The 72,089-nt window shown below is 40.4% G+C and overlaps 1 protein-coding gene across 1 annotated transcript; it reads right to left on the bottom strand.

Annotated features, from left to right (window-relative positions):
* Positions 1 to 55,941: 55,941 nt before the first annotated feature.
* LOC129516171 (L-lactate dehydrogenase B chain-like) lies at positions 55,942 to 57,371 on the bottom strand. The gene has a single exon (XM_055335503.1). It carries the CDS (start codon positions 57,354 to 57,356, stop codon positions 56,142 to 56,144), a length of 1,215 nt encoding a protein of 404 aa, XP_055191478.1. The 5' UTR covers positions 57,357 to 57,371; the 3' UTR covers positions 55,942 to 56,141.
* Positions 57,372 to 72,089: the final 14,718 nt, after the last annotated feature.

Here is a 72,089-nt window from a genome sequence, read left to right as displayed (position 1 = left end):
GACCAGGACCTGGAGTCCGTTTACAATATCTGAAAACTTCAATGTAAGTTCTAATTAAGTTTGCTTCTCTAAAGATCAAGTTTAGTAAAAGCAGTCTGGAAGTCAGCAAGACCCAACATGTGCTTGGGAATCTTCTTTTTAAGTCTTGCTCTTAAGGAAATCTGTAACTATTTGTAGTTGTTTATGTCCTTATATGGAAAAAGAATGTATTTTGCTGGAGAAAAACAAAAATAATGAACTGGATTTATGGCTAATTTCTCTCAATTATCTTCTTCCACAAGACCTTAATCCAAGGATATTCAGTGAAATAATACTCCAGCCCTAGAGACAGTTACCAGAAGTGCAAGCACTACATAGGAAACAGATACATCATTTTTAGATTGCATATTGTAATGTCCTAAATCACCTTCTTGTCACTAAGAATGAGGCACTAAATTTCTTTCTGAGTGAGGAGGCCACCAAAGCAGTTAGGGATGATGGTAATATTGTATCATGCTGGTTTCCAGATTTGGTAGCTGTCCTGTAGCTCTCTAGGAGAGTGCCTTGTTTTTGGTTAATGCACACTGAAGTGTTTATAGTTAATGGGCATCATGGCTACAATTTACTCAAATGGCTCAGGGAGGAAAAACAGCAAAGAGAGAATAAGAAATCAAATGTAAAATGTTCATGACTAAGTGATAAGATGAGAAAGCTTTTTGAATTATTCTTGCAACTTCTCTGTAAGTTTGAAATTATTTTTTAAAAATTAAGGCAAATACAAAAAGACATAGTTTGAAGAGTGTCTAATTGGCCAAATTTTAGATTATTTGAAGTTCAAAAAAATTGTGACCATGATTGTAACTCAACAAATAAACAAGAATCCATGGAGTCCACAATGAGAGAGAGAGAGAGAGAGAGAGAGAGAGAGAAAGGGAAGGAAGGAAGGAAGAGAGAAAGATAAAAGAAAGGAAAAAGGAAGGGAGGGAGAGAGGGAAGGAGGAAGGAAGAAAAAGCAAGTACTTAGGACCACCAGAGCCTACTATTACGCCAATGTCTTACTCTGGTCTTAACTCTGACTTTTTTGGTAAAAAACAACAACAACAAAAAACAAACAAAAAAAACCTTTACCATGTCTTTTTGAGAGGAATTAAAATTATCATCAGTTGCTTAGTGATAGAAAGTTTTTTTTCAGAAGAATGTCAGCTCCCCTATATTGAAGAAAGGATAGGCTAATAATCAACATTTAACAATTGTTCCCGGGTCACTTGGTTTTTGTCCCCAGTGCACCAAAGAATTGGCGAGCTGAAACCAGAATGAGGAGATAGAGTTTAATGAGTAGATAAGTATAGCAACTTGCAAAAGAGAAAGTGGGCCAATGCCGGAGCCAGGGTGGCAAAGGCCCCAAGAAGCACCAGCTGCATTCATTTAAGCCAGCTTTTTGCATATGTAAATTTGGCTTTGATTGACATTTTTGATTGACAGCTGGTGGGTATATACACTTTGGCTTCTGAGCATGCACCTACCCAGGATACATTCTTTTGTGATTGTAATTATTTATATATTGCATATTTAGGAGTTTCTAATGGGCTTTGTTGTGACTTAGGGTTACCTAAGGGCAAGTTGCACCTTTTATGCGCATGTTCAGCTATTTGGAAGTCCCCTTGAGGTTTTTGTGTGGCTCTGTGGTTAGGCCTTTCCTGTTCTGTTAACTCTCAGGGTGGCTCTGAGACTGTGGCTGGCATCTGCTGCATTCCTCCCTGCTCATGCCTGACTTGCCTGACATTCTCCTCTCAAGTGATTGGACCCCAAATCATTGGGAATTGAGGCAATGACCACTTGGCTTCTTCGAGCTGTTAAAGATTTGAGGAGTCTATCACTTGTTGGGTGTCAAGGACAGAAGGTAGTGGTGGTTGGTGGTGTCCATCCAAGGGACTTCCAAAAGGGAAAGAGGCACAGGCGTCTAAAGGTAGATATCCTTGATTGAGGACCAGTTGGAGATTGGTAGCCTGTAATCTGGAGGAGACAAAGGGCACTGATATATATTGATTAGTGGGGGAGGGGGGTCCAAAGAGTAATGTCAAGAAAACCCCTAGATGAGGGGAATAAAGGGTATAACCCATTGCTAATATGGAGGACAAGGGATTCCACCAAGGGGTTTGGGTGTATTTGTTTTCAAGGTTGGTGGCATGAGTTAAAAGTTCCCATATATCTTGTTGGATTTCTAGGGATTTATTGACACAAAAGCATCATTCCTCTTGCAAGAATAGATAAGTTCCTCCTTGTACCACTATAGCAGATCCAGGGCATGTCTATTTTGGAGAACAACTGTGGCAAGAGAGCATCTTTCCCAACCTTGATTAGAACTTGGTCACCAGGTTCATATAGAAGATGCACCTATTATTTGTTGGTGGGACTGTTAGGTATTCTTTTAAAGCCTACTGGAATTTAGATAGATGAGCTTGTATGTCAGTAGTCTCTGGATCCATGAAGAAGTCTGTAGTTAGGAAAGGTCACCATAGAGGGCCTCAAATGGACTTAAATCCAGGGCCTTCTTGGGAGCTATGAGGAGAAGGGTAATTGGCAAGGCTTCTTTCCAATCTAGAGATGTCTCTTGTGTGAGTTTTTTTAATAAAACCTTTTAGATGTTGGTTGGCCCTTTCCACTTGCCTGGAGGACTGTGGCCTCCCAAGTACAATGGAAGTGGTATTTGATATCCTGTGCTTTGGGACAGATTGAACTACGGTATCTGCAAAGGAGGGCCCATTGTTACTCTGAAGTGACTCTGAGAGACCAAATTGAGGGATGATTTCATGTAGAAGTTTGGTTACTTCAATTGCCCTTTGAGTTTGTGTGGGGAAGGCCTCCATCCACCCTATGAAAGTGTCAACAAGCATGAGGAGGTATTTGTATCCTCTGCAGGGTGGCATCTGAGTAAAATCCATCTGTCAGTCTTCTCCAGGGTAGGATCATTGCCTCTTTATTGGTTGGATTAGTTGTGGGTGATGAGCACCCCCGGGGGTTGTTACATATGTGCAAGTGGGAAAAGAGGTTATTTGTTGAACCATCTGGGAGAGTCCTTTACCTTGGAATGTTCTGGAAATGAGAGTTTATAAAGCATCTCTCCCTAAATGAGTGGATTCATGAAGGGCTTTAACTAGTTTCCATTGAACACTTTGAGGAATGGCCAAGATTCCACCTAATGAATACCATCTGCTGTCATCTAGGGAAATTTCTTTTTGTTTACCCGGGCTTTGTCCTTTTCTGTATATTTGGGTTGTGGCAGTGATAAAGGGCCAAGTATGAGGGGCCCTGTAGGAGAGGCTGCCTGATTGGCAGTCTGATCTGCATCCTTGTTGCCCTGTGTTATTTCTGAGTTCCCTTTTTGGTGACCCTTGCAATGGACCACTGCCACTTCCTTGGGTTGGTGTGTAACCTCAAGCATGTGGGCTATGTGAGTTGCATATTTGATGGGTATATTTTTGGAGGTGAGGTATCCTCTTTCTGTCCAAATGGTTGTGTGGGCAGGTAGGACTAAGAAGGCATATTTGGAATTGGTGTAGATGGTAACCCTCTGATTCCTAGCCAGCTCTAGCACCCTAGTAAGAGCAATGAGTTAAGCTAGTTGAGCTGATGAGTTGCTTAGGTGGGCTTGTGCCTCCACAGTAGAAGGGACACTATGGTATAATCAGCTTTTCTCTTGCCTTCTTCCATGAAGCTAATACTATCAGTGAACCATATTTCATTTTATATTTTGTAAAGGTTGGTCGGCAACATCAGGCCTAGGCTTTGTGGGTATGGAAAGGATCTCTGTGCATGAATGGAAGGGTTTTGTGTCATGCTCTGAGACTGGTAGTTGGGTAGTGGAGTTGAGAGCACTGCAAGTGAGGGTTTTCTAGTAGTAGAATTTGGTTTGTGGAATTCTGCTGTCAGAGAGCCCGTTTGATGCCTGATTAGTCATGAGGTCTGGATTTTGATGAGTGCTGAGGATTTGTATGGGTGCTCCCAATATTAGTTTTAGAGATTCTTCTGTTAATAAGGCCAGGGCTCCATGGGCTCAGAGGCAGGGTGGACCTCCTCTGGCTGTGGGGTCAATCCATCTAGAAAGATAAGCCATGGGCTGGGGAGTGGTCCCAAGTTTTTGTATTAAAACTCCCAGAGTGATGCCTTCTTTTTCATGAGCATAAAGTTAGAAAGTCTTGCTGGGTTGGGCAGACCTATTGCAGGTCCCTGTTTAAGAAGCTCTTTAAATTGCCCATAGCTAACTGTTGTGAAGGTCCCCAGTTCACAGGAGTAGAGTCTAATTTGCCATTTAGGGCATCATAGAAAGTCTGGACAATAAGTCCATAGCTGGGAATCCAGATTCTACAGTATCCCATAAGGCCCAAGAAGGCCTCAGTTGCTTATAGCTCTGGTAGTACCCATTATGAGTTAATTATAGCTTGGATTCGTTTTGGGGAAAGACTGTATCTTTAAGGGGGTTATGATAACTCCCAGATAAGACACCTGCTGCACCAATTGAGCTTTGGACTTGGATATTTTATAACCCTTTTCTGTCCAAAAGTTTAGGGTTTAGGCTATGTTGGATGGCCAACTCTTGAGTGGGAGAGCAAATTATCCACATATTGGAGGATTGCTCCCCCCGAAAGTTGTCAGTCTTGTAAATCCGTAGAGAGGGCTTGGCCAAACTGATGAGGGCTACCCCTAAATCCCTGCAGAAGTGTTGTCCATGTAAGTTGCTAGATGGGTGCACAAGGGCATTCCCATGGAATGCAAATAGAAATTGCAATAGGATGCAAACAAAAGCATCTTTAAGGTCCAAGACCATAAACCAGAGGCCATTTGGGGGATGGTGCCCAGTATAACATATAGAGTTCACACAGTTGGGTATGGGGGTATAATAGCCTCATTAAGGGCTCACAAATCCTGGACTAGGCAATAGCTGTTGTCCTTTTCCTTAACTGCTAGGATGGGAATGTTGCAGGATAAAGTTGTGGGGCCAAGAAGCCCATGTCTGAGAGGGTTTTTTGTTTTTGTTTTTTTTTTTTGAGGGTAGTAATGGGGGCCCCTAAATTCAATTATGATGGGTATGGTTGATTTTGTTCTTCCAGGGATTCTCTGATCCCAGATGTCAGGGTTGACTAGGGAATCTCAGTCTTTTAGCATTTGTGTTGGAATTGGTGAGGGTCATTTTAAGAGAGCCCCTAACATGTTCCATAGATAGTTTTTAGTATAAGGCTAAAAGATGACAGACCTCTATTTTTTTAAGAGGTCCTTGCCCAATAACGGACTGGAACATTCAGGAATAATTTTTAAAACTATGGATAAATGCTTGTCCCTCACAAAAGCAGAACAGGGGGTCAGTGAAATGTCTGATGGCCAGTTGGCTAGACACTCCCATGATGGTGCAGGAGTTAGAGGAGGGAGGTCCAGAGAAGGAAGTCAAGACACAATAGGTGGCCATATTATCAGGTAGGAAAACAGTTGGCCTACCTGTCACATCCATTTGCACCCTTGGGTCCAGTTGGGTGATGTGGATGCTCAAAGGTGGGGCCAACTGGAGGGGGCCTTCTCATTCTTGGGCAGTCATCTGGGAGGCTGCTGGTAACCCTGGTCCCCTTTGGGTCAAGGGACAGAGAGAAGCCCAGTGCCCCGTTGCCCAAATTTGTAAGAGGAGGATTGTTTTTGTTGGGGTAGCCCTGTGCCCAATGCCTTTGTTGTTAATAAACATGGCATTTATTTTTGCTTTTTTATTTGCTTGGGGGGCCTTTGGAGGCAGCCTGGTCTTATAAGTCAGCTAGCATTTGGGCATGCTTGACATCTTTTCTTTTTTCCTGCTCTGGAGTTCTAACCTCTGTTTCCGTATCATGGTTATAAAGGGTCATGATCACCATTTCATTTAGGTCAGCCTTAGGTTCCTGAACCAGTTTCTTGTAAATGCCCTCACAGGAGTCTAAGTTGAGATCGGTTTATGTTGTGAAGGCCTCTTTTAGCCTATTTATAAAGGTGTTTGGGTTTCCTTCTGGGCTCTGACTGATGGCTATTACTTTGGAAAAGTTAATGACTTTATGGCAGGCATCCCTTAATACAAATATTGAAGGGATTTCTTTCCCACTGTTGGGGGCTTCATTGCTATAGTCCCATCCAGGGTCCACAGGTGGGACCATGGTCTCTCCAATAGGATACTTAGGATTAGAGAAGTACAGACCATCTGCATACTTTCTTGCCTCCTTTTTCTCCCTTTCTAACTTGGTGTCAAAAAGCACTTCTCCCAGGATAACTATAATCTCTTTCCAAGTCATTTCATATATGATGGTGATACGTTGAAAGCCCTTGATATATCTATCATGGTTATCCGAGGAGTTCCCTGGTTTACCTTTGTTTTAGTTCCACTAGTGAGAAAGACTTATGCATGGATTGAGTCCCAAACTCACCACCTGCTGCCTCCACTAGGGGTTAGTTTCTTTATGGTGGGGGTAAGGGAGGTCTCCAGTGTGGCAGGTTTGAGGTGGGGGTGCCTCTGCAGGAGCTGAAGGAGACATAGGAGGTGGGCAATGTTATCCTAGGTGGGCAACGTTGTCCTAACCAGAGGGTGGTGAGAGTAGTAACCTTACAGTTCTCCAATAGGTCCTTACTTTCCCTGAGGAGAAAGAACACCTGAACATAGGGGATTTCTGCTCATTTGTCTAGTCTTGTAGTATAGGTCTAACTGAAGACCATTATTGGAATTTAGTGTTCCATTAAGGGGTCATGCCCCCCCCCCAGGGAGATTGTATAGTGGTCATGCCATGTTGCAATAGAACACTAATTTCCTTTTCCAAAGAGTTGTGGGGTCAAGCCAGTTCTTTAAGATATAGCTCAGAAGAATTCCCTTGGGATGGACTATTCAATTCCCATCTAGAAAACAGCATGGAATTGGAGAGCCCTGTATTCCAGTGTCATAATTCATGATCCAGCTTGTGGTCTGACACCAAAAAGGTAGTTGTGGAAGACGTATCCTACTTGTACCCAACCAAAGGACCCACATAGAAGCTGGTGGCCATTCAGCATATGTAGGAATCCCTTTTTAGTGGAAATCTGGGGGAAAAATGTACTGAGATGGATCAGTGAGGTTGATGATTCAGCTAATGGGTGACCAGAAGGAGAGTAGAGTTCTGGGAGCAAGGGATCTTCTCAACCAGGGGAGAGTGGTAAGGATAGATAGAGAATTAATAAATGGCCTGCCTGTAGGCCAAGAAAATTAAGAAACGAGATCCCCTTACCCAGTGATCCAGGTCATGTCACCACAACTACCAATGAAATAATCAGTTATGTAAGAGTCATTAATACATACTGGGGAAAAAAAATGTGTGTGTGTGTGTGTGTGTGTGTGTGTGTGTGTGTATAAATACATAGAAAGATAATGTGTAAAATATCAATGATACTGATATTAAATCTATGACATGGGTACAAAGATATTTTATTATTCCTTCAACTTCTTTGTATGCTTGAAAACATGCAAACATACAAAAGCTTCTCCGATACCAGTGCCACTTGATATTTGACTAGAGTTCTAGAAACTCAGTCCTAGAGGAGGTAATCCAACCCATCAAGTTGTTAAAAGACACATTTATTGCCTTGCTCACCTTCTCAACCACAAAATATACATAAGGGAGAGGATTTTCTAATGGCTGCTGAATTTAACTAAAGAGTAATTCCTGGGGCTCCTGGCTGGCTCAGTCAGTGGAGCATGTGAATCTTGGTCTTGCAGTTTTGAGTTCGAGACCCATGTTGGGTATAGAGATCATTTAAAAATAAAATCTTAGAAAAAAGAGTAATTCTTAAGAGCTACAAGATGACTTGCCTTGCAGGTAGGCAAAAGAGTTCAGAAAATAAGGAAAAGTAGCATGGAGGCTCTGCTCTCAAGTTTCCTATGTAATGGGTACTAGTTGGCCCAAAGTAGAGGACTGGGCTGACTGATACTCTGAAACTATCAATAAAACATCCCTCTACCTTTACAACTTAAGGTCTTAGAGTTGCCATTATTCACATATTAAGGGATTATCAAATTCCTCCTTATTCTCAATTTTTATTAATACACACCTGTCTTGAGAAAAGTCTATGGAAATAGTTAACATTAGACTGTCCTGTATTCACAGATCGTCACTCTGGCCTCCTCAGCTATGAACTAGCTCTACTGTGGCATGAATCATAGAGAACGCTCATTGATTCTCATAGAATGTTAGTGCTGTCCCCAAGTCAACAAGTCCTCTGTGAGCTCATCTTCAGAAAGAATGTCCACTACTGCTAAAGCCATACAATAAAAAGCTCTAACAGAAAATAGGATTATTTTTGCACAAACAAGATGAAGTGATTTTTAATGTTTGTATTATTTTTTAAAAGATTTTGAGAGAAAGGGAGTGAGAGAGAGAGAGAGAGAGAGAGCACAGCTGGGAGAGAGGCAGAGGGAGAAAGAGAAGCAGACTCCTGGCTCAGCAGGGAGCCTGATACAGGGCTCGAGCAGGACCCTGAGATCATGACCTGAGCCGAAGGAGGACGCTTACCCAACTGAGTCACCCAAGGCGCCTCTAATGTTGCTATTCTTATTACAAAATCTATTTAAAATTACCTTACTCATATCTAAGTATCTTAATCATACCACATCTAAACATGACACGAGATGACTGATCTTTGTGTCCAGAAACAGATCTGACCTACAACTGCACTGCTTTTGTGGCCACGCATCCCACTGCTCCCGGGGGACTAGAGGTCCACTTCAGTGATAGTATTTATAAAGCAAACTGAGACGTATTGCTATTATATGTTAGAATTGGTCCATCCATCACGGGCGTGCCACAGACTCTCAGAAGGAACAGCCAGCTCTGCAATCTTGTGTAGACAGACTATCAAACCACGAAGGAGGAGAATAATAGCTGAGGCGCATGAAATTGTAACTTCCAGGGAGAATTTGTTGGGGAGGAAGAATAAACAATTCTGTGAAAAACTTTCAAGGGCCAGTGCTCTATACACATCAATCCTTAAAATAATCGGTTTGGAGGAGCTCTAGTTTTAACATTCTGTAACTCTTTAATTATGCCTTAGGGAGTGGTGGTGTCCAGAGTGGGGGTGCATGAGAAGATTCACTGTAGAACTTCTATTTCTGTTTGTTTTTCATCTAAAAAAAAAGATGGGAAGTAAGTTCTATTAGTATTTAATATACAGATTCACACCGGTGAACAGTGTGTCCGTCCAGTACAAGTCAACTGTTCACCACAGCCTACTGTACACCAAGCAGAGCCCAAGGGAAGAGTGGGGGTTCCACCACACTCAAGCTGACATGGGCCTCCTTCAGCTTTCCATCTACTTGGATATAATGGTGTTTGGCTTGACCCAGTTGAGTTGGGTCGTGCATTCGCCATTGATGTGTTTGGGCATTTTGAAAGAGGGTTAATATTAAAACAAATGCAAAACTACTTCATATGCCCAGACTGTACCCAGCAGCAGATCCTTGATTAGGTGTCACTTTCAAGCCATTCATATCTAAGGAAACTGAAGCTGGTAGAACTAGTTCTCAGTGGGGCTGAGAAACATTACTTTCACTAACCTGCAAGCAGAGCTATCGTCATTTTGGTTATGATGGTTTTGACTTGTACATGGTTCACTACCTTTGTGCAAGTTTCTATACTGGAGGTGCGCAGTCATGATACAAATTGTAAGGACCAAGAGGACCAAGTGAGAGGCAGTTCCACCAAAGCAGCTGACTCATGAAATGATGGGAGTCTTGAAACCATGGTTCTCACTGAAAGGGGTTTCAGGGAGGTCAAGGCCTTAGGAACAGCATGAAGCTGGGCCACCTGCCTCAGTAACTCTCAATCCCATTCCTGGGGTGCTGAGTATCTTTTTGTTTTTGATTTTGGGAAGACACTGAAATCAGTGGAGTTTACCTAAAACCTCCCTCTCACCTAGAAATACTGGGGGAAAGGCATATTTTTCATTCCAACTATAGGTTCTCAAAAGTTGGCATACTCAAAGAAAGAATGTAATGATAAAACAGCTATAAATTACCTGATCTTTGCTCTATGTGGGGCACTGTGGTTAGTTTACAAGCATTATCTATTTCTCATTGTACAAGGTTTCTAAAGAAGTCTTACGACACTGACCACACCTCATTTTAAAACGACCATGACTTAATGTCTTAATACTCATAAACCCAATGCATGTGGAAACTTTCTTTTCCATGATAATCGCTACTATCAAGCATGAGTTTCCTCCATGCAGATATTTTAGGCTTGTTTTAATTATTCTACCTTTTAACAGATCACCAGATCTGCTTTCAATTCCTTCCACCTCAAGCTTTTCAAAATACAGTGTATGAAAGTTCCACTCCCCAGCATCACCATCCCTCCGTTGAAGCTCAGCCTAGGGACGGTGTGAGGCCTGTAGTAATTTTCAGTGTCTGAGCCTGCTGGGGTGGCAGAAATACAGCTCAAAACAAGGGGCAAAGGCCACCCAAGGCTACTAGAGATTCAGGGATGTATATTAATGACCTCATTGGCAAATTTCTCAACTGGAAAAAGGAGAAGTAAGTTCAGGAGAATTTAATATGGGTGCTATGGTTTGCTAAGTGCTAATGTATTTGTTACCTCACAACACTCACAGGCTCTAGAGTCTCGTAACCTCAGTTCAAATCCCATCAACCCAATTTACAAGCTGGGTGATTGGGGCCTGTTGCCTTATCAACAAGGAAGGACAGTAATGATCCTACAATGAGGATTAGATGACTTGTTTTTTTCTAGATACTGTCAGTTACATAGTAAACTGTCTAGGAAAAACTCTGGTGTTTATCCCATACCATGGCACTTTATACCTCTGTACTCTGGTCATCAAATGTGGAAAAGGGGTTTCCTACATTGAGCAATTCTTGCACACCAGCTGGGTGTCCTACAATTCAGTTTTGACACTGCCTCCCTGGAATTGGAGTCAGATCCCACAGGTTAAGGACTGAGCCCTGCAAGACTGTCCTCCCTTTCCGTCCACCTCAGTGTCAGATAACCAATGTCAAGTCCCAGTTCTCACCTGTGCCCATGACTCCCTTCTGGGGTTTGATTAAGTTCTCAGAGTGGCTCCCAGAACTCAGAAAAACAGTTTGCTTTCTAGATTACTCATTTATTATAAAAAGACATAACTCAGGAACAGCTGGATAGAAGAGACACATAGGACAAGGTATGTGGGAAGGGGCTGAAGCTTCCATGAACTCTCTGGGTGAGTCACCCTCCCACCCTACCGTGAGTTGGCCTCCACGTGTTGGCCAACCTGGGAGCTGTCCAAACCCTGCTCTCTTGGGTTTTTTTTTTTTTTAAATTAGTTTTGGTTTCTTTTCTTTTTTATTTTTTTTAATTTATTTATTTATGATAGTCACAGAGAGAGAGAGAGAGAGAGAGAGAGAGAGAGGCAGAGACACAGGCAGAGGGAGAAGCAGGCTCCATGCACTGGGAGCCCGATATGGGATTCGATCCCGGGTCTCCAGGATCGCGCCCTGAGCCAAAGGCAGGCGCCAAACCGCTGCACCACCCAGGGATCCCTCTCTTGGGTTGTTATAGAGGCTTCATGGTGTAGGATGTTTGGTGAAATCTTTGGCCATCAGTGATCAGTTTAGACTCCAGTCCCTCTGTCCTCCCTGAACAGCATTATTAGGGATTTTCCAAAAGTCACCTCATTCACATAAACTCAGTTGGGTTGAAAGGGGGTTGTTATGAATAACAAAAGACACCTTTACCACTCTTTTCACTTAGGAAATTTCCAGGGCTTGGGGAAATCTGCACCAGGGACTGGGATGGAAGACCAAACAGATATTTCTTATTATAAATCACATTATCACATAAGCACTCAATATACGTTGGTTATTTTAATCTAAATCCTCACAGCAACACTGATAGGTAGACACTGTTCTCATTTTACAATTGAGGAAATAAGCTTAGAAACTACCTAAGCAATTTCCTCAGGTCATATAGCAAGTAAAGGATGATGCTTGTATTTGTACCGAAGCTCTAACATTCAACTTCTTTTCTCTACATCACACAGCTCCATGAGAAAATATATATATATATATATATATACATGATAATGAGAACCAAGCACAACCTTATATAGAGAGAAGGCTGTGAGAGTCATGTCCGACCTTCATTTTTTTTTTTATCAAAATATCTGGAAATTGGATTTGTTCTAAATCTTTTTCAGAATTATTATGACGATAATTGTGAGTTCTAAATTTTGAGGAGCTGTTTTATGAGATGTGGGAAAATAGTTATTTCTTCAGTGATAAGTAATAGCTATGTGTGGAATGTGGCCTGGAGTTTCAAGTTTAATTGTAAAACTGCTATTCTTGTTATTGCTCACATATGAACCAATTTAAATTCTGCCCAATTTCTAAATTACTTATTGCCCGAACCATAGCTTTGATTTTTTGGCTTACTTCTACATATGCTTCTGTGATATGTATGCTTTCTAGCTTCTAGAAAAAGCTAGAAAAAGACTAGAACAACTAAGCTTTTCTTTTTTCAAGAATTAGAGATGCTGGGATCCCTGGGTGGCGCAGTGGTTTAGCGCCTGCCTTTGGCCCAGGGCGCGATCCTGAAGACCCAGGATTGAATCCCACGTCGGGCTCCCGGTGCATGGAGCCTGCTTCTCCCTCTGCCTGTGTCTCTGCCTCTCTCTCTCTCTGTGACTATCATAAATAAATAAAAATTAAAAAAAAAAAGAATTAGAGATGCTTTATTTCTAGAGACAAGAAGCCATTGAAATTGAGAGAGCTTAGCAAGCAACAACAATGTAGCACACTTTTCTTTTTCCCCAAGCTGTCGATAACTGGAATAGTTCAGGCACCACATCTAATCTCTTACATAAGTCTTATGCAAGAGATGTGAGCCAGTTCTTTCCTGAAACAGTGCCAGAGCTAATTCAGATATTGAAGGGCTTTTGCTTCCTAATATTCCTGGTAAGCATGGCATACACTTACTTTACTTAGTTCACTTGGGTTATTTTTAGATGACTTGGATAAACATACACACACACACACACATTTATAAACAACCTTGCCAACACAGTGAAAGCTCATATTGTGTCTGTTCAAGTATGCTTAGCTTGGGCAGGGATGGGGAAAGCAAGAGAACGGTTTGGGATGATTAGCACTCTTTCCTTCATCTTTCGTAGAAACATATATAATAACGGAAGACATTTTTAAAACAAGCTATCATTGTTTGGCAGGCCTTCTGTGGGACAGAACTCCAGCACAGGAGGCTAGCAGCCCTGTCACACTGGCTCAGGAATTTGATTTTTCTTATTCTAAGAGTGAAGAGGCAGAAAAGCAGGAGGAAAGCAGGCGGTTAAAAGTCCGTGACAGTACTCAAGAACAAAGTGGATAGATTAGGTCTCAGAGATCCTGTTTGACCCCAGGCAAAGAGTAACAAAGAGGGAATCCAAAGAGAAAAACAAAAGATACAATTCAAGGAAACTTCTTCTTTTTTCTTTTTCAAGGAAACCTCTAATCTCTTTACTGAGAGCTCAGACTTCTGGGATAGCCCTCTCAGTCTTGGTCTTACTAGTTGACCCCACTAATGCAGACTGTAAGTCCTCTTTCAGCTTCCCAGATGAAGGGAGGTAGTAGTTGCTTTCTGTAGCCATTTCTCTTAGAATATTAATGAACCCTGCATTGCCTCAGGGCAGCTCTTGTTCTTGTCACAGGGAATATAGCATTGAACAAACTCCTCTTGGTTCCTGCCCTCATGGGATTGACTTGAAAGATATGGTCCAGGGCAATGGTTCTCAACCCTGGCTACACTTAGAATCAACCAGAAGCTTCTATAACATATCATTCCCGGGTCCCCCTCTCTGGGAGGATAATTATTTACTTGGCTTGAAGTGGAGTCAGGGTGGAGCCGAGGTTGAGAACCACTGGTCTGTTGGGGATAGTGCTGTGTGCAGGCTGCTGCGCCACACAGGCTGTTATGCCATCATGTTCTTCAGCTTTTCATTTAAATTGTTTTCCCAAAATGTGGGTTCGTATCTCTAATGACACGTGAGGAGCGTTTATGTTCAGAAATGAGTGTTTCTTATCCAAATAGTTATGTATTTTTATGTGTACTTAAATTTTCAGTATATGTGCTGCCGAAGCAAGGACTTTAAGTGTACTTAAAAAATATATAACTGGCATGCCAAACTTGTGAACTCACAGATATTTTTGCTCTGAATGAGAGTTTCCTTTAAAATAAATGAATTAAAACTAAACGTTGAGCCAGCTTAAATAAAATATTAACTAACGACGAGGATATTGCAGACATCGTGAAGTTGGTATGATAATGACCCCAAATTAGAAACACGAATTTAAACAGTATGAGAAAAATCAATGTGCAGGTCAAAACATGTCACGGATTGTTTAAATTATTCTTGGTGGTGACTCCCATGCATATATCATCTTCAGGGTTAGAAAGAAGTAAAGCTAACTTTGTTCAATTTCCTAAATGACTGCTTGATTAATGGCCACTTCACTGGATGGCCCATTGCTAAAAGCCAAGTCACTGAACGATCATCTAACCAACTGACCGAATGGACACAGAGACAAATACCTTACACTAGGTATTTTGATGATTTTGCCCTGGGAAGCAGGAGCAAATGTACCAGAAAGATCTGGTCTAGGGACTAAGTCCTCAAAAATAGAGAGTAGATTGCACTAAAGTCAAGCTTCCATCACACATTCGAGAAGTATCCTCATACCCAAAATTTGAAACACAGTTGAGATTCACATTCAACTGAGCTGGGCCTAGAAATTTATAGTGAGATGATTCAAGTGATGCTGAGGAGAAGGTACACTTGAAAAATAAAAAAAAACATCAGTAATGTGACAGTTGATGGAAGTGAATTGGTTTTCACTGAATGGGTTTTAGTGAGTTAGCTGCTTGACAAACTAGCTTCCACAAAACAGATTTGCTTTAGAGTAATAGTTACTTTCCTTAAGGCAAACTGGAGTACATTTTTCCATAAGTCTTTCTACCTTCTCTATAAAGGCCACTTTCAGGCAACCAACTTGAACAATGAAAGCCTGAGTAAGGTAGGAGGGCTACAGTGACCCCCTAAACTTCCCCTGCTGATTATAAACAGGCCCATTGGGTGACCCACCTCAAGATATCCATAAGCCCTAGCTGAGCACCTGGACACAGTTACCAAAAAAGGAGAATTCCATTTGTTCCCTCCCATACCTCCTCACCTGCCCCCTTAACTACAGCCCCCAACAACTGCTTCCGGTGGATGGTGTCTCCCTTGCTGTCTTGCCTGCTGTTCCTTTGGGGTGTATCCAATAAATTTCTATCTGCTTTGTTCTGCCACAGGTGAATTATTTTTTTTAAAGATTAAAATTTATTCATGAGAGACACAGAGAGAGTGAGCAGAGAGAGAAGCAGGCTCCCTATAGGGAGCCTGATGTGGGACTTGAACCTAGGACCCTGGGATCACGACCTGAGCCAAAGGCAGATGCTCAACAACTGAGCCACCCAGGTGCCCCATGCCACAGGTGAATTCTTTCACTGCCATCTCCATCAGCCTTTACCAGATCGGGCCACCCCACATTTGGTGGCCCCCCATCTGATCAGGAGACCCCACATTCTCTAGACTGCTAACTTCTGGAAGTGCTATTCCCTGTAACACTTGACTCATGTTAGCTGGCTGAACAGAAACAAGACCTAAGATATGTTTGGGTGGAGTACCCTTTCCCTCACATTGCAACTTAGGGCACACAGTCTCAAATTCAAGCATCAACTGAGTCCACCCAATCCAAATATTTATGAATAGGAGTGCTGAATACGAGATGCATCCATCTATCTATTGAATAGAAGATGAATTTTAATGAGAATTTTTAAAACCCGAATGATTAATTGAAGAAGACTAATTTCAACCCTTCATCATGAACTATACACATTTAATTAAAAAGTTTAATAATTTTTTAAAAGGGGGGGGAGAGAGAGAGAATATCTGAGATTCTTAAGTAGGCTCCATGCCCAGCACAGAGCCTGATGCCAGGCTCGATCCCACAACCATGAGATCATGACCTGAGCTGAGTTCAAGAGTCAGATGCTTAACTGACTGAGCCACCCGGGCTGCCCTACAATAAGAATTTTAATGCTGATTTATATTTTTTCTTCCCAGCAAGTGTTGACTTGTTGACTTACTTCCTCGATATGGTTAGTAGAATTGTTTCTGTTCTACTCTGGGTAGAATTCTCATCTATGAATTCTCATTTCATAAATATCTCTCATATTAAGCCTCCCGGGTCTACTGAAGTTTACATATATATATATATATATACATATATGTGTGTATCTTTTAAAATTTTTTTACATATATATGTATCTTTTATATATCTTTTGTCTGATTCTAGTCCTAGGATGTTTTGTACTGAGGTTGTCACTCTCGTGTATTAAAGGCAGAAAACAGTCCCTTGTAGTATAAATGTTCAAAGTGCTGGATTTAGATGCAGTCTTCACCAGCTATATTTAAAGGGGTTGCTTTCCTCCAAGGAGCCCTGCTAAGTGCTGGCCACATAATGGGGATGTCTCCCCTCTTTATTATTGACCTTGCACTCTTCCTTCTGACTCAAACTTCTGTGTTCTGCCTTAGGATGGCAACAGAAACATTTAAAACTTGGCAACTTCAAGCAGAAAGAGTAATTTTCTGATCTGATCTGAGCAGATATAACCCTTCTGCTGTTCTAACATTTTCAGGCAAACACCATTAAGTGGTCTCTCTGGCAGCAGAAACTCAAGGCTTTACTGCTTAACCATTTCATACTCATACAGGCTTCATTAGGGTGATGTGACACAGAGTAAGTGTGGAATAAAAAAAAAAAATCTGACTTTTCAGACAATGTACTATTTGATTATAACTGCCATATTTTTCCCTCAAAATTTGATCCCTCTAGAAGATATTTAATCTTTTAATCTAGCCAATTAGTGCAGCCAGAAGAGAATCAGCTGGACATAAAGGAACTAGGTGGCTACCCAAATACGGTGGTTTTTTAAGAGTGTAGGGTACAACCCCGTTCCAAATTTTCCTTCTGAAGTTTTATAAAGAGAGGCATTTCAATCATTACTTTTCATTTGAAAACTAAAATATTCCCATAAATGATTATATATTATGCTCCCAAAAGTTAAAATCTGAACTAGGTTTAGGGAACAGATACCTTGAGACCAAAGTCTTCTGGTAGATGGCATAAGAAAGGAAGAATGCATCTTGGGACTTTGTGCTATGGGATAAGGGACTAGGGACTGAGAAGCCAATTGATGTGGTGGGAAAAGGAAACCAGAAACAGGAACTATCTAGCTTCCAGCACTGTGAAGCTGTCTAATCCTAGACAGTTGCTCTTTGACAGAAGCAACAGTCTACAGATAATCTCTAGGTCTAGACTAGCACTGACAATAGACCTTTTGAAAATAATGGAAATATTTTCCATCTGCTCTATCCAATATGGTAGCCACTGGCCACATGTGGCTACTGAGCATTTAAGCTGTGGCTAGTGCAACCAAGGAACTGAATTTTTTATTTAAAATTTTAAATATAAATAACCACATGGGGCCAGTGGCTACCATATTAGCTAGCACTAGTCTACCCTGTTCCCTTTGAGAGTTCTACCTATGTATTAACAAGATAAAACAAAATTCAAATCTTTTAGTTCCCTCCTTCTTCATTTCTTTTATTGAAATAATATTTCCAAGTGAGATATACCAAATTAGTTTAACTATTTCAACTTCTATATTATTAGGTATCTACTAACTACTGAGTACATTTATTATTATTTTAACAACAAATCTGGGGATCCCTGGGTGGCACAGCGGTTTAGCGCCTGCCTTTGGCCGAGGGCGCGATCCTAGAGACCCAGGATCGAATCCCACGTCGGGCTCCTGGTGCATGGAGCCTGCTTCTCCCTCTGCCTCTCTCTCTCTCTGTGTGTGTGTGACTATCATAAATAAATAAAAATTTAAAAAAAAACAACAAATCTGCAATATAAATATTAATGTTTTTAACAGATAAAGAAACAGGTTCAGAGAGGTCATGAAGATAGTAAAGAACAGCATTGGCATTATACCTAGATTGGTCTTTCAAATCTATATTCTTTCCCCTATATCACGCTAAAGGCACAAAACATATAAAACTATATTAAAACTGTGTCTAGTTCTGCTTTTCTAGGTCAAACCATGCCTTTATTGCATTTTATTAGCATGAATAAATTACATTTTCTTTTGCTCCATCATTTTTGTACCTCTTTCTATTCGGAACAAAAGGAGTAACTGATGCCTACAGCAGAAGTGGTTTTCTTAGGAAACAGATATGGAGTCACGAAACTCATGAAAAACTTCATAACGAAAAGAGCCAGAAATTCCTCTTAGCACTTTGGGATATGGTTTCTTCAAGCTCATTAGGTAGAACTGCTTTGTTGCTTGAGGTAACTGTTCATACCTGAATACTGAGATGGATTCACCCTAGCACGACTCAGTTCAGATCCCTACGTTCTTATGATAGGCATTAGCAAATTAAGGAATCAGAATTCTACATACAGCTCGGTTGTAAGCTAATGATTTATTAGTTCAGGGAACGTCTCTTGTTTTAGCATCAGTGTCATTATGCAAAAATACTATTTGAAAATGGAAGACTTCTGAAAATCAAAAGTAAAAGTATTCAAATAAATTCATCACAAGCGATGTTAATTTTAAGGAAGGCAGAAAATCATCATATAATTGACAACACGGTTGTAAAGAGAATCCCCATTAATGAATTTTTGACCATTCTTTTCAGTTGTTGGATTAGGCTTCTCAAATCAGAGTTTAGGTGGCAGTAAAATGAGCCAAAGTTGAAAAAGAAAAAAACCTAAGTATCCAATTAGAGCCAGGGTATCTAGAGAAAGCCAGGTTTTTGAACAAGCGAACCAGGCCAAGGGTCAGCTATTTTGGGAACACATAGTACCCAGAAATGTGAGCTTAAAAAGAATTCTAAAAATCAAGAGTTCGTTCTCAGGAGAAAACTAGGCAATATACAAAGTAAAAGCCCCTGGTAACTAGCAAGCTAAGAGTCAGATTCATAAAAAGCCCAAGTGGGTGGGCAGTTGGCGTTAACAGCTTAAGGGTTCTGTAAGTAAGGAGGAAATGAGGTGAACATCAGAAGATCCAGCCACTAGGGAGACCACAGCACAAGACAAGAAACAGTCTCTCAGAGGACCGCATATGCTAAGGTCTGAAGGTGTCCACCACCAAATTCTTAAGTTAAAATCTTAATTTCCCAGGGTGTTGGTATTAGTGGGAGGGTGGGGGACTTTGGGAGGTGCTTAGGTCATGAGGGTGGAGCCTCATGAATGGGATTAGAGATATCCCAGGGCTCCTTCACTGCTCTGCCATGTGAAGACCATGGGGAGAAGGCGCTGGCTGCAAAGCAGGAAGAGGCCTCTTTCCAGAATACCACCATGCTGGCACCTTGATCTCAGACTTGAGCTTCCAGAATGTGCGAAGTAAAGCCCCAGAGTTTATAAGCCCCAGAGTCTGTGGTATTTTGTTATAGCAGCTCCAACAGATGAAGGCAGTATAGAAACCTAGCCACTGAAGAACTAGTGTTAATTAATTTTTTTAAGATTATTTATTTATGAGAGACACAGAGTGAGAGGCAGGGACATAGGCAGAGGGAGAAGCGGACTCCCTGCGGGGGAGCCTGATGTGGGACTCGGTCCCAGGACCCCAGGATCACTATATGAGCACAAGGCAGGCACTCAACTGCTGAGCTAACCAGGCATCTGGAAGAACTAGTGTTTAAAAAAGGAAACCAATGCTAAGTCCTGGATATACAGTTGAAGAAGCTAAATCCAAGACTGACTCATTGCTGATCAAGGGAGCTGTTCCTTAGAATCAGGGACAGTGAGGTCTCGGCTGGTGTGGGTGACTAACTGGGCCAAGAGAAGCCTCAGTACAGTCTTTAAAGACTGTGAGACAACTTGATGTGTAATCTTATTGAGAAGGCACAATGGCCCTAGGAATCAACACTAGTGTACCATTTCTTGTGGCTGGCTGCAAAAAAGGTGGGGGTGCCAGGGCCTTTACTTGCCCATGAATAGACACGGAGGGGAGCAGTGTAGCATGGCAGGTAGCAAGAAGGACAACCACCTAATCTCTCTATCTTCCATCCCTCTACCTAACGGCATAATCGGCATGAGCCAGAGATTTTCACCTTGGTCAGTGTAGGACACTCTTTGAAATGCAAGTATTTTCTGATGGCAAGGGCAGATGATCTTCTTTTCATTTTTGTACCCTTTTTCTTCCCTGTGAGAACCAAATGCTACAGTGTTTTAGGTATTCTCAAACCATATCCAGAAAACCAGAGTGTGTTCCGGCTGTATTTGCGCCAGGGATGGGGAGAACTGGGAATGCGAAAGCTGTACTCCTACAGTACATGATGAAATGTCACTGATGATCTCTGCCAATGAAGGCATGCCTTGGAAAACCCATGTGACTCAGTGGCCTTCCACTGGCGTCCATTCAGTCCCCTTCAGTATGTATTTATTTGTTTCTCCACTCCCATGTGTAAAAGTCATTCGAGCACACTCAGGGTTTAGCTTCTTTTCTTGGCTTCTGAGAGGAGAGAAGGATGGGGATGGGATGGTTGGGTGAAGTATATCTCTCGGGGCCCACTATCAAGAGGGCAGCAGTGACACCTGCTTTTGTGTCGCACTCCCTCCTCAATTTCCCACTAGCTTGCATACGTGTGATTGTCCCTGATACCTCTCATATCTCTTAGGACTTAGTTTCTTTTTGAAACCATTCATTGGGTTAGAGTCACGGATCCCTGGAGCTACTTTGCAAGCATCCGATCAATCTCATAATTATCTTAAGAGAAGCATTAAAACAAGCAAAACATATTAAGGATACGCCTGTAGAAGTTTATAGATATTTTCTGTAATGAAGAATGAGGTTGATATTCTGTGTTGTAGCATAATAGGCCCAGGAGGATGTGAAGATGATATTGAATAGTGAGAAACAATATTGCAAAGACTTTTCCAGAGTCCTGCTGTTTTAAGGATTATGTTTTAACACAAAGATAGATCTAACAATTGGAATAGTGTCTTCTGAGATCTAATTTCAAAAGTGTTAGATCCTGGAAATATCTTATTTGTTCCTTTGTGATTATTTTGAACATCTATTTTCTGTGATCTGTGATGAGGTTTTGAAGGAGCAGGCACTTGACTGGATCATGGGCAGGGGGAGTGACCTGTCTTTGCTTAGATAAGCATTTGTTGGGTAGCACCTCTGCATGATTTTTTAAAGTTATCAGAGGTGAGAAGGGTAACAAAAGCTTTCAGAATCAAGAAAAATGAGAAAAGAAGCTCATTTTTATAAATGGTATTGTCTTATATAACCCCCTGGAAGACACCCAGTTCTCACTCCTAAGAGCTCTTATGAGTCAATTTGTCATTTGATATTTTGTAGAGTTTGCAGTAAATTGGAAGAAGTGAATGCTCCTACTAAACTTCAGTGATAAGCTAAATCCACTCAATTTTGTACTTGAATTCCTTGAGGGAAGCTCTTTTGTCTCTTTCCTCTCCTTGCCCAACCTATTCCCAAGATCTAGAAGAGTTTCTTATACATACTAAGCCCCCAGTAAGTGTTTATAGAATCAAATTGAATTTTGGAGAACTTTCCTTCTTTTGGATATGGAACTGAAAAAAAAAAAACCCCATAAAGCCAGAAAGTTGTGCCAGTCTCACCCCAGGCATCAACCCTCAAGCATATGCCTTTCCTGAGGCTGAAAATGAGGCTCTTCCCCTCCTCTTCTCCAGCCTCCTCCTCTTTTCTCCCCTCTACCTCCTGCTCCTTCACTCTCTCCCCTTCTATAGAGACTCTAACCCAGGAATCTATACACACAAAGAACAAAACTCACAGGAAAACAAGATGCCAATTCATTAATAGCTGGGCAGGGACTCAGTAATCCCAATGCAAGGCGGATTTGTAGAATAAGGTTTAAGCAAGGAAATCTAAGGAAAGCTTCTCCTTGTTTCCCTGTCGCTAAGCCCAAGATTATCAGGGAATCCACTTAGCTTCCAAAACACATCTGGGAAAATATGAAGAGGTCTTCCTGCAAGCCAGTAGAGCTCATCACGGACCTCAGCTGGAAGCACAGAGCCCACCGTTGGAGATAGGAATCAGCAGCAGAGCAGCTCAGGTGGGTTTGTCCTTTACCATGAAGGCATTCTGACCTCAGGTAGAAAGCGGCCCAGTGAGAGTCTCATGTGCTCCCCAAACAGGAAACCACTGGCGCTGGTGGTTTGGACAGAAGCTGGTGGAGGAGTGGGGTGGGCAGTAGATGGAAGTGTCTACTTCCCTTGCGGACAGAGGTAGGAAGTAGCAAGAGGGGAACGAAGGTTCCCAGACAGGGAAGCACAGACAGAATCAGAAAGGGAATTGAGGAGTCTCTTCAATCCCCCATTCTCCAGAGGAAACCAGGCCATAAAGCTGGGATTTTGCTCTGGGCCCAATTCAATGCATGAATTGTCACCACTGGACTCTGCTTGATGCCTACACTGCACCAGCCTCTTCGTTTTACCCTCTGCTACTGGCCAAGCTGCCACCAAATTAGACTTCTCTTAAGTTCCTCGAGCAGCCTCTATGCTCTTCTGTCTCCACATCTTTGCTCACTTCCTTCCCTCCTACCACTCATTCTGTCATAACCTTCTGGATCCTTCGGGACTCAGCTTGGATGGCACTTCTCTATGACCATCTGTAATTGTCTCAACCAGAAAAAGTCAAGTCCTCATGGCTGTGTCCAAAGCGTGTCTTATAGTGCAAAGAGCAATGATCTAGCAGTCTGAGTCTAAAAACCTGGCTCCCCTGCCTTTGAGCTTTGATCTTCAGCAAGTTAGCTACCATTTTCTCTCAGTTTCCTCAGACATCACACAGTCATCATGTCATCCTGTCATGGTAATCCGTGTCAAGAAAATCATATAATATAGTGCCTGGCCCACAGGAAGCCCCTCACCAAGAAGACTGCCTCCTCTTGCTGCCTATAGACTTTTTTGTGTGTTTTTTTTTAAGATTTTATTTATTCATGACACACACACACACACACACACACACACATAGAAAGAGACAGTCAGAGAGTCAGGAAGAGCGATAGGCAGAGGGAGAAGCAGGCTCCATTCAGGAAGCCTGACGTGGGACTCGATCCCGGGTCTCCAGGATCATTCCCTGGGCCGAAGGCAGGTGGTAAACCGCTGAGCCACCCAGGCTGCCCTTATAGACATGTTTTAGCATTGATTACAAAATATGGTGAACTAGATTTGTTTGTGGACTCAAGTTCTCTCCTCCCACTGGATAATTCACTGGCTGTGGCAGCAGCAAGAGCTACTTGTTTCTGTGTCCCTTCCGTCCCCACCCCAGGGCCTTGGACACTGCACACAAACAATGTACAGTGATTGATCAATGCAATGAACTTACGTGTGCCAAAATAGATTTGATTCTCTATAGCAGTTCATATCATACCAAATATATACATTTTTAAGATTTTATTTATTTATTCATGAGAGACACAGAGAGAGAAGCAGAGACACAGGCAGAGGGAGAAGCAGGCTCCCTGTGGGGAGCCAGATGTGGGACTCGATCCCGGGACCCCAGGATCACAACCTGAGCCAAAGACAGACACTCAACCACTGAGCCATCACACAGTCATCATGTGACTCTCATACCAAATCTTTCATTGCCATTCCCTAAAGAGGGCACCATATAAAGTAGCTAATTAATAGCATAGAACACTACATGTATTAATTTACTTAAAATATCAGATGACCTAACTTTATATTTTTATATACATATACCTAACACATTTTAAAAAACAGGGCCTTGTTTGAATAAAGCATTAATAACTTACGAATCATTTATCCTAACTTTTGCTTGGCCCCTGCCAGAGGTTCAGACCTTGCCAAAACGTTTCCCTCTGCTTGGTTAAGAATTATTTTCTTTAGATTTTAATCTGATTTTTCTATTAGAAAACACTCTTCTTATCAAGATAGTTTAATAGACTTAAAAAACGAATAGAGTTTGTTGAAACGTCTTACATAATTGAGGGGAGTGATGATTCTTTACAGGCCGTATCCTGTGCCTTTCTGCTTTTCCAGGGCAGGTTTAGGCCACATCCGGGTTTGGAATGGTGTCTGAACGCCTCTGTGGAGCAGGGCACACAGACCCCTTTTGTAAGTGTGTATTAGTTTCGACCACATGCCTCTTACGCTCAGTTTGGAAAAAACAAAATTCAAAAAAAAGCCTGTGAGTATAGGAAGTTTGCATTACATTAACTCTACACCATCTTTAAAGGCAAAGACTTGCCCAAAAGCTGGAAGTTAACAGACAGGGCCCCTTTGTTCCAGGATGCACTTCTAAAAGAGGGATTCGAGCCTCTAGGGCTGAAGGGGCACACAGTGGGCCCTGGGCCAGCCTGCCAAAAGCCCAAAGATGATTCCCGGAATCTTCCCCTGCCTGCTGAAGTGCTAACAGTCTCTGCTAACAGCAGAAAGACCCTGCTGTTAATAGGAATGATACAGCTCAAATAGTCAGAAATCAGCCTGCTCAAATTTCTCAGACTGTTCTCCACTTGGCATCTCTCTTCCAAGAAATCCAAGTACAGATTTTCTTGTTTAAACCTTCCTCCAGTAAAGTACCTTCCTGCTTCCCTTCACCCTGAAAAAAGTAAAAGCTTCCAGGTTCTCTAAGTCAACTGGAGCCAGTCTCCCTCCCTCTGGTCCCCAAGTTCTCCTGGATTCCAGGGTGGGGGCGGGGGAGGCCTGCGGTTGGTTGGCAGTGGCTCCCCTCCTGGGGCTGCTCCTCTCACTCTCAGCCCCTCACCTCAAGCTCAGTCTTGTCTTGTGGGGCCTCACAGGGAGATGAAACGTAGCCTTTGCTTACAGAGAATGTGGGAACCCCTGCGATCCACAAATTTTTTTTCTATTTTACTTTCTTTTTTTTTTTTTTACCCTATTTTACTTTCTACTTTCTATTTACTTTATCCTTTGATTTTCTAAGAAACAACACAGACTGTATAAGCCTATTCTGATGGTTTTAGGGACATCAGTGCTCAGTGCACAAGATATTAATTAATGCTTCATGATAAAGCTCTGAGTTTGTCCATTTAAAAATGAAAGAGAGGGGCACCTGGGTGGCTCAGTTGGTTAAGCATCTGCCTTCAGCTCAGGTCATGATCTCAGGGTCCTGGGATCGAGCCCCGCATAGGGCTTCTGCTCAGCAGAAAGCCTGCTTCTCCCTCTCCTGCTGCTGCTCCCCCTGCTTGTGCTCTCTCTCTTTCTCTCACTGTCAGATAAATAAAATCTTAAAAATAAAAAAAGAGAGAAACAAATTGACCTCAAAAAAGCTAAAAAAAAAAAAAATGAATGAGACACAGAGTGAGGAGAGAGAGAGACAAGGAGAGAGAGACAGAGACAGAGGTCGAGAGATAGGAGGAAGAAAATGCTAGTGGTCTCAGTACTGATTTTCCTCTACTTCTATAATAATAAAACCCTTGCCATTTCCCCGAGGTACCTGACCACCTGGAATACAGACTTCCTTTCTAAGAAAGTAAGCAGCTAAGGGAGCCCATCTAATGAAACTCTGGCATTGGATTGGGATACAAGAAAAAGCTCTAGATGCACCTCAAAGAGCATGTCCCTAAACTTCAGAGCATGCTCATTCTTCTAGCTCTTTCTCAATCCTGCTGCCTGCCTGGGAGACTTGGTGCCAAAGGCAACATTCTAGGAATGACACAGCCACAAGATAGAAGAACCTCACATGAAGCCGCCATAACGCCATCCCTGCGGTGTCCATCTCTGGACTATGACCTGAGAGAGAAACACATTCCAATTTTGTTGATGGCACCCCTAATTTGAGTTTTGACTTTATTCCATGTAGCCAACCATATTTATAGTCGAGGTGGATTTTCCATGAAGCTAATGAAGCATAAGGTTCAGAAACCCTTACTTGCCTGGGACTATTCCCAAGAACAGGAAAGAAATGGTGTTGTGTTCTGTGGTCATTTTGTATGCTTTTCCTTAAAGGGTCATCCACCCCACCCCACCCCCAGATTGCATAGGGCCCCACCACTCTGAACCCATGTCTCATCCTCAGTAAGCCAATAAATCTCTTTATGCGTGCTTCTTCTGGAAAGTCAACTGTATACACATCCCAGTAAATAGTTCAGTTTTCTCTTGCAGTGGGGAACTTGAGTGTGCTTGGTGGGCCCATTGTTTTTTTTTTCAAAGTATGTTCCTAGATATTAATGGCTCTTATAAGAGAAAGAGTGTCTTAGGGAGGTAATTTGGGGAAATACAATATTAGCTAAAACATGTTTGTCTATGTTTTTAACTACAGTCTCTGAGAGGATTTAATATGCAAATACACATAGAGAGTCTCCCAGAGAAAGAGGATGCTGTCTTTCTGAAATGTATCAAATGACTAAATCGCCCTGATGAAGAGTAGTTCATGGGCTAGTTTTCTGTGGAGCATGATTTGGAAATACACAGCAGGTCTCAGCGGGAAATATTTGTAGACCATCTCTTAGGACAAACGATGTATTTTATTTTTCAGCATTCATGGAACAAGGTGATTTTTCTTCCTTGTCTTATTTTTAGAAGTTGTTCCTTGTCTGGATACTACTCAGTAAACTTTAATTCCAATAATATTGACATTTTTAGATTGACACAAACCTGTCTCTTGAGTCAGGAGTACTAGCTAGGAGTATTTGTATGAAGTATTAGATCAGCTGTGGATTAAAAGGGGTGTGTCTTCAAGGGAACTGGAGTCACATTGAGGTTTTATCTCCTAGGAGGAGGTTTTCAGATAGTGAGGTATGGAACGTTACAACCACCATCAGAAAGTGGTTCTGCATAAAAGGTCTTTTTTTTTTTTTTTTAACTTATGTTAGTGCTTGCAGAAATAAACCAGCTCATTTATGGGAGCCAGATTTTCATTACAGGGAAAATAATGAGTCCCCACGCTTCTGGTCTTTAATTGAAATTTAAGTGTTTGCACTTGTGTTTGTCTTCTAGGGTTTCTATCCCAAAGGACCACAAACTGGATGGCTGAAAACAACAGAAATGTACTTGCTTCCAGTTCTGGAGGCTAGAAGTCTGAAATCAAGGTGTCAGCAGAGCCATGGTGCCTCGAGGTCTCTGGATAGAATCTCTCCTTGCCCCTTCCTGGCTTCTCCTGGCAACTGTCCATCCCTGGGACTCCAGCTTGCCACTGTACCCCTCCAATCTTTACCTCTGACCTCATGCGGCATTTCCCACTTTTTACAGAGGTTGGAGCTTCAATATATCTTTTGGGAGCATATAATTCAACCCATCACAACACCAAAGAACCGGTAATTATCTGTTGGGTGACCTGATGTCACGGTGGACAGAACTCTGAGTTTGCTTTGTAGCGGTTCAATGATAATAGGTGTGTTGCTATTGCCTTTAAAGACAAACATAGTTACTGTGGGTAATTGAAATTTGGCCTATCAACTCGTTCCTTACTTCAGACGATATATCTACCTCATTGAGCTCCCTACCTGCAGGATAAGAATTTTTTTATTGGTTCCCTTGCACTGTCAACTAAGTGATTTTAGGAGGTGAGGAGAATCTTTGTCAGTGGGAACCAATTCACAAATTGAATATGAAGCATTGGGCCATGGAAAAGATGTCCCTCTTGTTTTAACAACAATTCTCTGTGTTTGAATTCAAGGTAGAAGACTGAAAAATGCCAGTGGAAGACTTTCTAAGACTAGATATTAATAGTATATCTAGAATTACTCTGCATCCATTATATATAAACCTTGTATATACTCTTAAAGTCTTTGATACAACGATACAAAAAGCAGAGCTGTCCTTCATACATTGGCGTCCCAAGTCTCTAGAGCACTGAGGTGATAATAGGAATTTGCATGCTAATTTCAATTTTGCAAAAGTCTCTAAAGTCATATTTTTATTGAGTTAGTACAGTGTAACTAAAATGTTCTTTTTCCTTCAGATTGAATTTATTATATGATTTTGATTATACTGGTTCTCTCATGCAGGTAGGTGTTCTCTTTGGCAATCATATATCTTTTTAAATAAATGAAAATGAATTATGTATAGTGTGCAATTTTTTGACATACAGAATCTTATAAAATATGGGAGTAGAAGGAGACTGAGATTTTATTTTTTATTTTTATTTTTTTTGAGATTGAGATTTTAAAAAGTGATTCTTGGTAGTTAAAATGTTGAGAAAAGAGCACAGGACAGGGTTAATGCCGATCATGCAACTCTCTTTTCATGAACATTGACAAAAAACAAGGCAGTCTTCCAAATGCTTTGTTCCCTTTCTACTTAAACCCATTACTTGACTTAAATGCCTTTAAACTATGACCTTCTAGAATATTCCACTGTTTAAAAAAAACTGTAGTTGGCTGATCAACTTCTTTAACATTTCTGAAGCCCGGTATCATTTTAATGGTTTGTATAGTGTGCCTTTGTTCTCAACGCTGTTAAGTAAACAGAGCCAAAATACTACAGAGAATAATTTATATATTCAAGAAAACCTCGGAAAGGGTAAAATGCTTTCCTGACAGAGTATTTAAAATAAGACAAAGCTGGGAGGGCAAAATCACCATTCCTGAAAGATCTCAATTAGAAAGTTCCTCATAAGGAGATGGCAACGTTCTACTGCATTTGTTGAAGCAATCTGCTGTCCTTCATGGCGTGATAATCCCACAGGGTTTTCCCACACTCTCTGGAATCCCTGAGAGCATCAGTTAAAACTGCATCCCTGACCTTTCTTGGGAAGTTTCTATCACCTTCTCTAAATTTCCATTTAATCTGATCTTACTCATCGTATATTTTTTCTTAGAGTAGATGATGTCCTTATAACCATGCATTTTTTACTCTCTAGGCAAGATGTTCCCAGGTAGGGGCCCCAGGTGTGTTTTCACTTTCATCCAGAGGCTCAACAAGCAGTTGTTTTACATTTTTACATTTTTTTACATCTTTACATTTTTCTAAGAACTTGTCTTAAGAGTTCATTTCCTTTTAAAGGAGGTGACATCACATACTATTCTCTCTTGGAGGGGATGTGCAAAGAGAAAAGTCAAACCCCAAGTGACTTTTTTTAGATGTACATTTCCTTATAAAGTGTCACATCCATGCATACTGTTCCAAATGGTACAGCTCAGTGAAATTGGATATAGTGAACCCACTTGCGGGGCCACACCTAGGAAAAAACATCAAATTTTGCCGGCATTCCAGAAGCCTCTCTAAGGCCACCAGCTAGTCACTCCCTACCCTACTCCACTCCAGGAAACAACCATTATTCTGACTTGTATTACCATAGGTTATTTTGGCCTCTTTTCCAAATTTACTCAAGTAGAATGAGACACCATATACTCCTTCGTACCAGGTTCAACATTCTGTTTGTGGAGGCTAGCGAAGCAGTAGTAATGTGTTCAATTTTATTGCTGACTTTTACTCTGTGGTATGAAAATGCAACAATTTATTTTCTGGTCTGTCTTGACTGGACCTTTGTATTGTTTCTAATATTTGATTATTAAGAATAGTGCTGCAATAAAAATTGTTGTGCATGTGCTTCAGAAAACACATGTACATATTTCTGGTCAAGTGTTTATTAGCTCTTTGGATGTCTCCTTTGGGAGGTATCTTTTTTTGTAATCTTTTGTGCATTTCTTCTTGGGTTGTGCTTATTGCTTTGTTGGAGTTCCTTATATATTCTTTTACAGATACACATTTTATGTTTCTATCTTTTATATCTTTGTCAGATACACATCTGTCCATTTGTAGCTTGACTTTTCCTTAATGCTGTCTTTTAGATCTCAATTTTAATGTAGTCTCATTTGTCAATTTTTCTCTTTATGGTTTTGGTGTACCATTTAAAAAAAATATTTGCCTACCCCAAGATCATGAAGATATCCTCCTATGATACCTTCTGAAAGCTTTATTGCTCTCTTGCATTTAGATCTCTGGTGCCCTTGGAATTGATGTTTGCATATATATGAGAAAAGAGGTAAAGTTAATTTTTTTCTGCATGGTGTCTGATTTTTCTATATGGATATCCATATGCCATTTGTTCAAAAGACTATCTTACAGTGTAGAGTAACTGGTCATAAATCAAACAACTATGTATGTATGTTTCTCTTTGTGAACTCTGTTCTCTTCAGTTGGTTTATTTGTCTCTCCATGTACCAAGGCCATGATGATTAAAATAAGACTTGATATAAGGTTGTCTAAGTCCTCTTTGTTCATCCTCAAGATTGTCTTGGTTATTCTTGGCTCTTTGTATTTTCATAAAAATTTATAATCAGCTATTTCTCAACTTGAGAGAAGGATCAAAGGGGGGGGATGTTGTATAACAATCTGTTGGTGTATATTCAGTGTGAAAAAAGTTCCTTCTGATTTTGATGATACATTAGGTTTGTGAACTGTATCATTAGAATGACTTGGGATACAAATATAGAACACTTCAAACCATCTGGTTTAAATGTTAAAGATCTTTGTTGTCTCCCTTAACAAAAATCTGTTCAAGGGAATATGGCACCATTCATGGTATAATCAGTATTTCTGGATCCATTTCTGTATGATTCTGTCTTCCATGTGTTTTGGTTTTATATTCAGGCTAAGAGAGAACTGCAGTTTCAGGTAACATGTCCATAAACAATAATATCCAAAGGAAGAAGCACTGTTTCCTTTTTGTGTCTTACTCAGGACAAAAGGTCTCCCCAATTTTTCCTCTTTCCTCATTGGCCAGAATTATATGCCATGTCTTTGTATAAATCAATCACCAGTTTACCGAACAGAGCAACCATGATAGACTTGGATTGTACGTAAGACCAAGCTCATTCTCTACTTGGTTCATGATTTTGCATAACTGTGTCTACCTGGACAAAAACCAAGTAGTAAAAATAGCTGTAGGGTAAACATATAACTATTTCTGCTACAGACAGACTATCCCTTGGTCACTCAACATCTAAACGCATTCCTCTATCTACATTTCCAAAGATAATTATTCCTGTGTGAATTATGATTATTGTTTTCTTAAAGGAAAACAACCCAATGTCTCTGTCAGTTAATATGCCCAACTCCAATTCTAGTGTCTCTGGATGTTGTGATGTATTATCAGGTTCACATATAGCTTCTCATGTTCCAGCATCCTCAAACAGTGCCTAACATTGCCCCACAGATGAAAAATGGCACAGACCTTAGCATCTACACTTTAGGGTTGTGGAGATTACCAAAAAAGTTGAACTATTTCTGGTTAATGTTAGCAAATACTGGGGTTTCTCCAGAGAATAATTCCATTAATAATGTTTCTAAGAATAGGTTTGATTTGTTTCTTATCCATTTCATGAGCTAATGACTACAGCCAAAGCATGTGTCTGTGTAATCTTTGAGTCTGAGAATCCATGCTCCATACCATGATTCTCTGGGCCCTGTCTCTTTTCTTGGTCTTGAATATCAATGGCAACTACCTTGAATTTGTGCAAAGTAATAGCCTTGTGTGAGCAAGGCACTAGCCATGATCCAGCACTTCCCTATACTGTATTCTCTTTTCTTGGCCAAAAAATTGGTTAATGAGAGTGTGTGGGAAATGTGTGGCAGATTAGGCTTGCTTTTACTCCAATTTATCTCCTCCAAGTTTCCAGCCTTCCTCTGTGCTCTCAGATGGTCATCTTCCAGCTAAGCTCATATTTCTACTATAGGACTTTGAAAATGGTCTATAAATGTAGACCATCCTCAAAAAGCATCCTAAATCATTCCTACCATTTCTTTTATTTTTACTTTTATTTTTTTAAAAGATTTTTATTGATTTATTCATGTGAGAGAGAGAGAGAGAGAGACAGAGACAGAGACACAGGCAGAGGGAGAAGCAGGCTCCATGCAGGGAGCCCGATGTGGGACTTGATCCTGGGACTCCAGGATTACACCCTGAACCAAAGGCAGGCTCCAAACCACTGAGCCACCCAGGGATCCCCTGCCATTTCTTTTAATACTATACTCTGTTCTACCTGTGACCAAAAATAGAATAGGTGATAGCTTCATTAAATGCTTTATAGCTGGGATCCCTGGGTGGCGCAGCGGTTTGGCACCTGCCTTTGGCGCAGGGCGCGATCCTGGAGACCCGGGATCGAATCCCACGTCAGGCTCCCAGTGCATGGAGCCTGCTTCTCCCTCTGCCTGTGTCTCTTCCTCTCTCTCTCTCTCTGTGACTATCATAAATAAATAAAAATTATAAATAAATAAATAAATAAATAAATAAATAAAATAAATAAATGCTTTATAGCTGCAGAGTCATCTAACCTCAAATTCTGGTACCCTAATTTCTTTACTCAATCAATTTCACATGTTTGGGCTTGTTTCTTACAGAATCCCATTCCTTGTGTTATTTTATGATTTAGTCACAGTCCATAGTTGCCAATAAGGAAAACCAGCTCCATACTGTTTACACAGAAAAGGAATATGGTGAAAGGATTATGAGTAGGCATAGAGTCTCTCTGAGTGCCAGAAAACTAAGCTTAGAGGTCACTTAGCCAGAAACAAGGGCCAATATCCTGCTGCGGATCAGACCTGGTGCTGATAGCACCCTTGTCACTGCCAAGCATAGATGTTGCAGGAGAGACCGTTAACACCAGTGGAACTGGACACCAGATGTTCCGCTAGCAATGCGGCTAATATTGGCCCAGAAAACTTGGCTGACAATGTCTTGAGGCCACATCACATTGTGGTCTTTACTCTTAGAGTTCCAAAAATGGTGCAGGTCTTAAAAGTCCCTCCGATTTGGGCTTTCCCCTTATCATATCTATCCCATCTCTTTCCTATGCTACTTTGGCCAGGGGAGGAGAGGTTAAAACGAAGGTGATGACCTCTAAGTTTCCTTTTCCTTTCCTCTCCTCTCCTCTTCTCTCCTTTCCTTTCCTTTCCGTCCCCTCCGAGTCCACCTGGTTCAGAAGAAGTGGCTTTCCTTTCATGGTCCTCTCTGATTTCCACATTTGCATATTTTTCCCTTGAGAGGACTTGAGGTCCTCACATCTCAGCTATCACATGGTAAGGGCATCCCCCCTATACCATGAAGACACTTCTATGGTCCCAGTTGTCCAGGAGTGACACTTGATGTGAAAACCATGGAGTGACTCAGAAACCAGTCATTTCAAATAACAGAAAAATACACTGGCTTAACATCCCCAGAATATTACTCCCCAATATACTGCATGGATTTGCTGAATCCACAGAACATTCTTTGGGAAGTGGCTGAGGGGCTTTTAGGTTCTTGTATTTGATAGCATAGGGAGAGCTGATTCAGCTAGCGTCCACCAGCATGGCTGGGGATTGTAAGAATGTTGAATTATGAGACACCTGGGTGGCTCAGCAGTTGAGCATCTGCCTTCAGCCTGGGGCGCAATCCCAGAGTTCCAGGATCGAGTCCCATATCGGGCTCCCTGCATGGAGCCTGCTTCTCCCTCTGCCTGTGTCTCTGCTTCTCTCTCTGTGTGACTCTCATGAATAAATAAATAAAATCTTTTTTTTTAAAGAATGTTGAATTATATAAGTTCCAACTGATCATTAATCTAACAGTAACTGTGATAAGTGGAAAAAAAGAATAATATAAATCCAGCATACATAGTCTCAGAAATTGCACATACAATTCTAACACATTTTTCTGGTTTGAACGTTGGAGAGCAGGGTTAGGGACCTTGGCAGAGACATTCTGTTTTAGGTGTGGGAGGATTCTAAGTTTAAAATTCCTAGGTGGGAGAGGATGGACACAGAGCAGAGCTGAGGAAGATGTTTCTGGTAAACCCCTCAAACAATGCCTAACATCGCCCAACGGATGGAGAATGATAAGACTCAGGTAGCAGCTGGGGAGCTACTGGGCCTAGCAGGTATTTGTTTGGGTTCTTTCAGATGGCTTGGGGGAACTTGTCTGATACTTTCCCGTGATCCATGGAGTGGGAGGGGACCCTGAGCACAGCGAAGAGGACTATGTGGGAGGGAACCTACCTGAGAGCCAAAGGGTCAGCACACCAGTAAGTAACCAAGTGAACTTCCCTCTGGCCGGACACCAATGGCAAGCTGCTGGACAGAGGAGCCGGGTGTCCCTTCAGATGCCCTCCTGCCCTTTCCTTCCTGAGGCAGACCAAGTCTCAGCTGGAGCCCTCTTGCCTCTGGGAAACCTCAGAGCACTTGCCCAATTTGTGGGTGACTTCCATTTGCATTTCTTTTATTCTCCTCCCTTTGTCTTACACTTTTTTGTATATTGCTCAGTACTTGAGCTCAAACCTGCACCTGTTGCCCACAGATTGCCCTACATAGGACCTGCTGCCACCATCTCCCACCACCTGGGCTGGGGGGCGGGTGGGGTGGGGGCAATAGACAAGAGGCAGACTCTTGGTGACGAAGATGAGCACTTCTCCACCTCACAGTCTCTTTTCTCCTACCTTCCTTTTACCTTCTGATTCACTTATGCCAGGAGAGGCTCCTAGTGGGCCACCTGCCCTGGTAGTCCCGTCAGGGATGAGGGACCAGAGGGCATGGAGAGAAAAGAGTGAAGCCCTGAAGAACACCGGGGAGATCGGAGAGCTGAGATGAGAGACAATGACCCTCAAGCACTTCACAGCATCACAGGTCACCTTATCTTAGTCAATTTAACAGGGAAGTTGTGAGAAGTCTGATGTGGTGGGAACATGTCTCTAATAAATTAGAGCTCAGATGGGGCCATCATGTGGCTAGTGACAACCGTGTCAAACAAAAGATCATATAAATAATATTTAAAAATCAATAAATAATCTGGAAATTATTAGAATTATTTAAGGAATTCTGCAGTTCAATCACTTGGCAAGTGATGTTAAAAAACACATGAATTTTCATTTTTTCTTTCTGAGAGTATATAAAGTTATGTTTCTAAATTTTGAAGTTTACATATCAATTTCTATGACTTTACTGGTTATGAAATATTTTTAATATTTATATATTCATATAATATATATTTAATATTTATATATTAATATAATATTTTAATATCTGTAGTCAAAAGACTACATGACCAACGAAAATATTTCATTTTTGCATGCAAGAGTATTTCAAACTTCCTTCCCAAGGTGTGGAGGCACTCAAATGAAACACTCTTGATATCCAGGCTCTTAAAGCAAGTACCTCTTTATTATGATAGTCATAAAAAATGAGTAATTTCTTACGTTCCTTTTCCTTTCCTCCTTTCCCCTTCCGTCCTGGTGAAAAGGAGATTATCACGGATTATGGGTTTTGTTGATGTAGAAATATGTAATGAGTTCCTTTCAGAAAGATTTCAGTGATCTGGCTGTGCTGGACCTCAGGATTATTCATCTGTAAAAGGTACCAAAGAACAGAATCAGGTCGCAGTGGTTATTTTGGGATTATCAGAAGGCTCCCCTTGCAAGCCTCAGTACAAGGCTTTTTGAGCTCTGGATATTCCCTTCTTCATTCCCCAGAAGGACAAGGGTTCTGTAAATTCTCTGACCCTCCACCTGTGGAATGTCTTTCTAACTATCTCTTTGCAAATTTGAGTCGCAAATCCCATTGCTGTTAGTGACACATTTTGAAGTATCCTGTGTCTCCCTGAATTTGACATTAATGTTGACATACATTCCCTTATATCAGTATAACTAGGCACCATCTCACCCTTAGACATATTTTCCTGACTCTCTCCAACGCACGAACAATTTCAGCGATTACGAAAGTTTCATTATTACTCAACTTAGGCTTATGCATAAGATATTTTATGATTCCAGTTAATAAAAGATATCAGTGCAGAACAGGAATAGGCAAAGCATTTTATTACATGATATCTATCGAATTTTGAGAGTCAATACTTCCCTATTTTACCAGCTGCAACAGAAAACCTGAAAAACAATTTAGAAGAGGCCTCTAAGAGACAGAAAACACTCATGGAGCCTTGAGAGGATCGAGCAGATCTGCTATGCTGACCTCATGACTTTGATCAACAGGATAAGCAGTGTCATGCTTTGCTCTCATACTCATGACTCTGCTCTGGACTTGCTGAGAGAGAGCAAAAGAAAAGATAGTGAGAGGTGGAGAAGACAAGTCCTGGACCTGTCTGAAAGTCACGTACTTGGGGACCCCCATTTCCTATGCATCTCCCTCTGCATCATAGAAAGATAAGAGTCAGGTTATGGAGAATCTGGTAAATGGGAAGGTAGGTTTCCAGCTCACACACAATCTTTGTACATAGCAAGTCAGATGAGGTCAACTTCATTAATCTCAGTTGAATTTTATTATGATTTATTGAATTGCTTCAAAGCAGAATGCTCTGTGTCTAAGGGTCTTACTTTAGGTAATATATTTTCAACTGATTGTATGACCTCTGGGAAAGTCATGTAACCACTCTGAGGCTCAGGACTAAGAACTACTTGGGACAGTCGTTTAATACTTGATGATACAGTAGATGTGATCCCTGGCACACTATGACCATCAGTGCCGGTTGAGGCTGACTCAGTTTTCCTGATTACTGACAAGGGTGGTGTGTGCAGGAAAACAAAAACTGATCAAGGGTCTTTGGCAGACTGAGTCTCCTAGCCACAAAGGGTATTAAACACAAGAAAAAAAAATCTGGCGCCTCTTCAAGTAGCTGATGACACAGCCAACATAATGGAAAACAATTACCAAGTGAAATCACAAATTGTGCAAAAAATGCCCCGACATAAGTGATCTTAGGGGAAATGCTCAAAGAATACACAAATCTACTGATAACATTTGTTAGGCCAGAATAAGATGTGCTGTGTGTATTTCCCAATGGAAGGATCATGTGAGCTGGATCATAGGAATGTGATTCAATAGCGATCTTAAAAACTTGCCATTACACTGCCCTAGTACTTACTGTTATTTCCAGTAGACTCCAGCCTACCCTAAGTGTGAGCTCCATATATCATTTTTCCCAGGACCTGATAGTTTCTGGATTAATCATACTCCAGTTTTGAGCTGAGAGAACAAACAATGTAAAGAGCTAAAAGCAACTGTAAGTCTTTTTGGATCAGCGAATTTGATATGAATGTTACCAGACCCCCTTGATTAAAATTGTTTTTTATTCCAGTGAAGTTTGTATCACATATTCTGAGCACTTTAAAGTATATAACTCAATAGTTTTTAATATATTCATAATGTTGTACAACCATCACCACTATCTTATTCTGGAATATTTCCCTTACCCCCAAAGAAACTTCTCTTTTAAAGTAAGTATACTTCCTAGGGCCTGTGAGTGGCTTAGTCAGTTAAGTATTTGCCTTCAGCTCAGGTCATGATCCCAGGGTCTTGGGATCAAGCCTTCCATCAGGCTCCATGTTCAATGGGGAGTCTGCTTCTCCCTCTCCCTGCCCCTCTTCCCCATTCATGCTCTCTCTCAAATAAATAAATAAAGTCTTTAAAAAATAAGTAAATAAAGCAAACACACTTCTGGAGGGGCAACATGTAAAGTCCAGCCCTAACATTTATATATTACCAGATTTTTTTAAATTCCAAAGACAATAAAAAAAATCAATGTATTAGAGAAAAGAGATCACTTGAAATGGGAGAGCAAAATATTGAAGCAAGTATCAGTAATTCATTATTTCAGGTAGTTGCAGTTAGCCTGCCGACAAGATAGCCTCCAGTGATCTCTGCCTCTTGATAGCCACACCCTGTGTGATGTCCTCCTGCATTATATCAGAATTGGTCTGTGCAACCAATAGAATACTGCAAAAAGGATGCTATGTCATTTCCAAGGCTGGGTAATAACAGATATTGTGACTTTACCTTACTTTCTTTGATTACTCCTTCTGGGGAAGCCAACTGTTATCTCAGAAGGACAGTCAAGCAGCCTATAGAATGACTCATTTATCAAGGAATTGAGGCCTCTGGCCAACGACAATATGAGGCAGCGGTCTTGGAGGCAGATCACCCAGCCCCAGTCAAGCCTTCAGATGACTAAAACTTGAGCTGACTCCCTGATTAGAGCTTTCAGAGCAACCCTAAGCCAGAGCTAACCAGCTAAGCTGTTTTTGGATTCCTGAGCCTCAGAAATGATGTGTAATAGTAAAGATTTACAGTTTTACACTGCTGAGTTTTGTGGTAATTTATTAACAGATTAATACAGAGCTACTATAGTAGTGTTAGGGTAATAGTTCAGCAAAGTTTCCAACGAAAGGAGGAAGTACCTGTGCCACAAAGAGCGAAACACCAGAAACTCATAGATATATAATCAATGCTCAAACCCTTCAACTGGCACTAGGCTTAAGCAAGTCAGACTGCTACTTCCTTTACATATTCTTTTCCCTGCCACCAAGATGCCCTGTAGCAATCTCTTTTCCCATACAAAATGATCCTTGTTGAAATTAAACCTATCTCCTACAGAAATCAATAGAGAGGCTCACATGGTATGATTTTTCTCTGGGCCCCATTTATGCCTAGAGATGAAGGACTTTGATCCCCTGAATCTCCTTAGGGGTGGAGCTAAAAGAAGGTTGAAATGAGTATTTTCCAGAGGGGTCTTCCAATTTCTCTGTTTGTTTTCATTGAAAAAAAATTTTTTTTGAAAGAGGTTAAGACAAACAAAATCATTTCAAGTAAGTGCAAATAAAATGGCAAATAAGCAATTTAAATAAGCTAGGGGGCAAGAAAGAGTTTGAAAATGTTAAATCAGTTATTGGTATCTTTATTATTCCTTAAGTTTCTAGAAAAAGACTGGTTTCTCCTTCCCTGCTTAAAAGTTTACTCAGACTCTATTCTTTGAGTTGCTTAAACTACTTTACAGTGTTTTCTCTTGGCACCAAAATGTGTTTATATAATTCAAACCTCCAGTCTGTTCTGATCTTGTTGAAACTTGTTATGCTTTGCTAACTCATAGTAAAGTAAATGCATTTTTAGAGTTTAGGCCAGAGACTTAAGCCACATTTGACTACATGTTTTCCTGACAGTATCAATTTCTGTCACTTTGTCAACAAGTTACTCGAGGTGGGGTTAATTTTCTTTTTGCAGGAATGTGACCAAAAATGTGTTTAATGATCTTAGGTCCTGGTTTTCTTGGATTTGCAGTAGCTCTTAGCTGGCAACTCTGAGAATAAGCCAGATGCTGTCCAGTAACTAACCTCAGCAGTCGGGAATCAAAGGAGCTCATCTCCTGTTTCATCAAATAAAAACATAACACAGACGCTTTTTGTTAATTGGGCATGAAGGGCAGACATTGGATTTGTGGGCCCACTGGTTTTTAGAACAGGCCAAAGAAGGGGCACCTGGGTGGCTCAGTGTTTGAGCCCAAACATGCCCACCTTTGGCCCAGGGCATGATCCCGGGGTCCTGGGATCGAGTTCCGCATCAGGCTCCCTGCAGGGAACCTGCTTCTCCCTCTGTCTATGTCTCTGCCTCTCTCTGTTTCTCTCATGAATAAATAAATAAAGAAGTGTCTAAAAAAGAATTAAAAAAATAAAAATAATAAAATAGGCCAAAAAAAGTAATCAAGGGCTCTCAGAATCTGGGGTTTAGAAAAAGTGATGATATCATCAAACCTGACCTCTTCTGTACCCCCTTCTTCTGTTCTGTTGGTCTTTTGAAATGTCCTTTACTGGTGAGCCTACTTAGTAATTTTTAAAAAACTTTGTTGCTTACATTTTGAACTATTTAAATGATAAAGAAAAGTCCCAGAAACAATTTAACAGATATCTGTGTAGGCAACATCAATACTGAATAAATGTTAAGATTTAGACTCCATTTTTTAAGAGAGAGAACATATCCTAGACAAAATCAAGACTCCGGTCCTGTGGTGGACATGTCCTAGGGTTATGCCACACTCTTATATGTCCTCTTCCCCTTGAGTCACAGAACCTCTGGCTTGTTCCTAAGTAATAGAATATGGCAAGATGATGTGATGTCATTCTCTTGATTAAGTTACATTATACGGCAAAAGGTAAGAGATTTTATAGATGTAATTAAAGTCCTTAATCAGCTGAGTTTTAGTTTGCTGAAAAGGAGATTATCCTGTTTGGGCCTAGTCTAATTAGGGAACCCCTTCAAAGAGTATCTGGAAGTCAGAGATTTACAACAACAGAGAACCTCTCTCCTCATTGCCAGCTTTGAAAAAACTGGCCACCATGATTCTATAGCTGCAAGAAAATGAACCTGGCCTACATTTTGACAGAAGTTGGATTATTTTCTAGTCCAGTTCCCAAGTGTGAGCACTGTCTGGTTGATTCCTCGATTTCAAGCTTGGACTCGGATCAAATAACCCAGCAAAACCTTGTCTGGACTTCTAACACAAGGAAACAGAGATGATAAATGGGTGTTAGTTTAAGCTATTAAATTTGTGGTGTTGTTAGTCGAGACACAAAGCTAGTAAAAGTCCTAATCTCATCCTTTATCTCCTTCCCCAGAGATGATATTCAACTTTGCTAGAATGAAGGGAAATAGAAATTAAAACAATGAGTTGCCATTTCTCATTCTTCAAATTGACAAAAATTAAAACACCTGACAATTCCAAATGTTGGGAGTCATAGGAAGTTTTATATGCTGGAAATAGAAATGGAAATGAAAATTGGTACAACCATTTCAGACAGGTTTTATAATGCCTATGGGGCCTAGCAATCCACTTTTAATGTGAATACTTAAGTTCTTTGTTTTTGTACTTAAAAAAATACTTTTTATACTTTAAAAAAAAACTTTTACTGCATATACTTTACAGAGGTTTGCTACATAGTACCCATAAACAGTGTTTGGTATCTTTGTTTTAAATTTTTCATAAATGTACACTTTTGTAACTTGATTTTTAAATTCAGTATTAGGTTGTCAGATTGATCCATTTTTGATATATGGATTATACTTTGTATTTTTTAAAGATTTATTTATTTATTTATTTATTTATTTATTTATTTATTTAGGAGGGGAAGGGCAGAGGGAGAGGGAGAGAGAGAATTCTAAGCAGTGAAGAGCCCAACTCAAGGCTTAATCTCATAATCCTGAGATCATGACCTGAGCTGAAACCAAGAATTGAATGTTCAATGACTGAGTCACCCAGGTGTACCTGGATTATTCTTTTTAAAACAGTAAAAAAAATATTCCATTATATTACAATACCACAGTTTCTCCATTCCCTAAACTGTACTGAGGTGAACAAATCTGAATTGATTTTGAGGACAGCTTCTCTAGGGAATATATGTAGAAGTGAAGTTGTTAGGTCCCAAAGGCATTATAAAATGCTTGAGATGTCGGTGCCATTTTCACTCTCACTTCCAGTATACAAAACTTCCTATTACCTTAACATGTGGGGTGGTCAAAGATTTTAATTGTTGTCAATTTGACGGGTGTGAAATGGCATCTTGTGGTTGTAATTTGTATTTCCCATTATTTCTAGTAAGACTGAAATAGTCAAAACATCAGCTCATGTGATTTTGGTCATTCTGGTTTCTTCCATGCTAAATATCTTTTGTCCTCTTCATGTCTTCTGCCCATTTTCTTGCCGGTAGTTATTATTTTCCTTGTTGACTTGTAGGACGTGTTTATATATTCTGGGTTTCAACGTTTTACCAGTTAAATGCATTACATATGGCTTATTCTAATCAGTTCCCTTTCAAAAAACATATTTGTAGTGAACTTTGGTTTTCCTTGCTGCAAAGTGTGGGTTACACCATGTAACTCACAGATAAATGAGATAATGAACACATGAAAGTTCCTGCTCCAGTGCCAGATATAGTTTAGGTGTGCAGTGGTGAGCCTCCTCCACCTCCTATCTATCTATATCTATCTATCTATCTATCTATCATCATCTATCTATCTAGATTTTATTTATTTATTCATGAGAGACACAGAAAGAGGTAGAGACATAGGCAGAGGGAGAAGCAGGCTCCCCAAGGCGAACCCAATGTGGGACTCTATCCTGAGACCCTAGGATCATGACCTGAGCCAAAGGCAGACACTCAACCATGGAGCCATCCAGGCACCTCCCTATACCTCCCTTTTAAAGAACTTCTGGGTTTGGTGATAGGGCAGTGGCTAAGAGAAGTGGTTTGGGGTTGTGTGCATGTCTTATTACATCCCACTATTAGCACTTGCTGGCCTGTGATGTTGGAGTCCACCACTTTAAGCTCTCTAAACCTTTTTGCTCATTTGTAAAATAGAGATCAAAATGCTTGCTTTATAGAGCAACTGCAAGACTCAAGCTCTAGTTGCACAGTCCTTACAGCACACTGAGCCCTCAAAGCAATGGTAGCTGCTCTTATTATTATCATCCTCATTAAGGAAGATGAGAGTTGCCTAGAAATAACAAACATGGCTTAAAACATGACAAAGTCTCCCTATAAAAGATGTACTAACTGCTATCGGAATATAGCAGTGAAGGAAGATTACATTCAGCCAGGTGTTGATGGAGATTCAGGGAAGGCTTCATAGAAGAAATATCATTTAAATATAGTTTGTAAGAAGGGAGGGTGGGATATAAATCAGTAGTTACAACTTGAGGAGAAAGAGTTTTTTGGCAGTAAAACAAAAGAAAATGTGGGGATATTAAACAAAACCAACAAAGCTCCTAGTACTCTAGCCGTACAGAAGTACGGGATAATGGGAGAGGGTGTTGTGAACAACCTGGAAAGGGATGGTAAGAACAGATCATGGAGCCTTCTGGATGGTTTAAAACTTTGAAGTCAGATATGATAAAAGAGGATTTAGTCTTTGAAGATATCAAAGTACCTTTGCACTAACTAGTATCCCATGTACTGAAAAGGACCCTCTCTGTATAACTATAAAGTGCTTTTGCCTATGGAATAATCACATTTCTCAAACAGGGGTCAGTGACTAAGTTGCCCAGGGGTGGGAGTAGGGAATATGGGGGCTGTGCATATGACGCATATACAGGAACCCAATAAGTATGTCAGGGCAAATGAACACTATGGGATCCAGTCTGAAGCTGCCTAATTACTCCCATCCCATACTAGGAATCAACGGTCTCCCTTAGATCAGTTGTAGTGAACCTTGGTTAGTTCCTTAATATGGCTCAGAAAAGGCAAAGTATGTAGCCTTCTCATAGGCGTTCCTTGTGGGTTCAGATAATAGTTTGCGCCACATATAAAAATATTTGGATGAAACACATTTCCTTCAGAAAGTTTTGTTTTGGATAGATTGTGCACCACTTATTGTCCACCTAAATTGTGGAGTTTTGGTTGTACCCAAACACATTGGGTTTATAATTATTTTTATTTCCTCCTAGATTTTGTTCTTCCAATTTACTATCACATAATCATTAACTGGAAAAGATGCTTTGGTCTTACTTATATGAGGAATCTAAAAGCACCAAACTCAAAGAAACAGAGAATAGAGTGGTTGTTGTTAGGCACAATGGGAGATGGTGAGAAAGAGAGAGTGAGAGAGAGAGAGAGAGAGGTATTAGGCAAAAGATGCAAACTTTCAATTATACAAGATGAATAAATCTTAGAGATCACTCTATAGCATACAGCCTATACTTGACAATATTCTATTGCATATTTAAAATTTTGCAAAGAGGGTAGATGCTATGTTAGATGTTTTTATCACAAAAAGCAATAATAATACTTTATTATTTATATAATGATGAATACATTCATGGCACAGATTATGATGATTTTACAGTGTATACCTATCTCCAAACACATCAAGATGTATACAGTAAATATGTACAGCTTTTTGCATGTCAATCACACCTTAACAAGGTGGTTAAAAAGTGCTTTGGTCTTCTATTATTGTTTTCTTAACAACTGAACATTCCAACACTTATATGTGTACTCATAAGAGAACTTTCAAGAGGTAGCTAGATACAGCTGCAAAACTTTTACCATCCAAATTATGAGTCTGAGATTAGAACTGTTCCTACTTTTAAAGAAAGTTCTAGGCTCCAGCATGGCAAATGCTTTTTCTCAAAAAATGGTGAGTAATTCTGTGAGCAAAACCAGGAATGAATCATACCACAAGAAATTTCCATCCTAACTGCAGACACTCATTGAAAAAAAAAAAAAAAAAAAAAAAATCCAGAGCCATTTCTAAAGGAAAAATGGAGAGGATTTACCATGAAGTTACCCTGTTGCTCTCCATCTGGATCTAAACTGATTCAGCTGGAGTTGACTTCCTAGTGGTCTCCAATGGAACTGAAATCATCTTTGTGGGACCAGCAATTTGTTCTCATTTTCTACCTCATTTTGCAGCATCTGGAAAGAAGTATGTAAGTAGCAGGTGTATTCACCATTGCCCGCCCCCCCCCTTTTTTGGAGAACCATTTCTTAAGTATTTCAATCTTTCTTCTCATCCTAATGTAATTGGTAGAAAGCATGAGAAGCTTTTTGAAACAAGGTTATTATAATGAAAGTTTATTTATGTTGGACCTTATAAACACAATGATTCATTAATCAAAACACTCATTTTTGTTTAAGCTGGAAGTATGAGACCTAGGAATTGATAGTTATCTAAATTTTCACTTCCAAAGGCTTTGTAGGAGTGCCTGTGTGGCTCAGTCAGTTAAATGGCCAACTCCTGATTTCAGCTAAAGTTATGATCTCAGAGTCGTGGGATCGAGGCCCACATTGGGCTCTGCACCCAGCGCAGAGCCTGCTGGAAATTCTCTCTCTCCCTCTGCCCCTCCCCCTGTTCTCTCCTTTTCTTTAAATAAATAAATAAAATCTTTTAAAAAATAAATGCATAAAATTTAAAAATGATCTTTATTTTACAAAAAGGGAAGTGGGTCTCTGAGAAGTTTCTTGTTTTTTAAGAGTACAGATGTCCTGGTGGTTCGAATAAGTCAAGTTTTGTGACTCTTCATCTTCTGTATTTGTTGTCTGTCAAACCACAACTCACACATGGCACTTAACAAGCTTATTTTTTTCAGCAAGGGAGTTTTATCTTTTTTAATAAATTGAGGCAATTTTTTATATTTCTATCAATTTGCTGTAATTTTGCCCAAGTAGCTGCTCCAGATGGCATGTTAGAGACCAGAACACAGGGTATTAAATGTTTTTAGGATATAATCCCATCTCTAATAATACTTTCTTCTAGATAACATGGCCAACCATTTTCTTCCTAATGCCATCTAATTAACCAAGGAGGGAACTGCCAGTAGGAAAATCCCTATTTTTGCCTTCAGAATTAGGGCTTTTTTATATAGACGTCTGCACCTGCAAAGCTTGGGCAAAAACACAGCTCACACTGGTGAGCAATTTGGTCTTGTTGGTAAATAAAACACACATACTTCTAATCGGTTTCTTTTAAAATTAAACACAAATTATGTCCCAAGTACCTTTAAAGGCACTATTTTGGCAAGGTAGCCTCGTAAACTGAATCACTTGTATTTTACGATACAGTTCCAGGTGGTACAAAGTAAACATTTAGACCTGGACACTTTCCTCTCATGTTTTGCTTCGTGTTTTGTGCTTTCTTCCTTTGGTTCAAGTCCTAAGAATTCAGTTGAGCACAGAAATTTGTTTTAAAAGTAAATCTCTACTCAGATACGGTATATAGGCCTGTCCCTGATGCTCTTCCCTGAAAGTTATGAAAACAGAATAGCTGATGTTGGCCTACCATGGGCAGAGTTGCAGAAAGTCTTCCTAGATTACCTTATGAAAACTTCTCTAATACTTTCTCTCATTTCCATGAAACTCAACATCATGCTCTTAAAGAAATGGAAAAGAAGCATACTAAGTATGATCACCAAAGAAGGAACTGGAACCCATTGCTCTCCCACAGTATCCCATCTTTGGCCATGGGCAACACTCTCTCACTGTTGGCAGAGGGAGCTTATGACAGATGGGATGCTAATAACCACTCTCGGAAGATGACTTGGCTGTGTTCGGACCCTGTTTCAGTTTCTTGGCTGCTTATTTTGGTGGAAGACATTAGGATTGAGTTGGGGCTAAGAGCATCACGTGAATAAGCAGGCAATGCATTATAGTGGTTCGAGTCTGTGACCAGGAATAAAACCTTTTATAGCCTTTCCCTTTACCCCACTCTGTGGAGAGATGAGACAAAACAAATCTCTAATGTAGTTTAAACTTGGTCCAACCTAAAAAAAAATAAAACGATCCTTTTTGGAAAAAAATTCTCAATTGGATAAAAATGTTCTGTCTCTCAGGTTACTCCTTCTCTGCCTTTTCTGTAAGATGGAGTAGTTGGTGTGGAAGGTGGTATGGAGTGGCCACATAACCTGTTGGGTTTGTGGGCGAAATGGGGTCCTCTGGTTTTCGGTTGAATTTGGAGTATTACCTGGCAACATCTGTTGGCCTCTAGAATGATGTTGCTTGGTCAACTCCTTCCAAACCTGCTGTTTTGGGCTGATGAGCTCATGGGTCTTTTGGACAATGCTTCTGGACAGAGCCAGTCAATTAGTTTCTCCTCTCTCACTGCCTGCTGGCTCCTGAGTCTCTCTTTTATCTTCCATGTGGTCACTTGGCCAGACCATCCACCCTTAGCCTCTTCTCTGGGTCACTTTGCCTTATCCTAGCCAGCCTCATGGCAGGTCCATTGGCCTTAACAGTGTCCTTGTCTTATGGGGATGAGAATAGCCTGGGAAGCTATGCTTCAAGGCATTTCTCTATCTGACCACATTGCACTCCCAAGTTTATTTAGATAGACCGTTCCCTGTTTGGTAAATGGCTGCTTATGCTGTGTCCTCCTTCTTGAGACCCAGACAAGTAGCAAGATAAGAGTCCATGTACCCAACTTATATAACAAATTTCAGAGGGAAGAATCAGGGCACATCCGTCTGACTATCTCACTCTTCTCTTTCTCTGTGTCCTCTACATAAAAGGCAGGTTTCTCTGCTCCTCTTCTGCTCTTATTTGTCCCTTACATAAAACTCTAAACTAAAGAAAAAGATAAATGAATTTAGGTAATCCTTTCTTATGGCAAAGCCTCGCCTGAAAGGCTGTTGTTTTGCTTCATTTAAGCTGTATTTCTAATGTTTTTTTAAAGCTCTAAATGTTTTGCTTCATTTAAACTAAACCACAGTTTAAATGACAGCAACTGAACATTATCTGTCATTTTGTTGTTGTTAGTTTTGTTTTGTGTTCCTTTTATAGAAATCCTAATCTCCCTGCCTCAGGCAGATGGGTTCCTTGAGTGTCCTAGGACCAAGGCCATGTATTAGGAAACTAAGAAGTAAAAAAAGCACACACATAATGATCAAATTATTTCCCCCATTACATTTATGCTCTCCCAAACCTTCACAGAAAGTTAGCAAAATATGTAAAGCTTTAGATGCTATTCTCTAGATGAAAAAACTAAGTTTACCTAAATATATTTCAAACTATACCTGACTGGCTCCAAAGCCCACCCTCTTCCTGGGAACTACGTTGCCTCTGTTGAAGAGCTGGAAGTTTAGATGTAGATCAAGAGCTAAGAAAGTTCAGAGAGTAGCCAAGCAAATGGCATCATCTACACTATGACTCAAAGTTGGGGACAGAACAGAGACCTATGTGGCTCCCATCACCACTGTGCCAGGTGGTCTGGGGTGCTGAGAGTTCAAGTAAATACTTGCCACTTAGTAGAAGAAAAGATGCAGTACATCTGATTGCTTGTTTACTGATAGAAACAGAATCAACAGATGATTTCATTAAAATGGAACAGCTTTTGAGACACATTCTCTGAATTCTTAATGTCATCTGGGAAACTCGGAAATAGTTCCATAATCTTGTGGAGGAGGGAAGAGCAGATCCTGCCATTCTGACTTTCATATTCCACACAGTCTACCAAGTCTCTGCTACTTGGGCAAATGTCATATGATTTGAGTTCAGAGAATTTAAAGCTTAATGGGTTATTACCTTGATAGCTACATAATTCATTTTAAGCCTGCTTCACTTAAGCTTATAAACACATTGCCATGGTGTGGAGATTCCTTCGTGTAAATTTTATTTTCCCTCTATGTTCATTGATTTTATAAAGAATGGTCACAAACGGACAAGATGGCTGGAAGAAGAATGCACACCCAACCCTTGGGCAGCATGAGAAGGGCATCCCTGTGTGGCCGTGTCCCCAAGGGATTGGGGTGGGGGGTGAGGAAGGTATATTAAAACCTGAGTAGGGTGGGAAGGAAATCCTTAGGGAAGGGTGGCATGGCATGGGGTGTGGGAGTCCATCCAGGCTAAGTGGGGAGGGTATTTGTGCAGCATGGTGGCAGCCTGGGGAATCAGAGCGCTAAGAGCATCAGGACGAGGTCCAGGAAGGAAGCAGAGGTGTAGCCAAACCTTGAGGTGTTGGAGCTGAGGTGTGGTAAGGAAAGCTTCCAGATGGGGAATGAGTGGTGGCAGCAGAGAATGTTCCTATATAGGGAATTGATCAAATAGGTAAATATATTAAGGGTAATGGGAGATAGATTTCTCACTGCCAGAGACAGAGAGAAAACAAAATGGACCTCAGTAGTGTTGAATTGGAATTGGTGGTATCAGTGTGAACATACAGGTTGTCAGAAAATAGAGAGGAAGATAAAGACAATAAATAGATTTAAGTATACACACGGGCGTATATACATTGACTTTGTCTACTGAGTAAAGTGATGCCCTAGTAACAGCGAACGAAACTCCTAGCACTCAGATCTGTTTTTCTTAACATGATTCTACAAAAAGGAACCAACTTCCTTGAAGAACTCGCTGATTCCAGGGCTAGGGCAGGGAAAGTACAAGTTGAGACAGAAAACTCTTTTTTTGTGTGTGTCAGAAGCTAAGAAAGTATACTCAAAGAATGATGGGGATATGTCAAAGGAACACAGGCCCAGCTTGCAGGGGCTGCACTAGCTGAGTCTGGCACAATTTGTACTTTAAAATAAATGATATTACTAGTAAAGCATAACCTATCGAATAAAATAGAAAACTATGAGTCTAGACTGATATAATAAATGAATAAATTGCAAGTGATGAGACACGGGATATACTGTGCACAATATACTTATTAATTCTAAAGAAAAAAAAAAGAGAGAAACTTCACATCAGAGAAGTCTGGAAGTCAATACCTTAGTCAAGTGATCAAAGAGATATCACCAACAACAGGACACACTGAAATGATGTGCCAGCACTCTTGGGCAATGAGGACACACACAGCATCACATCTGTGATGTTCCTGCCAAAGAGGCATGACCTGAATTAATCATCAGGGAGCAAGAGATTGAGGGACATTCCACAAGATAATTGGTGTACTATCTTCAAAAGTCCCAAGGAAGATGAAGAAAGTCTGAGGAACAGCTCCAGAGCCAAGGAGCCCAAAGAGAGACAACTAAGCCCAACGGGTGGTTCTGAACTGGATCCACTTGTTGTAAAGGACATTAGGAGGAGCACAATAGTGAGGGGGGGCCTCAAAATCAGATGGTAATTATGTATCAGTGTTAATGTTTTGGTTTTGGTGGTTGTGTTATGGTTCTATAGGAGAATACCCTTGTTTGCAGGAATGTACACTGAAATATTTTGCAATTATGGGCTATCAGGTTGGCAACTTACCCTCAATGATTCAGAAAAAAGGTCTCTTTTTCTGCACTGACATTTCCCTTAAAAATATTTAAGTAGGGGCACCTGGCTGGCTCAGTTGGTAGAGCATCTGCCCCTTGGTCCTAGGGTGGTGAGTTCAAGCCCCAGCTCAAATGAGGAGCCTACTTTAAAAAAATAGTTAAAAATAAAGAAATAAAATATATTTCAGAAAAATATTTAAGTAATATAATAATAATTATATTATGTAATATATTATTCCATAATACATATTATCTTATATAATTATAATAATATGCACACAAATTAAAACGGAAGATATTTAACGTAAACTTTCGGCACAGACTCAAGCATATTTAGCTCTATGGTGATCACAGATGATTAGACAAAGCTGTCTAACTGTGCTAGTCTAATTTGAAGCAGAAAAAAATGTAGCTAGTGTGAAGTTTTAGGTCTAGCTTTTCAGAATTATTATTAGTATCATTATCATTGTCACTTTTTTAAAAAAAGATTTATTTATGTATTTGAGAGAGAGAGAGACAATGCAAGTGAGGGGAGAGGGAGAGAGAGAGCGAGAATCTTCAAGCAGACTCCTTGCTGAGCCTGCAGCCCGCCTAGGGCTCAACCCTAGGACCCTGAGATAAAGACCTCAGCTGAAATCAAGAGTCAGATGCTTAACTGACTAAGCCATCCATGTGCCCCATCATTGTTACTTTTAAATTTAATGTTATTCCAAATGTTTGGAAAAGTTGTGAGACCAGTGAGAAGAACTTCCACAAGGCTTTAAGCTTTACCTAGATTCAACATGTGGTAACATTTTATGGTATTTGATTTTTCATCTCTATTTTTTTTCTAAACTATAAGTTGTCAACATCATGTCCCTTTCCACTTAAACGTTTGTGCCTCCGTCTCCTAAGAACAAGGATGCTCTTTTACTTAACCACAGTACAACGATCAAATTCAGGAAATGTAGCGCTAATATATAGAGTCCATATTTTCATTTTGTTAATTAGCCCAATAATTTCCTTTATTTCCTAGCACAGGATCCAATCCAAGTTCAAACAACACATCTAGCTGTCATGTCCCTTTCATCTGGAACAATTCCTCCGATTTTCTTTGCCTTTCATAATACTGAAAGCTATTTCATAAAATACTTCTCGGTGGTGGTATAATGTTTTTGTCTGGATTATTTTTCTTCTTCCCTCTCCCCTTTTCTGTGCCAATTTTCCCATGTGTTACAGAAATCTCTTCTTTTTTCTGCCCTCTTGAGTTCCACCAAATCCCAGAAACTGACACTTGTTTTGATGGGTGGATTGTTCACAATGGACGTTTCTTCTGATTTCTTTTTCTTATTTTGCTGGAAGAACCAAGGATCAATACCTGAAGAATTTCAATAATTTAGACGTACAGAAGGGCAACAAACGGATTAGTTGGGAAGAACCAAATTCACCGTTGGAATGAACTATTTACTACCATTGACTAAACAATGCAGAATAATTTTATACAGCAAAATACAAATCATGGACTTGCAAACCATCATAACCCCTGAGAGTCAGCATTAATTACCAATTGCATCCTTCTAACACACCAATGAAGCTCTTAGCATGGGGGGTGAAGGTATGGTTTCTGTTCTCTCTGGGTCTTCCTTTGCTGTGCTGGCTTGATGCTGAGCCCTCACACTGGTTCCTTGCCTAAAAATAGCACACTGCTGGATTATAGGGAGACTTATGAACACATGAAATGAGAAATTAGAGAACTAATTGTAAGAGAAAGACAAAACAACCTGAGAACGAGGGGTTATTAAGTATGCTTCATTTCAGGGAAGGTGGGGCAGGATGGGACACAAAGCGTGGGTAGAAGGATTATGCTAAATATAAAAACAGAGCTACATGAAACACACAAGGGAAAATAATGTGCTAATTATATAACAAAACATTCACCTCATATAGCAGCATTATAACCTCTGGGTTCCCACAGTTACAGTATTTTCCAACCCTTCCAGTACTGGAAGCATTTAGCTTATGAACTGTGAACACAGTAATGTACAATGCAATAATATTGAGAATATGTATCCAGCTGGAAGACTGTTGCCTTAATCATATGCATATTTCTGGATTTTTCTTGACAAATGATGTTACGTAAAAGCCAGTATTTGTGTACATATCTTTGTAGAACAAACTACTTCCTCCCCCAATAAAAAGTTGTTTATAAATGTTTAAACAAGCATTTAATTAGTTAACATTACTTATGAATTTTTAAAAAGTACTCTCCTAAGAATAATGGTATTTTGTTTTAATCTGTTTCAGATGTAAAATAGGAGACTTAATGGGTACTAGCTGGTCCGGCTTCACTTTAACTTCCAAGTCCATGCTGCCACCTGGTGTTCTCTGAGGGCCTCCATCTTTTAGGCAAATGAGTTTGGTATTTCCTGCTGCCTGTTGGACATTACAAGGGGAAGTGCGTCCTCCTGCAACCTCTTTGCGTCTGACTATAGACGACAGATCCTCTCATCCCCGACTTTCCTGTTCTTGCTACTGTCTCTAACATTTGGCACAATGCCTGACATATACAGTGCCTGATGTAGCACCACCTGTTTGATGAATGAATGAATGCTTGTCACCCAAACTAGAAAATGTGAACCCATTTTAATTCTCTCTTCACTCCCCCATGGTCAAAACTCTTTAGCCCTTGCCACCCCTCACTTCAGATCTTTATAGCTTCATGTCTGGACTAGTTAGTTCTCACTTACATGTGCCACTGATGATATGCCCTATCCTGTGTCTTTATTCTTAAGACATTCATTCTATAACAGGAAGCCTGTATCTCCCACTCCTCTTTACCCATTTGACCCATCCCTCACCCTGCTCCCTTCTGTCAACCATTATTTTGATCTCTGCATTTATGAGTCTGTTTCTGCTTTTGTTTTGATTTTTTGACTTTACATGTAAGTGAAATTATACAGTATTTGTCTTTCTCTGACTTATTTCACCTTCTCTCCAGGTTGTGGTAAATGGCAAGATCTCATCCTTTTTTATAGTTGAGTAATAGTTATATATATATATATATATCTCCATTCATCTTTATCCATTCATCTATCGATGGACACTTATATCGCTTCCACATTTTGGCTATTGTAGATAATGCTGCAATAACCATAGGGGTGCATATATTTCTTGAGTTAATGGCTTTGTTTTCTTTGGGTGAATACCCAGTATTGGAATTGCTGGATCATATGGTATTTCCATTTTTAATTTTTTGAATAACTTCCACACTGTTTTCCACAGTGGCTGCACCAATTCACATTTCCAGCAATAGTGCATGAGGGGTCCTTTTTCTCCACATCGTTGCCAACACTTGATATTTCTATATTTTTTATTCTAGCCCTTCTGATAGGTATGAAGTGGTATCTCATTGTTTTGATTTGCTTTTCTCTGGTGATTAGTGATGTTGAACATCTTTTCATGGGTCTGTTGGCCATCTGTATGTCATCTTTCAAAAAAAGTCTATGTAGTTACTCTGACCATTTTAAAACTAGGTTATCTGTTTTTTTTTTGTTTTGTTTTGTTTTGTTTTTGGTGCTGAGTTCTATGTCTGGGTTTTTAATCTCTTACAAATATACCATTTGCAAATATCTTCTCCCATTCAGTAAGCTGCCTTTTCATTCTGTTGATGGTTTCCTTCACTTTGCAAAAGCTTTTTATTTTGGTGTGGTCCCAACAGTTTATTTTTGTTTTTGTTGCCTGAATAGACTTATCTAAAAAAAATGTTACTATGGCCATTGTCAAAGAAGTCACTGCCTTTGTTTTCTTCTAGAAATTTTATGGTTTCATATCTCCCATTTAGGTCTCTGATCCATTAAAATATTTTTTGATAGTGCTGTCCTGACACGTGGTGCTAATTTTTCATTTATGCATCCCATTGGTGAATAGAGAGAGCCTGGATAATTTAACCTTTAGATGTTCTTCAGATCTCTGTTCCCTCTTTTACCAAACCTTTTTTAAAGAAGGGCTTCCTAGACAGAGAAGTAGATGATTTTAGAACGCATTTCTTATCATTCTTTAAAAGGAAGACTGTGCTTGGAATTTTAAATTATTTGCATCCTGATGGCCTCACTAAAAACACTCAGTGATCATAGTGAAAATGTTAGTCCAACAGGACTCTAGCTGGGAGCCTTTTTGTGGAAGGTCATGAACAAAAAGACCTCATCAAACAACAATAGCTTCTTGCAACATCCTGTAAGCAAGGCTCCAGGCTGCCCTGCTGGTGTAAGACCCTTGGGCCTTCATTCACGGGGTGTGGCTAAAATATTCTCCCTATAACCAATTTTGTTTTGCAACCTATTCTCGTGAGAAGATGGTTTTTTGACTTACAGTTGCAGTCATCAACTGTGACACTGCTTACTTACTCCTCAGCTCACTCAAATCTTTTGCTCCAAAAGAATCATCAGTCACCCTCCAATGTCAGGGCCAGAAGCAAGGGAGGGGGCAGGGAGAGATGTGTGGAGCTTTGATACCTCTCACCTCTGAAACACCTGAGAACCATTATTCAATAAAATCTTGAACCTCTCAAATTCATACATTTTGTTATAAATAACAAACATCATTATAATAAATTAATGCTATAAATAAGATTGTAAGAGAAATATTTACTATATCCAAATGCAGAGAAAAAAAAAATAAGACACCACCCAAAGCATTGATTCCTAGATAAATAAAATCTCAGATTTTTAAAATGTGAAATTAGAACGACTGCATTAGATATTTTTAAGTTATGAGAAGTAACTTATGACATAAAACATACAGATTAAGATACCACACTCATTTGCTGTGTTTGCTACATGCATAACATATGTAAACATGGTTGGGTGGTGCCATGTACGCAGGCTTATTTCTTCCTGCAGAGTCCCCTGCAGTGGAGCCATGTTGTCCCAAGCAGGGCATGCGGATCACAGGAAGGATGACACGTGGTGGTAGGTTGTGCACTGAGCCCCCGCACAGTACAGGTGTTGAGGGAATGCCAGCAGGAATGGTGAAGCAGCACAGCATGACTGAAGTTTGAAGACACTGGTGGAGGCTAAGGATTGTCAGCCCATTTTACAGATTGGGAAAGATGCCCAGGAGCGTTGAACTATTTCTTCAAGGTTGTAGAGAGAAAGCAGCAGAGCTGTGTGATTTTGTATTTACTTCTCATTCTAAAAACCAATGCTGGCCTATCTTTCATTCCTTTTCTTTCTTTTTGCTCTGAGTGATTCATTGTGAACTATTTTAAAATATAGAAAAATGATGCAACGGATGTTTACAATACCAGCCATGGAAATTAAGGAAATGTCAGTATCTTGCTATCTTTGCTTCAGCAACATTTTTGCCTTCTTAAAAGAAAGAAAACATTCCAGGTACAGTCAGAGCGCCACCCAGATCTTTCTTTTCCTTCTACAGAGAACCACGTTCCTGAAGTTGGAACATATCATTTGCATGTATTTTTCCTTTTTGGCTTTTATCATATACGGATGTAACAATATGTGTCCAAAAAAATGAATCATGTAAAATGTGAGGTCTTGCTGCCAGAATGTTAATAAGGCAAAGCAGAGCCCCTGATGAGGGCAGATGCCAATGGCTGATCATCTGAAGTCTGTGGTCCAGTTGCTGTGTGGATCACCCACACAAGTGTTTGCCTTTAAAAATTGTGTAACTTGTGTTTGTAGAGCTGCTTTTTTTCCCATTCAGTCCTATTGTTTGTATCATGTTGATACATATTTGTAATTTACTCAAATGAACTGTTTTGTGGCACTCCAACTTAAGAGCTGTTCCTGTTTCTACTTTTAAAGTTATTGTTCTTATTACAAATAGTATCGTTATGCACATCTTTGGTCACGCTTCTTGAGGCAGGGCTTCCACTGACATTTTTATTTTTATTTTTTTCACTTTTCACAGCTAGTGGATTATTTATCTTTTGCTAACAAAAAGAAATCCTTTGGTATTACAGAATTTGTTTCCAACCTATAATTCTATGAAGCATTAGAATTTTATTTTGGGGGGATCTGCAATAAAACTGTTGCAACTATTCCTTATATGTTAAAAAAATAGTTTCCCTCAGGGATTTTCTTAATATTACATAACTTCAGTCAATAGGCATATTGCTATTATTGGTAGTGAAAATAATAATTCCTATGCACCAGGCATTATCACATAATTTGTCATTGCATAAATTTATTTTAGTATTTTTTAAAAAAAGATTTTCAAGTTACCGTAGCACAAAATGAAACAAGACAAATAAAAGCAAATTTTATAATGTCAACTTGAGGGAACAAGTAAATCATTCCTTCAGATAAGAGGGTAGATCAGAGCATAAAGAGCAGGAATAAGGCTAGCGTAACATTTGGTGTCACTGCAGGGTCAAAAATGACAATCCTGGGACTGAACACAGGACAGTGTGTACTCTTTTTTTTTTTTTTTTTTTTTTTAGAAGCACACTACGGTAGTTAATTTTATTTGTTCAAGGCTCATATTGCAAGCATTAAACCAAGCATGGGCTTTGATTCTGTGAGCCCAGATTCACATATTTAGGAAGATAAAAGCAAATTGTGATCCATGTATACGGATGAAAAACTAAAGGCTCACAGTTAATTACATCATGGTTTTAAATTTCTACAGCCTAGAAGCCAGAAGTCACAGATCTTTTAGGTCTTCCTGGATATCCCACAAGGTATCTGCACTTTTCTTGAGCTGGGCAACCTCATCATCCTTCAGCTTCTGATTGATCACATTGGTTAAACCCCGAGCGTTCAGGATACACGGAAGACTCAGGAAGACTTCGTTCTCAATACCATACATGCCCTTCACCATTGTTGACACTGGATGAATCCTGGAGAGATTTTTCAACATGGATTCAATGAGATCAGCCACACTTAATCCAATAGCCCAGTTGGAATATCCTTTTAGCTTGATGACTTCATAGGCACTTTCAACCACCATCTTATGCACTTCCTTCCAATTTTCACTGTCATTGTCTGTTCCCATTTCTGGATTCAGTTCCTGAAGAGAAACACCTGCCACATTCACTCCACTCCACACAGCCACACTTGAGTCGCCATGTTCTCCCAAAATCCATCCATGGCAGCTGCTGGGATGAATGCCAAGTTTTTCAGCCATAAGATAGCGAAATCTAGCAGAATCCAGATTACACCCACTTCCAATCACACGGTGCTTGGGTAGTCCACTTAGTTTCCAGGTAACATATGTAAGAATATCCACTGGGTTGGAAACCACAATTATGATACAATCAGGACTGTACTTGACTATCTGAGGAATAATGAATTTGAAGACATTAACATTCCTTTGCACCAGATTGAGGCGGCTCTCTCCCTCCTGCTGGCGGACTCCTGCAGTCACCACCACAATCTTAGAATTGGCAGTCACAGAGTAATCTTTATCTGCCACAATTTTAGGTGTCTGTAGAAATAAGCTCCCATGCTGTAGATCCATCATTTCTCCTTTGAGTTTATCTTCTAAAACATCCACAAGGGCAAGTTCATCAGCCAGAGACTTTCCCAGAATGCTGATGGCACATGCCATACCAACTTGTCCAACACCCACTACAGTGATCTTATTGTTTGGGATTGCAGTCTCTTCTTCTGCAACTGGTGCAATCAGTTTTTCCTTAAGAGTTGCCATTGTGCCCTGAGACCAGCGGCTGTAAGGGACGCGCGAAGCCAGGTTAGTAGCGCGCGTCTCCTCCGGCGCAGGATCCGCAAGGGTGACAGTGTGTACTCTTAACTGATATTCACAGGTATACAAAAAGAAATTTCTTCTTGTCCAGATTGCTTTTTCTATCTTAATGGGAATGGGTGGAATTTCTAAGAAAGAAACTGTAGAGTCAGGCATATCTCCAACACTGACCTGGCTCTACACCCTTGAGCAAGGTATTTAACTTTCCCATGTCTCTGCCTCCCTCTCTGAAAAAAACACAACATATATTTTGAAGATTTTCATGATGATTAAGTGAGATAATCCACTGACATTTTTAGGCTGGATAATTCTTTGTTGTGGAGCTGCCTGGGCATGGTAGGGTGCTCTGCCTCTGCCCACTGGATGCCAGTGACCCTTCCTCCCTCCAACACTCCTCTCCCTGCAGTGTGTCAACCGAAAATGTCTCCAACATCACCAGATGTCCCAGGAGGGTCAAAACTCTCTGTTTGAGAACCAGTTCTCTTGAGTATAGATTTTGAGTGGAATTACTGAAATGTTGAATGTGCACATCTCTAGCTTACTTCTGTTTACCACGCAACTGTTCTCTAAAGTTGTACCAGTTTTACTTCCACCAACTGAAAAGGGTACTTACTGCCCAGCATCATCAGCAACACCCCACATCAACATTCTCACTGTGGTAAGTCTTATTCTTTTAATTACTAGTTTATTTGCTGACGCCAAGTGGGGTTGAATATTTCGTGTTTATTGACCATTTGGGTTTTTTTCTCTGTGAACTCCTACACATATATTTTGCCCACTCATATTCAGTTACTTGACTTTTTCTTATTGATTAGTAGGACTTAAAAAATAATCACTGAATACAAAAACAAATCCATCCATCCATCCAACAAATATCTGTTGAGCACATCCTATGGACCCCAAACCATTCTGGGTGATAGGAATAGAGCAGCAGACCAAAGAGAAACATTTCTGTTCTCTGGAGTCCATGATCTTGCAGGGAGAAACAGACAAGAAGTAAAATAAACAAGTAAACTGTAGAACATATTGGAAGGTATTATCTTTTACAGGGAAAAACAGTGTAAGAAAAAGGTAGGGAATGTCAAGGTGGGGAGGTCACAATTTTAAATAGGGTGGCCAGTTAAGATTTCAATGAGAAGATGACATTTTAACACAGCAAAGTAAGGAAGGGATTTGCAATCACTTTAATCTGATGTTGGTTATTAGGCTGCACATAGCTTCTCTAGGCATACAGCTTAGCTTCTCACTTTTGAGTGTTTTTTAAAAAGGATTTTATTTATTTGATTGAATGGAATTACTCGGACTCGCTCCTATCTGCCTTAGTCTCCCATTTCTAGCATATACTTCCTGGCTACAGCTCCTTCCCCTAATTTTACAACTAACACCCCACCTCCAACTCCAGCTTCTCTGGAAACTTGACTCTGAAACCCTTCATCCTTCCCTGTACAGCTCAGTCACAAAGCCCGCCCCTACTTCCAAGCAGCATGCCTGCCAAGCATCTGCCTGAATCCAAGCATCATGAGGCCAGGGCCTTGGTTTTGTTCACTGCTGTGTCCCAAGGCCCAAGGGAGTGCCTGGCACGGAGGAAGAACTCAGTAAATACATTTTGAATAAAATAAAGTATAAATGAATTTAACCACTACTCACACTAAAGTATCGTCTGTTTTCAATACACAACGTGCAATTAAAAGCTTCTGCTTTAAAGTAAAACAAAAATAGCAGAAATATGTAGCCTGAAGCCTGGTCGTACAATTTTAGGTGGTTTTTAAAAGTTTCCCAATACGTGATGATGTTTTAAACTCCCATGCCATGCCACAGTTTCCCACAGAAAACAAAGTAACAGACAAAAGCTACGAAAACTAAAATTCTCTGATAAAGGAACAAAAGTATCAGGGAAAGATTCTGCTGTAAAATTTAGACATGGCTTTAAAAATAATTTAATTTTAATTCCCAGCCCCAGTTTCCAAGTAAGAGCAAACAGACCAAAGTCCAAAATTAAAAAAAAAAAAAAAGTTTCTTTACAGAAATCTTCCACCACATTTCTGGACCTGATGTAGGGGGTGTGGGAGAAGGAGGGCCTTTTGTTTGGATTTTGTTTAAAGTCCCCTACCCTCAGTTTCTAAACAAATAAACAATATTTTCAAATAAAACAAGCCACAAAATAGCAGCCCAAAGCCCTAAGGCAAAATTTTGCTAAATGCTTTTTAAAAAAGTCTACCAAGTTCAGTTTCCAATTAAAACAATCAGAAGAACATAAAAATATACAAACTGATTTTTTAATTTTTTTCTTAAAAAGGCTTCCTACCCCCAAAAGTTTTAAAAACACGCACACACTTTTTTTTTTAATAAAAAAACCTTCTTTTAAAAAATAAAAACCTACCTTCTACTTGGTTAAAAGTCCAGTTACAAAGAGCTAAAACTGAATGCACTAAATAAACTTCCCCCTCTTCTCTAGGCTGGGAAATAAGGGAACATACAAGGATTTGGCAGGACCAGGGGCTGCTCAGAGCTTAGATCTGCTTGGAACCCTGTGTGCAGGCTTCTAAGGGTGGACTTGCTGGGGGAGATGTTGCAAAGGCAGCCGCACCCTGCCCTCCGTGCACCGCAGCGCTTCATAATCCCGGGGAGCAGAAAGTGCCCTGAGAGTGACAACTGGGATTGGAAGAAAATATTCGAGTTTTCAGAATTTCTTCGTGGTGTCCTATTCTTCAGGGCCCTCCAAAATGATCTGTGTTTGACTGGAAAATAATAAAAAAAAAGAAAGAAAGAAAGAAAGAAAGAAAAGAAAGAAAGAAAGAAAGAAAGAAAGAAAGAAAGAAAGAAAGAAAGAAAGAAAGAAAAAGTAAAAAACCCTCTCTAGAACTGATTCTCTGAATACTGTACTCATTAGGAGTTGACAAGGCAAAAATGTTCGGTTAATTTTCATGCTTTTTACTGGACTAGTCGAAAAGTATCTTATTCTTCGGGGGTAGGGACATATTTAAAATATCTCCGACGGGGATCCCCGGGTGGCTCAGCGGTTGAGCGCCTGCCTTCGGCCCAGGGCATGATCCTGCAGACCCGGGATCGAGTCCCACATCGGGCTCCCTGCATGGAGCCTGCTTCTCCCTCTGCCTGTGTCTCTGCCTTTTTCTCTCTTTCTGCGTCTCTCATGAATAAATGAATAAAATCTTAAAAAAATATATATCTCCGATGCCCCTGTGGTAATGGATAACAAACATCTAAGCAATCATAAGATAACTGTTACTCCTGGAAATGCTGCTCTGAAAATAGCTGCCACCTTGGATGCCCATCCTCCCTCTCCCAGGGGTCTCTGGGATCCGACAGAGAGCTACCCCTCCTGCTTCCCTTGTCAATCCTGTATCTCTGACCCCTGGGAAGTCCTTGCTGCAGTCTGACTGCCTTCCTTCCAGCTTCAGTTGAGGCAGACTGTGATCCCCTCCGCCCTCACTGGAATGGCCACGGTGATCTTTGGAACTTGCTCATGCCTTTATTGTCCCTGATCCTTGACCTCTCTCCTCCCCTCCTTCCTTGGTTTGGGGATTCCGAAAACTGCTTGTCCCAGACAGTTTTTTTTTTCTTTTTTTTTTAAAGACAAAGCTTAAAAAATTGTCTTAGTATCCTATAAGCTTTTCCTGCTAGAAATCCTTCTAGGGAAGGAATGCCTGCGTGGCTCTGCAGTTGAGTGTCTGCCTTTGGCTCAGGACATGATCTTGGAGTCTCAGGATCGAGTCCCACATGAGGATCACTGCAAGAAGCCTGCTTCTGTCTCTGCCTTTCTCTCTCTCTCATGAATAAATAAATTAAAAAAAAATTTTTTTAAAGAAATCCTCCTAAGGAAAGTGATCTCGGAAACCCATTCCTGGCTCCCAAAACACAGTAATCAGAAGGAGAAAAAAAAAAGTTTTGACATCCTGAGTTTAATGCTATGAAGAAATGAAATTTATAGAAGAGAAGGCATTTCTCAAAACTTGAGTTTTGAGAGCCTTTTTCAATTCCTTGGGGGCAATCCCTGGGGAAGTCCTCTGATAGGATCCCAGACACAAAGGGCTTATGGGATGCTGATGGGCAGCGAGTCCTCAGCACCCCAGGAGTCTCTTTAATACCTAAACAGAGATAGGAGATGAACAAGGCCTTGGGTCTTTGTCAGGTTTAAGTTGGAACCAAGTGACAGTTTTCACTTTATGTGAGATCCCTCCCCTACTGAAAATAGTCTAGAAATAAATTCAGCACTGCAGCGGGAGACAAGGGGGCAAGTATGTCTTGTTCCTTCTGCTATTGGGGCCAGGACCAGATATTCTGAGACAACATGTCCTCTATTATTTGAGAATAAATTGCTTTTTCTTGCCTTTTATGCAATCAAACCCAAAATACAGTATTTTTTCCCCAAAATACAGTATTATTTATCTGCTATTACTGCTTCATATTCCTCCAGTATGTATCTTTAATTATAATCAGAATGACTTCCTCCCAGTGAGCTAAGCAGCTACAAACTCTCTGCCATCAAAGATGAATGCCAGCCCTAACTCCAGCGCATGCTAAGCATCTTTGTGTCTGGTTATCTTGTACTCTCACCCAGATGGTCCTTCCTCCTCTGTGTCTTTGTGGAGAGTTAACTTGCCATTTTATAAAAAATCCATGTCCTGTTGAGGTGATTTATATACATCATCCTACTTAGCTTTTAACAATAATTTTACCAGGTGGGTATTATCAAATCATTTCAGAGTCAAGAATGCTTAATCCCAGGAACACAATGCCTAGAGCCAGAAAGCAGTGGCGTGGGATTTGAATTCAAATTTATCTAACTGTAAAGCACCTAATTTTGTTTTTCCTCTCACATAACTTATGCAGAGTATAGGATGGAGAGCAAGCCTTCCCACATCTTCCAAGTGGCAGTGTACCGGAGCCAACTAGTGGGAGCCAACTATGAGCATCTCTACCTAGCTTCACGTTCAATGACTTCGCATCGGTAGCCAATGAAATGAGCCCTGGTGGAATGGACCATGGTGGAAGTATTTACACTGCAAACATTAGCAAATGCTACAAATCAGTGCTTGTCAGGGAACTGGCTGTTAAACATTTGCCAGCACATAACGGTCTTCAAACTATAGTGATTGCTCCTCTTTCATAGTTCCTGGTTTGTATATTTTAGAATTAATTTTACGGTCTTCTAAGTTTTACGTCAATAAATCTTATCGATGCAGACTGCCTAGAGAGAATTTAGAAAACACTTCAATCTCTTAGGTCCAAGATGCTGTAAAACAGAACTGGATTTTTAAAGACCTGAGATGCACTATAAGGTGCTAAATCTGCCAGCAGGGGGAGCCTAATTCCCAAACATATGCTCGCCTTTTCTGGAATATAGCAGCCACGCAAAGGAAAAATACAGGACCTGGCTTTGATAAAATCTGTCAGAAATTAAAATCTACATTAGAAGTAAGTGGAGATCAATGCTTTTCAGATAAATAGTGGTGAAACAAAAATGCATTACCCATGCTACTGGAAGTAAAGGAGAACTCTGAACAAAAAATCTACTAGAAACATCAAATAAAGAACTCAGAATTTTACAAGGTCTTTTTACCAGAAAGAAAATCAGAAATACTATGCACTTTGAATTCTCATATCTAGGCTTTTAGAATATATAAACTCTGACTCTGCAATTTTCAGAAAGCTTACTAAGATATCCCAGGCCCTTTAAATCGCCTCCCACCCAAAACAATTGATATATATAGTAATGCAACTATAGTCTAAATCTCAGTGGAATTTTAAAAAAAACTGGACAAGATTAACATACTGAATAATGCTGAGAAATGAGCATAACTTTTCCAAGAGGACCTTGCACTTTCAGATTCTGCAGCATGCTGTATGGCATAATAGCTAACCTAGAGGGGACTCGTGTGAAAACGTGCAACTCAGAAGAACATAATAGTGGAATGGTGGCCTATACAGACCTAGGTATTTGGGATTTGATTTAAAAGGCCATATCAAACTGGTAGGAAAGTTGTGAGTTATTCAGGAAATAGTGTCTGGATAATTATGTTGGGAGAAAAAGTTACATGATTCTATATAGAGAGCCTCCATGTTGTGTTCTACGCTCAGATACCTACATGTCTTGACATAAACAAGTGTACATTTGATGCAAAGGGATCGTATGTGATCAGCTTCATTGGTGATCAGCTCTCCAGGTGAATCAATAAAATCCTGGGAGGCCACCTATGAGTCAGCAGCCTCTCTCTCTGTCCACTGGCTCCGGCTCCCTCTGCAGGAAAGGTCTCGGCGCTTAATACAGATGGGCTCTGTCTGGGGATGGAGCACACGGCTGCTGGCAGTTCTGAGCATAGTGATCTCAGAGGAAACAGCACTTCTCTCCTTCAGCTTCAGTAGATAAAATCTCAAGAGTTTCTTTCATACGTATGAAAAAATTGGAGCATTGGCATAAGTAGAGACAATAGTGTTAGAGCCCCCAATGTACCAATCATCCTGCTTCAACATGGACAGTTTTGTCTCATCTACCCTCATCTCCTTGAATTTTTCTGATCATTGTGATTCACATATCACCTTTCAAGTCTTTCCATCCTTAAAAGTTCCTGTGTGTAGCTCTAAAAGATAAGGACAATACTACATCACACATAAAACACTGATTATAATTCCCTAATATCATTAAGTATCCAGTGTTTAAATTTCCCCAAGTATATTATAAACATTTTGTTATTTATTTGAATGCAGGCTCAAATCAATTCAAGGATCTATTCTAATCGACTCAGTCTTGGTGATGTGCTCACACCTGTACTAGTCACAGTCACCTGCGGGCATGACACACTGGGATTGGCCTGGCGTGGGTCAGGTGTCCGCACCAATGGTCAGGTGGAGAGGATTTTGCTAGAGCAGTGGGGCCTGGAGAGACACAAGCAATAGCCAGTCTAGCCAATACAACCCGAACTAGATGTTTATACAGCGTTTCATTTTCGGAAGGACCCCCTCAGCCTGCCACCATCACAGCGAATCCCACTTCTGGTGTAGTCCCACATGGAAGCTTGCCAAGAAATTAGCCACCCTCAAGAATCCTCTCACCTCTTTCTCAGAATTTTCAGGGGCTTCTTCTCCTGTGTGTTCCACAATGAGCTGCTCTGGCTCTTGTCCCTCTCATCTCGACCCCTTGCTGGTCTCTGATGTGGTGGTGCCTCATGGTACTATGGCTCTTTGGGGAACAGTACTGCATGGGTGACTGCTACTTTTTTTACCCTAACACCAGCATCAGGGAAGGGGTGCTGCTCCCTGATATGGTGATCAGACCCCACAGCTGCTGGGAGAAGTGGTTACTCTTATCATCTCGGGTCCTAGTTACCAGCTATGCGGCAGTGTTTGCACGTGGACTGCCTTACAGTCAGCCCCCCACTTGTCTTTAATTAATCCCTGCTTACCCAAGTACTGACATGAAGTGGGCTTTCCCTGAATGGGTCTTCCCTCCCTCTAAGGTCTGGGCCAAGCAGGCTCTTTAGTTTACCCCATTTTACCATACCGATGTTTCTATTTCTCTCTGTCTGCTTTCACAAGTGTCTACTCCACACAGCCTCAATTCCACATTGGCTTTATTTATGGACCACTTGCCTTAATATTAATATGTGCAATGATTCACCAATTAAAGATTGAGTGTTTCCTGAAAATCTGGAGGAGCTACCAAGTATAAAACACTGAATTATTCAGACAGAATGAAAAAGCAGCTCAAGAGCAAATTTGTTTCAGTTTTAAGAATAGGGAATAAATCAGGATGTGAGCAGAAGTTAATGTAAACCTGAAAGTCCATTTTGCCTCTGGTAGCTTGGTTAATAAATGTTTGTAAATCTCCTTTAAAGGCTAAGCTCCTCACACATTTATCTCTAGAATGCATTGGGTGGGATTTAGAACATTCTCGGTATTCGTTTAATTTAACAGTATTCGGACCAGCTCATGAGCTCTGGTTCTCCACAGAGGTATGCTGCATTCTGCACCTTAGTTATTTGGTACAATTGTTCAGCCTCGCTTTGTTGTGAAAAGATTTATCTCGGGTCACACAACAGATGGCAGGCCACAGGAAAAGGCATTTGTGTTGTTTCATTTATGAAAAATTTGCTAAGAAAATTCCACGTATCTTATGTAAGACTCAGTCTTCAGAACGGAGAGCATGCATTCATAAGGTGTTATGCTTTATGGGGTTTTCTCCTCGCTGTTATTTGGAGTGCTCTAGAGGAAGGGGCCTAGTGTGCCAGAATCAGACACTGGCACGAAATCCCAAACCACTGGAAGTTGCGGCTCCATGGAAGTTACTTCACATATTCACCTTGTATACAACATTGGGATCCTGAGAACCACCTCTGGAGGCTGGTTGTTCTATTCATTGAGTTAGGGAGGTCAGTTGCATAAAATAGTGCCTGGAATCTAGAAGGTGCTCAACAGATGAATTCCCTTCCTACGGTCTCCCTAGACTCATTAAATCAGCATTTCCCAAAGCGTGCTCGTTCCACGCCAGTTCTCAATGCCAGGATTTTAATAGTTATTACATAAAGAAAGAGTTCTGTGATTAGATGAATGCGTTTGGGCAAAACTGGGTTATACAAAGTGGAAATGAATGGGTTATAGATTTTCTCTGTGCTTTTGTTTCCTTTGTAAGCTGCAGGCCATCTAGGAAACTTTAATGTGGCGCCCCTAATGCAGCATTTCCTACTCTTATTTGAGTATGGAGTCCTTTTATCTTGGAGCCCTAGGCAATCCACTGGGCACATTTAGGGCAATACAGAGTTATCTTCCATCAGAGAAATAAATCCCTCAACCATGACTGCTTTTCTCGTACCCCTCCCACCAGGACCAGACTGGTTCTCATATATTTTTTTAAGACTCCTTCTCAATTTTTTTCTAACTTGTATTAATATACTTGAAGGAAAGAGACAATGGCTTGCTACACACAGTAGATGTGTTTCTCCTACTATTGAAGCAATTACAGCCCAGAGATAGAATAAGCATATAGTACACTCACACATGTTTATGGAGTTCTAGAAACTTAAAAGCTGGAAGAAACCCAAAAAGCTACTCCTCTCATTCCTCTATTCCGCTACTTTCATTAAAATGATTTTGGACTCTTTCAGGCAAAGAATTTTGTATAGCCCGTACTCAGAAATGGAGTTTGTTTTCATCAGATCTGCAAGCAGAGTGACGCTTTTTCTTTTCTCTAACTTGGGAGATATGATTACTAAGCTTGGGAAGACTCTACCTCTTGAGGAAGGTTCTAACTACTTTCACTCTGTTGTAAATGAGCAAGAGAGAGGACACATCAGTCCCAGTGACGGAAGGACAGGGCAAGGAGACAGGAGGAGCCTGACTGCTATCACGAGTGTGCAACCTGTGCATCTGGCTTGGAAGTTGCCATGGATGGGTTTCATGCTCTGCTGTCACTGTCTGGAAATTCTTAATAATTTTCCAACAAATGGCTTCACGTGTTTGTTTTGCACCGAGCTCCTCCAATTATGTAGCCGGTCTTGAGGGAGAGACACTTTGAAGAGAGGGTGTGACCCTTCCAGGGTTTGACCTGTTGTGTGTTGGCCGGAAGCTAGCCCCAACTGACATCATCTTGATCAGAGCTCTTGACCCAAATGCCACATAAGCAATTTGATCATGCCAAATTGTGTGGCAGCCAGAGAACAATTTGAAGGGAAAATACATATTTTGTAGGTTAGCCTTTTTGAACTAATAAAATAGTGGATTTATTATTCCTTCTCTGAAACTCTGAGTAACTTATAGAACCTGAAAGAAGCTTAAGGGTTATTATGCTCTTAACACAAACTCTCAATTTGCTCAGCTGTCAATTTCCCTTGGGAAGAGTTGTCCTGGTGAGGTCTATCACACCTGCCAAGCACTTGCACACACCATTCATTTAGAAAGTAAGTAGTAGAGTTCTACCTAAAGGGAAAGCAAAGGACCAACCGTCTTAGCCATCTTGGATGAATTGTCCACCAGGATGAGAATATTCAAAGCATCTTGAGGTCAAAACTATCGTTCCACCACTTTTACTCATTAAGAATATTTCTACACACTGGATACACATAGTTTAAACCTCATAGATGCCACTGTTAGAGAGGAAAATCCAAAACATAACAATACTCATGGAATTTGATTTTTTTTAAGTTGGAGTCTAGAGCATGGACCAAAGAGAAGAATATGTGTTTCCCAGGAAGGAAAGAGTTTTCACATGGACCAAGGTAGAAGAACCTATAGCAGAGATTGACAGATTGCTTGTGGGGACGCAAGACAAAAATGAAGAGAATGTCTTGTCAAGCTGGTCAAAACAGGAGCACTTCGTAGACCGAGATGTCAGGGGTGACAAGTACATCAGCACACAGGAGCCTGGGCTGGGCACTTAGAGAATAGGTGGCTCCTTCTTACTTCTCTCATTAATTTTTCCCTTCTGTCTGAGAAACAATCTCTCTAAATCCTTCTGGGTCTTCATGTCTTTTGTTTTCAAAGGCTTTTTAAAAAGTTAATGCCTTTTCACTAATTGTTAATAGCCACTTCGCAAATTCCTTCGGATCTTTAGCTTTGAGGAGGAAATTTCTTAAAGAAGCATTTAGTAGGAAAAGCCAACCAAATATCATTTTAAATGGTTTCATTACAAGACTCTAGAATAAAAAAAGGTAACTAAGCCATTAGTGGATTTTAAAAAACTTTTTATATATTTTATTTATTCTGATAACCAAAAATTTTTCTTCCATTGCTGTTCATATTTTGTCTCCTAAAAAAGGTCATATAAGGGACGCCTGGGTGGCTCAGTGGTTGAGCATCTGCCTTTGGCTCCGGTCATGATCCCAGGTTGGGATCGAGTCTGGCACTGGGATCCCTGCATGGAGCCTGCTTCTCCTTCTGCCCGTGTCTCTCCTTTCTGTCTGTGTCTGTCATGAATAAACAAAATATTTAAAAGAAAAAAAAGGTCATATATAAGATCTTCAAGTGGTTTTTTAAAATCTAACTTCCTATTCCTATTCTTAAATACATATTCTATTTGTAGACATGATATTTTGAAAACTGTTATTGGCAATCTCTTCCAGATGGGAGTCTTCAATTTGGTTAGCGTGCTGGTCTTCCCTGGAGGGCTTCAGGAAATGAGCCTGCACATCTTTGCTTGTTTTCATGTTTTACCCTCTGCTCGGTAGCTGATGTTCTGCAGGGAGAACAGCCCTTTCCTGGTTTGGTTGAACTGGAAGGTTTTCATGTGTGGCTGCAAGCATTCCCAAGTGCTAATTTGACTTTGGCTAAGGCCTGAGTTATAAAGTGTTTCACAGACCTCTCTCTGCATGGACACCCTCCTCTTATTTAATGACAGAGCATAGAGAGGAAAGGAGCCTCAGAGGGCAGTGGGCAGATGCTGAGAACGAATGAATGATTCCTGCAGTACCACCTTGTTTTCGTCACTTAAAATTGCTCTTCAGGGATCCCTGGGTGGCGCAGCGGTTTGGCGCTTGCCTTTGGCCCAGGGCGCGATCCTGGAGACCCGGGATCGAATCCCACGTCGGGCTCCCGGTGCATGGAGCCTGCTTCTCCCTCTGCCTCTGTCTCTGCCTCTCTCTATCTCTCTGTGACTATCATAAATAAATAAAAATTAAAAAAAATTAAAAAAAAATTGCTCTTCAACATCTGATTCCTGGCAGTATCGGATTCTTGTTTTGCCTTTGTTCTGTAATACAATGGCACAATGGCAAAAATGTAAGTCTTTTATCTTTTTTTTAGTTGTTTATTCTTCCTTATGATATGTTGCTGAGCATTCAAGAGAGACCCCCCCGAAAAGCCACACCCTAGAAGGGCTTCTTCTTCTATGCAGCACAGTTTACTGAAATTATATAAAATACGCCATAAAGAAAACCCCCAATTGCTATTAGAGGATAGGCATCAGGCCCTCAGATCCTGTGTCTTGCTTCAATATCTCTTAAGAGATGGGGCCTGGGTGGCTCAGTCAGTTAAGCATCTGCCTTAGATCATGGTCCTGGGATTAAGCCCTGCATTGGGCTCCCTGATGAGGGAGCTCCTTCTCCCTCTGCACCCCCCCCCCACATGCTCGCTCTCTCTTTCAAATAAATAAATACTTAAAAAATATCTCTCAATGAGCTTGTGAGTCAAATGTGCCCAGAGATAGTCTAGTGAATCCTGCATATGTATCTTTGGTTAGAAAGACTGAATAGGCTTCTCAGCTATGTTACTCTTCCTGGAAAAACAGTTCTATGATAAAGGGATAGATCTAAGAGAATTCTGTACATCAATTATCTTTCAGAACCATCAGCAAAACCAAGTGAACTTAGAGATGGTATTTTTTGTCTATTTAAAACAGTTTTGGAAACTCACTTCAATTCACTTATTAATGAATGACAATGGAGTTCTTCACTGTGTCTTGTGTGGATCAACTTGGTCTTTTTGAAGCTTATATTTAAGCTATATATTTAAGCTCTTATATTTAAGTTGGGATGGTTCTAGAATAGTCTTCACTCAGGACAAGTCCTTCTTCTAAGGTGTGGCTTTTTTTGGGGGGGTCTCTCTTGAATGCTCAGATGCTCAGCGACATATCTCTGGCTGGTTGGAACTCAAATGTCTCATGGCCCTGTGTAAGCTTCAGGATTTGTTCAGCTTCTAACTCCCTACTTGTTCCTTCCATAATGTATAGAGGCCACCTTTGAAGAGTCTCACCATATGCGTGCACAGCTTTGTACTCAGCTCAACACTCCAGGGGATCCACTTGCCAATTCCTGGAGCTCTTGCTCTGTGTACACCTCTCTTCTCCAGGACTCTGCCTGCCAATTCCCGCTGCCTCAACTTCCTTGAGCCCAGGCCTTGTCTCTTCAGCTCAACCACGCCTCCATTCTCCACTTGGATACTCCTTCCCTCCAGGCAGAGAGCTGGGCAGTCATTGTGGTCACTTTGTTCTCTTCTCTTTCCCTTCTATAACAGTTCTACACAGCCTACTGACAGTACCTTAAACCAGTTACTCATGGATTTTAACCAGATTTCTAGTTTGAGGTATTAGCACTAGTTTGGTACCAGTTACTCCATCATGGTTGAAAGCAAAAATCCTCAGTCAAGTCTCAGACCATCTGTTTGATGACTCCTGAATCCTCAGCACCTCCTCTGATACATGGAACATAGTCTGCACTCAGTAATAATAGCTTTAGAATGAATGAACCTGTTGTGATTCGTGCAGATCTAAGCAAACTTGGAAGCAGGCCAAACTTCTCTACAGGGCCGGTTGGATTTATGTGGACCACCTCCCAAACTGCAAGCTGGAGAGAGGGTAGTTGGTGCAGTTACCACTGCAGTCACCGAGGATAATGACCACTGGTTCCTGTGTTCAAAAATAATAGCAATAATCATAATAGCTACCACTTATTACAGACTTACATATTTCAGGCCTTGCATTAGGTACTTCATGCATGCTTCTTCATTGAATTCTCACAACAGCATATGTTCATTCTCATTTTTAAGGTCAGGAAACAATGGCTTGTATACATTAAATAACTTGTTCGAGGTCACTCAATGAGTAAGCAGGAGTTGAGTTTGGAACCAGATGCTCATTGCAGACTTTATGTTCTGAACCATTATGATGTACTGTTGGGACCAAACTTCAATTACACTACAGGGCAATTTATAAAGAAACAGAGAGCATAACAAACATGGGTGTCTGACTATACCAGAAATTTTTATCTCCTGGTGAAGATAAGTGAATTGTGAGTTTTGCCCTTGCCTCGTGGAGATTGAATTTATCGATCATGGAAGGAAGTGCCGAATATGTTAAGGACAAGCCTTATAGAGAGGTAGGGGATACAGTCCTTTAATTAATTATAAATCCACCTGAAATTTGCCACCTGAAATATGGTATCAGGATTGCTAATACCTAAACATATCTGAAGATACTAGGATCAACATTTAAAATGGAAGAAATACAGCTGAACTATTAACCTAATGAAAATGCTAGATAGAAAATGTTCTTTATTGAACTTTTTTCAATGACCTGAATTTAATTGGATAAAATTCTTTTTGAGTATCATTCTGTTAAAGCTTTGGAATGAAAGAGTTATCTTTTAAATTAAAGTTTGTACATCATTTTTATAATGGAACACGATGTCCTCAGCTTATTTTTCATAGGCCTTGTAGGTACAGCATTTTCAGTATAAGTTAAAAAAATGATAAAAACTTTTGAAGGGAAATACTGGAAATACAAATCACTGTAATTCAGATTAATGGAGAGTAGTCAATTGATTACTAGCAAAACCAAAAATAACTTGTTTTAATTATCATATTCAATTACAGAAACTAATTAGAAAACATTATCTACCTTCATATCATTTCATCAGTAGACAATTTGTTGCACACCATTTTGCTTTGCAGACTGTCTCTACCATAAGCTTCATCAGGGGCCCTTGACTAGAACACAGCACTCCTTCTTCAAGATCTTAAACCAGATGACTCAACCATGATTCATGAGCCTCTACAATCTGCATCATGGACATCCAGAAGCTCAACTGTAAGGCTCATGAGATCAAGAATGGGTTTGGGGCTCAAGATAGAGATCTGGAGACACTGGAGGCAGAGGACACTAGAGAAGTGGGTGAAACTTTTACAGGGAGAACATAAAAAGAAGGAAAAAATCCTTGGACATAAGCCTAGACCATGTCAGAGTTAAAGGGAGGGGGGAGAAATATAGGAGGTCTACAAATGAGATTAAGAAAGAATAGTCAAAATGGTAGGAAAAAGTGAGGATCCCAGAAGTCAAGGTAAGAGGAAACTTTTTTTTAAAAATTTAAAATGAAATGTGTATTTCTGCCCAGATGGAGGTCACAGCCTTTCTAGATGAATGCATTGTGAAGAGAGGTTGATTTTTAA

The sequence above is a fragment of the Nyctereutes procyonoides genome, unplaced genomic scaffold, assembly GCF_905146905.1.
Source record: "Nyctereutes procyonoides isolate TBG_1078 unplaced genomic scaffold, NYPRO_anot_genome, whole genome shotgun sequence".
Lineage (NCBI taxonomy): Eukaryota > Metazoa > Chordata > Mammalia > Carnivora > Canidae > Nyctereutes > Nyctereutes procyonoides.
Note: the sequence above shows the minus strand (reverse complement) of the source record. Positions and strands in the feature narration are given on the sequence as shown.

Bases quoted from the DNA above. Each gene is read 5' to 3' on its own strand.
- LOC129516171 (XM_055335503.1), bottom strand. From the start codon at position 57,356: ATGCCTGACTCTACAGTTTCTTTCTTAGAAATTCCACCCATTCCCATT.